This window comes from Aquila chrysaetos, chromosome 7, assembly GCF_900496995.4.
Source record: "Aquila chrysaetos chrysaetos chromosome 7, bAquChr1.4, whole genome shotgun sequence".
Classification (NCBI taxonomy): domain Eukaryota; kingdom Metazoa; phylum Chordata; class Aves; order Accipitriformes; family Accipitridae; genus Aquila; species Aquila chrysaetos.
The window spans coordinates 45258584-45330672 of NC_044010.1; the positions used below are offsets into that span (position 1 = coordinate 45258584).

The window sequence follows — 72089 nt, forward strand, 5'->3', positions numbered from 1 at the left end:
CTCCAGAACTCCTCATCTGGTCTGATCTCGCTTGGGTGGAACATCTAATGCTAGAGTAAATTGTTGTCGTATTGAAGTTGAAAATATTTCATATTATATGAATATAAAAATTATATGAAAACTCATCGGGAACCCATGAACCTGTTGAAGACCACCGTAACAACGTGCAGAGATCTAGGAACACCTGGGAAAACTGCTGCTGTGGTTTTAAGAAACTTGAATGTCCTGAAGTGTTATTTATTTGATGACATATGACAAATTGTTCTATGAGGGCTAGATGATTGCAACTCAAAAATAAATTAAAGCCTCACTCTGGGTGTCCTGCTCAATTTTGATATACAACACTCTAAATAGGAGTCTTGGCTGACTGGGATGTGCAGCATTTAAAGAACCAATTAAAATTATAAAACTCTGGCAAAGTTTCCCATCAGCATTATTGCATCTTCACTTTGTTACTTTGTATTTTGTATCATTCCTCGTGCTTTATCTGTTGTAGATCTGTTTCTCGTGTTAATTAAAGTTGGTTTAGTTCTCCACGTGTGGAAGTATTTATTAGCATATCTGCTGGAAGGCTGATGTGCCAATGACTCTGCTCCCTCCTTCTCTTCTTGGCTGGGCCACCACACCAGGGGTACGAGTGGTGGGTAGGAAATGGCTTCTAGCCTGCATCCATAGATGGTCCAGTCCCACTTCAGACTGCAGGAACTTTTTCGGCTGACTTCAGTTGATTTGCTTCTACCCCTACATGAGTAGCATCATGTGCTGTCCCAAAGCATAGAGAGATAACTAATATTGTTGTTTCACTTTCCTGTGGCTAATCCTCAATCAAAAAAGTTGCTGAAAGTGGATGAAATGTTCTTTTTCGCTATTGGCTGCAATAGGAAATAGGGGTTTGAACAGATCAGTTCAGTGGAAGCGCTTCTTTTATATTTGGAATTGATTTGGAATGACAATTTAAGCAAGAGACATTTTTGCACAGTAATGTTCACATTCATACCAATCTCATAAGCTACAAGGGGAAAAGTATGGTGTTTTTTTTTTTTTTTTTGTAAGGAGATCACCTTGCTTTATTTTCTCAATATAACCTGGGGCTACTGCAGAGTGGATGAGGCTTTGGCTGTAACATTAATATCCACACAGCGTAACGATCCGGTTGTGCACGGTGAATCCCTCATTTGGTGCTGCAGCCTTTGTAGATTATGCTGCTGGTTGGTGGATTTGCCTTCCCTGTGGGAATCAAAGCACCCACTCATTTCCACTTCTGGTGAGGAAATTAATATCCTATTCATGTAGCTGTATATTGCTTTTAATTGGTTTAGTATTAAACTATCAACTGCCTGAATGAAATGTTGTGGGGAAGTTAATTTCTAGAAGGCAGTTTGTCTCTGGACAATTACAGAGTGTTTATTTCCGTGTTATTGAATCACAGGAGAGACTATCTCCTGTAGAAAACTGTGTTTTCAGAGAAATTAATGACCCTTTAATAAAACAATGAGCGTTTTTCCTTAAATAAAATGGCTGACAAAAACGCTACCACCAACTTGGGTGGTAACTCATCTGCCCAGTAAAAAAAGCGGGTAAATACTTATGAATTGCACATCAGGAGCAATCAGGGAGAACTGGCAGCATAAAGCATACAAATAATGTTTTTTAACTTTGTCAACCCCTTTATTAACTTCTCAGAACAGGGGCTGTTTGGGGCAGAACGCCCCTGGAGGTGGGGGTCTCTCCTCGTACCCAGTTCAGAGATGTCAGCCAGCTCTCTTGCCCTGAACATCGGGCTGGAGAGCCAAACCGAAACGGCCGGGGGGTGTCTGGTCTCCTTATCTAATGACAGCATCGATGTGGAAGTGCCGCGTCCATGTGCTTGGTGAGGTCTGCAGCTGACTGCACGGGGCACGAAGGTGGTGCAATACTGCGAGTGATGATGAAAAATCCAGTGCTGTCCCAAGGTTTTTCCTCTCAGTACTTCTTTCCTTTCTGCCCTCCGCTTGGGAGGGGAATATCTCCTTTTCCTCAAATGTGGGTGGAAAAATAAAGAAGATACAGCAACCTCTCCGTCAAGATCTCACGAGGTAGACAGACACGCGATGTAAGTGGCATGTTGCTGGATCAAATTGTTCCACGAGTGTCTCTGGTGCTGCAGTAAATGATATTAGGAATTCAGTCGATGATATTCTGGTCAGAGGCAGTGTAATACTTGTCCCTCAGCATGATATCAGGATGCAGTGCTGCTGAACAAGGTGTAAAGCTGCTGCTCAGACCATCTGTAGGTATTAGAGATCCCATGGCTCGTTTTGTAAAACGTGGGATATCTCGTAATCCTTGCCATGTTTCGACGTACATATGTACATCCTGGGAAACTAAATCCATCCACAGTGTTTTCAGTTCTGAGGAAGAAGAAATACATGAATGTTACGTGTTTAGAAGGGACCTTGACATAATCTGCCAAGACAATTGGGACCCACAGGTCTATGTATCTCACCTTGAAACTCCTATAGCGATCCCAGTAACGTATGATTGGCTAAATCGTGTCTCCAGAAAAGCATCCAGTCTTGATTTAAAGACCTTTAGAAAGAGAGAATCTGGCACATCCCCCCATTTATCCCACTGGTTAATATCTTCACTATTAAAACCATGTGCCTAATTCCTGATCAGCCTCACCTTCCAACCATTATTTCTTGACATGCTTTTCTCTGGTAGATTAAGCAGTCCTCTCCCACCTGGAAAAGCTTCCCCCCGAGGTCCTTAGATACTGTAATCCAGTGACGTCTGAGTCTTCTTCCCGGCAAGCTTTTAAAATGCCTTGTGGTGCAGTGTTATCTCCAGCCCTGGAATAATTTTTGCAGTTCTTTTCTGAGGCTTCTGCATTTTCAAAATCCATTTTAAAGACTTTGCAGTCTTGGTGTGATATACAGTGGGGGGAGAGTCATACATAAACACATACTATACAAGTGATATATTTTGGACTGATTTCATCTTAACTACTACATGGAATAAAATGTAGGTGCAGCTTTTCACACATTAGGTCATATTTAAAAATAAGATCTCTACCCATGCATCTGAAATAAATGTTACACCTGTCTGACTTGAAAAGGTGCACTTCATCAGAACAATGTTAATGGAGTTTTTGCTTTCACAACCAGCCCCCAAGATACAGAGAAGTTCTTGTGGTCTGACCCAAAATACGTTTATTTTTCTTTTTAGCAACATGCATTAAAGGAAACTCTTTCAGGTTGACCACGAAATTTTGTGAAGCAAACAGTTTTGTTTAAAAAATGCTAATGCAATTTTACACTTCTAAAGTTTTTCTCCGTTTCCTACTGCAACTAATTGCAGGGCTGGACTGAGTAATTTGTAAATGGACATGCACATCAGTTGATAAGATTTCCTACAGTAAACAAAGGAATTTTGTGCAACTGAATACAGAGTTAGTACGTAAGGCTGCTTTGAAGGCACAGCTCCTAAAGGAGGGTGTAGGCAGGCTCCGGGGGGGGACTGACATCTCCCAGTGTCTTGTCCAGGGAAGGCAAGAGGAGCTCCCTTTGGTTTGAGTCTGAAGACAACAAAAGCTAGCAAGGAGGGAAAGGGGCTGGGGACAGAAAAAGGGGGAAGAAAAGGGAAGGGAAAAAAAAACCTGAGAAGCTCATCAAAAAGAAAAGGTTAAAACCCCAACATCCAGAGATGGGAAAGCCGCAGCTTGAGCTGGGGGCAGGCGCTGGGAATGTCCACGGAGGAAGAGGAGGCAGAGAGACCCGCCGGGCGAGGAGAGGGGCTCCAGCCGCACGTGGCTTCGGTGGGCTGAGCTGGTGGGGCTCGGGAGGGGACGGAGCCTGGGACAGGGGAAGGAGGAGGGAGGAATCCCACCGGGGCCTGGGCTGCCTGGGGGTTCGGCAACTGATGGGAAAGGCGAGCTGGGATGGGGCAGGAGAGGAAGGCAAAGAGCTGAAAGGGGGACTGAGATTCGATGGGAGCCCAGTAAGACTGGGACTGGTGATGGGGCAGGCTGACATGGAGGGAGGGAGTCAGAGCCTGGCGGGAGAAAGAAATCACAGATCTCCATGAATCCGGTGTGGCAAATGCATGACTGTTACGAACACCTCGCTGCCAGCACGTGCTCTGTGGGTTGGTGCCACTGGCTCCGGCTGTGACACTCGCATGTGTCAGGCCTGGGGGTGTCGCGTCACACCAGCAACGGGTGAAAAAAACCACCATTAGGGAGAACGCAATCCAGTTTAAGTGACTTGCCTGATCCTGCGTCAAAATTCTGCAATGGAAGCAGACACCGACAAATCCAGTTCCTCTCCGGCCAGGCTCGTATCCACTCAACTGTGTTGGGGTCAGTGAGGTCCACAGTGAGGAGAAAGCTCATCTGGGGTTTCGGGATCAGCATTTTGTGTCATCCCCTTGCTTGTGCTCCCCTTCTCCCATCGATTTGCTAGATGCAGTCATTATTGTCTTATTTCCTAGGCTGGGTGTAGGTTGCATAGCAAAAGACTGCTTCTTCAACTGCACTTTGCCCTGGGTATGATAGGCTGGCACTGACTCCTGGTGGGAAGAGGGGGTAGAGTCGTTTAGAGAATTGCCATCAAGAAACCAGTGATTGCATTATTCCCCTTCAAACCGCGCTCCACACCCCCCAGCCAGCCGCTGTCGCCTAACTGGGTCCAGATGGTTTCAGCTCAGCTTGATGTTTTTTCCTAGCGTGCATTTAAAATGCCATCAGCCCGTGCAGCAGCCAACTGTTGTGACTGGGCAATGTTACTGTCATTACCTTCTTCTGCTTGGCATGAGTGGTGGTTATGTTTTGTCTCAAGTTAAATTATACATTTCTTCGGGTTTTTCCCTGTGCGCTTGTTAATGGGTCGTTGAAATTGTGCTCCATTTCTGCCTACACAGCCTGTTTGTCCATAAAGCGTAGCCATGGTGGGAGAGACGGGAAAGGGAGCATGTTGGTACTGGATTTGCCATACTGCCCTCTCCCCAGAGAGCAGGGACCCCTCGTTCAAGCTGGATCGGGCAGGAGGTGACTGGGAGAGGAGGAACTGCCTGCAAGATGAGGTGGAGAAGGGACTGTTTCATCCGAGTTTTGAAAAAGGTATGTGCTTCGTGGCTTTAATCTAACCATCTCCCTCCTATGGCTTCCTTCCGCTAAAGGGATCTCTTGCTGACACCCACAACTGTACGTGGGTGAGCTGAGGGTGTTGCACACACCGTCTTAAATTGGATCAGGAACCCGCCCCCCCTCATTTCTCTTCTTCCTCTTGGGGAACAGTGAGAAGTCAGATTTCTTCTATAACAACACAGCTGTGAAAATGTGAGTCTGCCTTCCTCCGTACGAGCAACCAGTGGAGGAATGTGCAGGAACACGGAAAGGGCTGTGAGCTACAGCACCCTGTTTATCTGGCTCTGAGCCTTCCTGCTGCAGTGATCTCAAATCAAGCAACACATTTTCTTGATTATGGCCTTGTTAATTCTTTATTTGGCATTTATTAAAACTCTAAACTCTGCTTAGAAAACACCCGGTGATTAATGATCACTCATTAGGGACCAAGGAATCTTGCGGGATGCTTCAGTTACTGTTGGCAGAAGTAGCAGAGGTTTACCTTTTCACCAGTGTCCCGGTGCAAATAGTAAGACTATTTTGGACCATATGGGGGTTGTCTCAGGTAAGGAATTTTGGGGCAAGGGTGTGAGGCCCACGGCTACCCCCCGTGGCTGCTCCCACCTTCTACACAGATGATGCAACTGTATGATCAAGAGTTGCCTAAGCAGTCCAGCTCATTTTAGCAAGTCACTGCAGCTTCTTCTGTGGCTTAATCCTGCCTTGTACTGCACAGGTAGAGAGCTTATGCCATGCAATCAGCATTGTAATACTTCCGTTATTCAAGCTGCGGCCCTTTAGTGTGCACAGATGGGAGAGATCCCTGCTGGATAGTACTTGTAAGGCGCTCTGCCACAGGAATGTGCTTTTTCTTTTCAGAGAATTAAGTGGGCTGCTGATATTGTTTGTGTTACCCTGCTGAGTGCTGGCAGGACAGCTATTGTATTACCCCTCATTCCCTTCACCCAGTCCCTTCTCTGAAGAAGGGCACAGATGAGCTTGTTTTGAATGCAGATGTGTGTGGAAGCATTCCCAGGGAAAACAGTTTTCAAAGTTACCTAGGAAAATTAAAAGTGAGACAGGATAACTAGACTGACACAAGCTGGTTGCAGTAAAATGGGTGAGGAAACCCTCTGCATCTGGGAAAAGTGGAATATTAGACTTCATTTCCAAATAAAGGTGTGCTATGTGTACAGGTATTTGTTGCATGTGCTTGGGAAGCACAGTAGTACAAGTTGCATTCTGTTAAAATAATTGATGTTTCTTTACAGTACACTGAACTGTAATATTTTCCACTCCCATAGAGAATATTGCATGGAGGAGTAGGCATTCCTTCGAGCATCACCTAGGAAGAAAAGTTCTTTAAAAGAAAATTCAAAGAAAAGGAAAAAAACTTGCTCTGCCTCGGTCGTCTCATAGGCGGCCAATAAACCAGCCTTCAAAGAGACTTCTGAGAGTGGCTGACGAGAGGTCGCCTTTGGGCACAGAGGCTGAACAAAGCCGGCTCCGGATTGTAGCAGATATCTGTTGGAAACAGGTACTTTGCTTGCTGTGCAGGCAAGAGACAGGAGTGGAGAACCAGTGGGCTGATCCTGGAGAGCGCTGAGCTACGCGGGGTTTGGGAAGCCGGAGGAAGCTTGGGACAAGGTCGGCGTCTGGCGCATTCCGGGTATCTCTCAGAATCACACCCCGCAATGGCTGCAGAGCACCGTTCCCGCTCCCAGGGTCGCTGTGGGTTGGTAGAGAGCGGTCTGCCACCGGCACAGCACGTCCACCATCCCCAGTCCCAACAGCCCCTGTGGATGGTCGGGGATGGGGTATGGTAGCTCCGTGATATCTGGGGAGTTGTACGTTGTGTCTCCTCTCCTTTGTGTCCTCTTGTTTTTAATGTTGTGACACCAAAGGGGCAGGTCAGGGCTGTTCCCTTGATCCCTGAGGCCTGTTAATGACAGATACTCGGCAGGTTAGTAGGCTGGTTGTGATGGCTGTGATCCAGCTGTATGAGGAGAGAGTCCCTAAATCTCACCCTGAGATGAGCCACGTATCTTTAAGGCAGAGATACACATGATAGGATTTCTTTTCACCAAAGTGTAAGCCCTCATCTCACTCATGTTAACTTCTAACACCATTTCTTACAAGTCTGATGTTGCTGCAGCGCTGTGTTTGGTCCAGCCAGCAAAGACGGACACGGCTGAATTGATGCGACGTGGTGCAACTTGGACATTCATGTTCTTCAGACCTTCCATCCCCCCTTAACAAATGCCATATTGATTGACGGCTTGAGATCCACTGTGATCAATAATGAGAACCAAAATTTTCTTGCTGTGGTCCCATTTCTGACTGACGAGAGTCTGACAGAACTGGGACCTAAGCCTACATTTGCAGCGTGTATAAGGAAATGGTGTTAACTTTTTGATTTTGTGAGACTAGTAAGTTTGCTGTGACTTGTGGTAGATGTTTAGAGTTCTTGGGGCATTTGCTTGTCTGCAGGAGGGTCTGCGATTCTGTGTGGCACAGCTGAGAGAGGATGTTTGCTGGGAAATGTCCCAGTATACATTGTCTTAGAGATGTTGCATTTGCTCGCTCATTCTTTGCTGTTTTCAGTTGCTTAAGGTAGGGTAAGGAAGGGCCCTTGGCAAGGATCAGAAAGTAGCTGGTAGGCTGCTCTTGGCCAGCACAGGTTGGAGCCACATAAATGCAAAAGGGCAATCTTTGAGAGACACCATTTCCCAGCTCCTGATTCCTACAGGAATCCGAACTCAGCAGGGCTGTTGGATCCTGGCTTACTCCAAGCCTTACTCCATCAGTGAGTTAGCAGTAGCATCTTCCTCTGAGGAAAAGCCCTTCCTAGCTCCCGTTGTATATTCACCATGACTGTGCCACACCGAAGTGCTGTAAACCACTGGGCTACTGGATTAAAGCTGGCAGAGCCACCACTTCCTCCACTTTCTGGGAAGGCTGCTCTGACTGGTGTCCTCTGAGGCAAGACATGACCGCCTATGGTTGACTATAGTACTTCGGACTAGGAAGACATCAACCCGTCAAGACATTTGTGTGTCAACATTGACGGATGAATCCTGAGACCACTTCAGCTCTAGATCCTCCTGGGTCTGGAGCTGGACCCCTGGGAGTGGGGACTTGGTGGACCTGAAGTTTGGTCTTAGACGCTCATCTCGTTGTGAGCACTTGACCCCACGATGGTCATGGTCCCTGGAGGAGCCGTTCTCCACAGGGCGTCATGGCTGTGGGAGCTTTTCAGGTTGTGAGGGTGGCAGGGGTTGTCTTGGAAGCGCTCCAGTACCAGTCACTTTGCTCAGCTAAGGATTTAGCCCCGCGTTTGTATAGCCGGCAACTTCAGTAGAGGGTAATGAAGTTGGAACTGCCTTTTAATTTTCTTCAGTAGTCGGGCTAGAGTTACGATTGTAATTTGGACCTGATTCTGAAAAGAAACTCAGGTCTTTGTGATCGGGCACATGATTTAATTCAGTTTAATTTAATTTTGACACTGGCAAGATTCTCATTTAAAGTGCACATTTCCAAGTGTATAAATCTGTAGGAATGACACTGGCTCAGAACCTTTACCAAGCAGATTGTCATAACTAATGCCTATTAGTTAAATGAATGTAACAACGTGCACTTTTAGTGCTTAGGAAAGAATCTGCTCCTCAAATATAAACCACAGAGACCTGCAAATGGCTATTTAATTAAACTCATTTTTTTCTTTTCAGATGCTCTCTCTAAAATGTCTTTCTTTCCTCGGGTAAGGTGTTCTTACAGGAGAATGTGAATTTAAAATGCTAAAATCAAGGAAAGGCCAAGTTATGGTATAATGAGTATATTAAAGCTTACTCGATACTCTGTTCTAAGTGAATCTCTATTTCTAGTATGAAATACAGAGGAAATTGAATTCATTTGAAAATGTTTCTGTGGTGAAAGGTGAACACAAAAGTCTTCACTGGGAGCTGATATATGTGAGTACGATGCGGGAAACGTGTCCTTGCAATCACTTTCTGAATTACCTGGAAGTTTTATGAATTGCTATGTTATGTCACAGCATCTTAACTTTCATTTCATTTTTTGAAATCTGTCCATTTTGCTTCACAGTGGTCTTCAAATATGCTTTGTTTCTAAATGCTTAAGAGAGGCCCAGAAAAGGCAGGAAAGCTGGGACGTATCTGGAATTCATGTGACTTATTGCAGGTATCTTCGGTCACTGGAGCACAGCGAACTTCTTCTGGTCTCTGCCACTTAAATCCCCTGATGTACAAGAATAAGAGCTCTCTATTTCCATGCTGTGATCTTGTGTGAAGAGCAGTGTCTGGAGCTAACCACAGTACTCTGATGATTAATGAAAAAATGCTTTTGCCAGAGAAATCAGAGCGGATACATCTAGTGTAGGTTTTTAGTGCTCTGGGTTATTAATAGACAATTAGCAGCAAGGATTTAACACATTTCATAAAGGCTACTATGGACACCCTTTTCCATTTCATCAAAACTATAAAAAAATGGTTATTTACATAAAAGATTAGAAGATCAGCTTTGGGTAAGAAACAGAAATTTGTAACCAGAAATAAATATGTAGCATGTCCATTGTAGGCTTTACAAATGTGCTAAGTACATTGAGTTAACTGGTAATTAACTCAGGGTAAAGTCTACAGATAGTCTAAACATATTGATTGCCAACTCTTCCTTTTCCTGGAACAGAATCACTGTGCAATGCCGAGCTGAATTAAAATAAAAGAGCACTACAGAATATAATTTCTGCTGCAGACTGAAGACATTTTTATGGTGTGGCATGCTACTGGAATAGGGCAGTAGTCATCAACCACTGTTTAGACACATGCAGCACATTTTGTGTTCTAGAAATCAGAAAGATTTGTAGGGAGTACACATAATTAAAGAAGATAGGGTCACTGTAAAAACTGGGATTTTATTATAATTATAAATGGCCACGGCCAGAATAGACCCTCCACATCTGTTAAAGGACTTATTTTCAGAAAGAAGAAACAAACTGGCTACGGAGCATATGCACTCTGCACATTAGAGGTCCAAGCTGGGGCATGAGAAACCGCAAAGAGGGAACAATGCATGTTCTGGGAAACCACAAATGCACACAGCTGCATGTTCTGGGAAACCACAAATGCCAGGGGATGCATAAAGGGGTGCTCCAAGAAGTTATACATTATCCTGTGACTTGTTCAGGAAGAGTGGGTATCTGGCATTTTCCTTGCAAATGGACTTGGAACTATTTGCGGCACAGCTCAATAAAAAGTAGGCTGATGAAAACTATAGTTTAGTTCCTTCATTTTGCATGACGGTAATTGTATTCTTCACTGCATTCACATTGAATCATATAGAAGTCTAATGCAATTCAGTCACAAAAGGTGACACTCATCTCAATCTTATATGTCCACAAAGCAGAAGTCTGCATCTGAACTGGTTGTCTGGCCTCCTTTATGACTGTGGAGACAATGAAGGGTCTGGAGATGCGTCTAGAGAATGATTCATCTGCTCTATTTCAGACATCTATCTGAGGAGGAGATGAATTAAGCCCTGGGAGCACCTATTTCTCCTTCACTATGGAGTTAGACAACTAGCTCAGGCGACGACTTTTCGTGCTATAATTGTCTAAGATCAAGCAAAAGGGATCCCATGTGAGGTGACACAAATAAACACCGTGCGCACCCTTGCCGTGGCACGCTTCCAAAAGCCTCTAGCTCTGCAGCCCTAGCACGCATGCTTGCGTAGTCAGCTGGGGCTCCCCTTCCCCTAACACCGGTGCCAAGGTTTCCTCACTTTCCACTGTAGGTTTCCACTGACGGTTAAACCACTGTGGCTACTGCACAGTGCTTTTGGGTTGCCACAATGTTCCGAGGCATCTGCTGGCCCAAATTGTCCCATCTTGAGTAGCTGTCACCAGCCTGAAACAGCATCTGTAAAGTTTTTTTGATTGAGCAGGCTTTTGGAAAGGTCTGTGGGCAACAGCAAATAAAATAACAAGTGAAACAGAACTCGGCTGCCTGACTTCAAAATATCCTACTAAGACATCTGAAATATTGTCTCTTGCACAGCTCCGCTCCTCTGAGAAATCCAAAAAGGAGTTCATTTTCATACTTGGTGTGTACTTTTGCTGCTTGAGATATTTCTTTCTGCTTCTCATTAATGCTCTTTTCAATCCTACAGGGAGAGTGCTAGGTAAAGTGACCAAGAAAAGCTTTCTTGATGCTCTTCCCAATTTCATGAAATATTAATGCTTATTGTATTTGAGCCTTTTGTTTATTTAATATTTGCCCAGGGACAGTATAAGCTGTCCGTATTGTTTTCCATCAAAATTACCAATGCAGGAAAAGGGAACACTATAACTTAATATCTTCTGTGATGGGTTGACCCTGGCTGGTTGCCAGGTGCCCACCAAAGTCGTTCTATCACTCCCCCTCCTCAGCTGGACAGGGGAGAGAAAATATAACAAAGAGTTTGTGGGTTGAGATAAGGACAGGAGAGATCACTCATCACTTACCGTCACGGGCAAAACAGACTCAATTTAGGGAAATTAACTCACTTTATTACAAATCAACCAGAGTAGGGTAATGAGAAATAAAACCGAATCTCAGAACACCTTCTCTCCACCCCTCCCTTCTTCCCGGGCACAACTTTACTCCCGGCTTCTCTACCAACCCCCCCAGCGGCACAGGGGGACGGGGATGGGGTTTACAGTCAGTTCATCACACGTTGTTTTCTGTCGCTTCATCCTCCTCAGGGGGAGGACTCATCACACTCTTCCCTGCTCCAACGTGGGGTCCCACCCACGGGAGACAGTCCTCCACGAACTTCTCCAACGTGGGCCCTTCCCACGGGCTGCAGTTCTTCACGAACTGCTCTAGCATGGGTTTTTTCCACGGTGTGCAGTCCTTCAGGCACAGACTGTTCCAGCGTGGGTCCCCCACGGGGTCACAAGTCTTGCCAGAAAACCTGCTCCGTGGGCTCCTCTCTCCACAGATCCGCAGGTCCTGCCAGGAACCTGCTCCAGCGCAGGGTTCCCACGGTGTCACAGGCCTCTTTCGGGAAACCCACCTGCTCCGGCGTGGGGTCCTCCACGGGCTACAGGTGGATATCTGCTCCACCGTGGACCTCCATGGACTGTAGGGGGACAGCCTGCCTCACCATGGTCTTCACCACGGGCCGCAGGGGAATCTCTGCTCCGGCGCCTGGAGCATCTCCTCCCCCTCCTTCTTCACTGACCTTGGTGTCCGCAGAGTTGTTTCTCTTACATGTTCTCACTCCTCTCTCCGGCTGCCGAATCTGCCTGTCCCAACTTTTTTTTTTCCTTCTTAAAAATGTTATCACAGAGGCGTTACCACTATCGCTGATTGGCTCGGCCTTGGCCGGCGGCAGGTCCATCTTAGAGCCGGCTGGTATTGGCTCTCTCTCGAACACAGGGGAAACTTCCAGCAACTTCTTACAGAAGCCACCCCTGTAACCCCCCCCGCTACCAAAACCTTGCCAGCAAAACCAATACACTTCCTTATTAATATTTTTAATACAACAACAAGACAAACACAAATAGTCCAATCTTGTTACATATCATTCTTGTTTATATGTGCATTGGAGATGAAAGGGGTGAATGTTGTTCGATACAGGTTTTCTTTCTATGGCTACTGGGATCCATGGACAGCATTTTCTAAGATAAATGCCTGAAGTTAGGTGCCTACAATGAAAGGGCTGAAATATCTTTCTAACTTCCATGTGGATAAGCAAGTGGGAGAATACTCCATGGTCTCCTGGCTCGTCAGGCATCTTCACCGTGTGTGTTATCGGAGACGGTGTGATGCTCTGGGAATGAGCTTGGCATTGGGTTCTGTGAAAAGCACACAGCAAGAACACCAGGGTTTCAGCTCCAGCTCTGGTTTCCATTTCTTGATGAGGATGAAAGATGTCAACAAAGTCAGACTCCTGGAAATGTTTCTAGCCTCCTGGAAGAGTTGATGTCTGCACTTTTTCCTGCCTATGCTGGCATTAACAACGAGTGTCCCCCAAGTGCATGTTCGATTGGTCTACTCAGGCCAGGAAAAAGCCTAATCCCTTCTCTCCTGAGTGGGCAGCACTTTGGAAAATGCAAGGTCAAGGACAGGGTGGTGTCATGGACCCTTATCCCTCCATCAGATATCCCTTGTAGGTGAGGATGGTGACAGAGATGGATGAGAGCAAGGGGTGGCAATTAAGTTGCCTGATTTTTCAGAAATCTTGGGCTTTCTGGAGTCTTTGGAGTCATTGAAAGTAATGCTGTTCAATACTTTTGGTACTGAAAAGCCAGTTCAACTTATGGTGAACCCAACATTATGGTTAGATGCCTACTCTAAGTGGAAGTACTATCTTTTACCACCTTCTTTCATTCCAGTGTTATGCACATCCCGACCTACTGCACTTGGAAAAAAGTATGTCGTAAAAGAAAGTTTTGGAATTAATTTTGAATGAATGCAACAGCTGGGATTCCCAGCCCTGGTCGATTCTTACCCCCAGTCATGCTTCTAGGCAATAGCTTTTTTTCTGTATACAAAACTTTGAAATCTCCCATGCTTTGGATGTTGTAATACTGGTGTTATTATTAGTAATAACAACAACAACAACAATAATAAAGTAATACTGTCTGAGCTAAGTATGTCACTGAGATTGAGGCTTTTTATTTATTTTTTTTATGATGTAAATTTGTACATAGTCCTCAGCTGTTTTCCCCAAATAGATGCTGAGCTTGAATATGAGGGCCAGTAAACTTGCACAGTTTCTCCAGCTGCCTTGGCAAAAATATTACCTGTGGGAGCCAATGAAACATTTATTACACGTTACTCCTACTGTGCCCACAGTGACATTTCTTCAATGTGGCTGCGCAGAGATTAAAGATATACTTATTAGTTTAGTTTGTTACAGTATTATTATAAAGCAGATTATCTTGTGCTACGTGAAGTATGATAGAGTCTGGTAAGTGTTTAATTCTTGAAAAGGTGCTGCATAGTGTATACTTGCCTTTTCATTGCTAGCTGGGGCAATCTTTCTTGTCTGTGTCTCTCTAGCATATCATGGATGGCCTGGGACCCACAGGCTTAGCTTTTATGTCAAAAGAAGCAACAGTGGTTTTTGGTGCGTGAACTCCCTGGCATAGCAATTTTTAAATTTTCCTGCTATAAAGGTGTGCTAAAACATTTGCAAGGTGCTAGACTGTAAGTTTTTTAAGAGTGATTGCTATTCTTAAGCAAGCAAAGGAAGAAAAAAGTAAATGCTAAGATTGTGTGAAGTCAGTGGGAAGGACCATGCACTGTATGGAGGGCTATAATTAGGAGGGAGGGGAAAGAAAGCAAAAATCTTCCCAAGAACCTCAGAATTAGGAGTCTGTGAAGGAAGCAGAAGTTTCAACAGACTAGCAGTCGCAACTTGCTGGAAAAATTGAAAAAAGCATCAATGGGGGGAAAATCAAATGATTTGTTCAGTAATACTCTTTGCTGCTTACACAGTCAAAAGATAGCCGGCCAACCACAGAGCTGGTTGGAAAAGAAAAAAAAGGTATTAACTGCATAAATTATACAATGAGAGAAGCAAATGCATTCCATCCAATGTGTCCACAGGATGATACTGTCTGTGTTGAAAAGGAGCAGTTGGGGATAATATGGAAATTGCAGCAAAATGAAACAAATTCCTTGCATTTATGTCTCAGAGGACAAGGGGGAAATACCTGCTCTAGAGCTTCTTTTTTGGTAGGTAATAAAAATGAGGAACAATTTAAAAATGCAATTAATCACTAGGGCCAGATGGTATTCATCCAGGGGTTTTGAAAGAATTTACGAGTGGTTCATCTGTCAGCAAAAGTACATGAACTATCATTAAAGCCAGCTACCATAAAGGAGGACTGGAATTTTGCCAAAGTTATAGTTTCCTTATTAAAAAGAAAAAAAAGCAACTTTACCTCATTACTAGTTAAATTAGTAAGGAAAATAATTAGCGATGGTACGATGCTTAAATGATCACCACAGGCAAAATCTGCCTTCTTCCAAATTACTTTGGGGAATTGATGACGTGGTAGGTAAGGGCGAGATGGCATACGTGAACTTTGGAGTAGCCACTGATAAAATGCCGCACTGGCAGGTAAGAGGCCAAGTCTGTTGTGATGTAGAAACTAATTACGGCAAAGTAAATGGGCAGAGTAGGAACAAATCCTCAGCTCTGCGACCGGAGGGCATTGGACCGAGTCAGCTCCAAGCTGACTTAATAGCCTGCCACCACCGAAAACTGTAGAAGTTAAACAATTAGTCCATCCATCGTGTTCCTGTCAGCATGAAGGTGCCGGCGTGGCTTCAGGGATTTGAAATAATTTTTAGTCTCCATCAGAAAATTTACTTCTGAAAAGTAAAAATCAGGGGGAAATATGTGTCTCTGAAAACATATTTGGAATTTGGGCTGCAGTTTAGGGTTTCGATTGGAAATATTTGCGCAGCCTCAAGTCTCCTGCACAGCAGGGGATCTTGCTGGCCAAAATTTGCCTCCTTCTATCCTCTTGCTTTAGCCTCCCTGCAAAGCTTTTGATGCAGAGTGCATGGAGAAAATCAGGGGGTCCCTCTCTTGAATGCTGCCTCTCAGGTAAGCTGCACTTTCTCAGATGCATTTCCAGTTCCCTAGGAGCTCACCTGCAAGCGATAGACCTGTGCCTCCCTTTCCCGTGGAGTGAATCCTGAGATCCAGCCTATTTTTGACTGAAGCTTTGGCTGTACTTGCTGGACATCAGTTCTTTTTTCCTGTAGGCTGAGCAGGCTTGGTACCTGCCTACATTTCTGTAGGGAACCTGCGGAGAGCAAAACCCATCAGTGACAGAGAAGCAGCCTCATTATGTACCAGCCAGAAATAGCCACTAAATTCCATCCTCAGGGCTATTGTGACAGTTTTTTTATTTATTTATTTTTAACCCCCTTCCCTCTCCAGTTTTTCAGCCCTTCAACTGTGCCATAAGGGTTAGGACAAAAGAATTGCCTCTCGTGTCACCTGCTCTGTTTTGCTCTGTTTTCCTCCGGGCAGCCACGGCAGTGGAAGACCCCATCCAGCACACCTCTTTCTTTGCACCCATCTCCAGCGACATATCTGGGGCCAGAACCCCTTTTGCTTGATCCGTGCTATGGCTCTGGAGGTCTTTGCTTACTTGAGTTGCCACCACTTTTTCAAGGATGGGGGATTGGAGCGGCGTAGCCCTGTGCACGCTGCAGACCAGGGTGATGCTCCATGCCGCATGGACCTTGTCGAGCAAGTGAAACAGCACAGGGGCTTTCTCAAAATGTCTTGATTACAGTCTGCCTTTTAGGGATGCAGAACAGTAAACAGGTCAGAGGTCTTTAGCTGGTTATTGTATATGTTTCTTCACCAAGCTACAAAAATTAGTGCCTACAAAATGTGATTATTGTTGTTTGATTGTTCTGAAAACTTTGCCATCGCAGGGACAAGCCACTGTATGCATTTGAGCCTGGCTGTTTGTCCACATCCTAATTACACATTCTAATTATAAGTAATTCCAGGCGCAGGCATAAGCTGTTTTTCTGCCATAGATGTTCCAACAAGATTCAGACATATTGTCAACATGTTTTAGCAGTTTAATTGTAGAGCTGGAAAGCAAAGAGTTGTGAGCTTTATTCTTAGCCCTGGCACGTCCTTCGCATCCCCCTCACCCAGCCGTAGCTGTGCAAAGGCGGGGGGTCCAACCCAAGCTCGTCACTGAGGTTCCTTCCAGGAGGAGAGGCAGGTGCCCTCTGCACTGCAGGTCAAGGGAGCCTGGATACCTGGCTGGGGGTAGGCACTGAGCTTTTGGGTAGGTGGACCGGGTGGGATTGATGTCCCCCTTGCACCCGTTGCTCTGGAGCAACACTGCTGTGCCCGACTTGTGCATCACTGCCGCTTACCTGCTTGTGCGTTGTGGTGGTGCTCAGTTGAGCTCTGCTCCCCAGCCAGTGGACTTAAAGTCTCACTGACACTAATGGCCTCTCAAGTAGCCCCTGAGGACCCCCCCAGCACTCTCCACTCTGTCCCGTGGATGTTTTTCCAAACACAAAAGAGGTATTTCCAAAGAGAGGAAGAGTTTTTAAAATATCCTCACTCTGCTGATGCATTTCACTAACGTAAAAATGGCATGCCAGGATATTTATTCCGAGCAAGAAATGTGGAAGAAATGTTTCGCGGTTTTGTCAGCAGCAGTCCGCAGGGGAGTCGCCTGCGCTCCTGCGCTCTGCATTGCTGGTGACTGGTGCGCAGCACTGCAGTCCCAAAAGGATCTGCCTTCTTCCTCGGTTCAAATGAAAACCATTTTAAAGTTCATTTTCATAGACTTTCAAAGTACGTTTGTGCCATGGTACGGCTGGCATCTTGCATTAACAGCAAGGTGTCCTTTTCGTTTCATTTTGGATTTTGGAGAGTTTAGTTTTGCTCTCTTACTGCTTTGTCACAAGTCATCGCAGCAAACCTGCTGCTACCAAAATCACGGATGGCACAAACACAGGAACTGCTTTTGTTGTGTTTGTTTGCCAGCCCCAAAAGATTCTTGTTAATCTCGACAAGATCCCAGCTTCTGTGGTGCTTATGAGCTTTTCTACCTACGTGCCCTACAAAAGGCTCTTAGACGTATAAATTATGCAGAGTGCTATGATCATGTAGCTGAAATAAAAGGCAACAATTTCCGAAAATAAGCTGCACAAAACTGCACTGTGCCAGTTTCACAACGGTATAGTGAGACTCAGCAGTAATTAATTAATATTTCATACATGGCTTTCCAAACCTTGATGAAACGTTTCGTACTGAACTGATGGACACGAGTTCACTGCACGACACTCTCCTGCAGTCCAGAAACACACCAGGCACACCGCAGCGTGAACTCCTCCGTTAAAGTTTAGTTTTCCACAGTCTGTGGTACTTTTTCTTGCTGTCTTGATAAGATCAGTAAATGTTTTGCTGCAGGAGAGAGGGCAACGCAGCTGTATGGAGGTTACGCACTGAATCCAAATGGGAAGGGAGAGAGATACGAGTATATATAATGCATTATGTACACAGAAAGTAATCAAGTACGTAGATGTTGCGGGCAAAGAGACAATTCCAGCTCTTACTGGGCAGACATTAAGTGCTGAACACCTGCCTATTGCATCTATAAATAAAATCTCTGCGGTTCTTCCCTTCAGCCTGAGCAGCCCGAGCATGTGTTTTCTGGAGCAGCTGCCTGCTCAGGGAAAAGAGCAGAGAGTCACCCTGTGGTGGTAACTGTTTAATTTACATCGGTAACGACAGCCCTGGCGCAGGCCGTCCTCCGCGCCAGCTCCCAGCGCGGCGGCGAGGGGATTCAGCTGCGAAAGCTGGAGGGAGGAGATTCCTCCTTGGCTCCGCGCGATCCCCCGCTGCGCCGAGGAGAGGGTGCTGGTGCTGGCTGCAGCCTGCTGAAGTACGTTTTTTCTTTGTATAAATAGCTCTCGGCTATTTTACTTTGCAGCTCGGCGTCTCCAAATCCAGCGTGAAGCTCTTCCTTCTCCCCACCTTGACGGCGCAGTGCTGGAGAACCGCTGTGGCTACCAAGGAGGAGACTTGATCTTCTCTGTCTTTCTTTTCGTCAGACACCTCTGGGAGGGCACCAAGGAAATCTCAATTTCTAAATTAGTCTTGTTTGTCTGGGACAGTATATATACCTATAGCTACACCTATACCCCAGTCTATATTGTCTCTAGCGTTTCTTTCTACAGAGTGTCAGGGAAATACGAGCGCCAGTTTCCAGCCGCTAACACAGTGCCTAAGCACAGGAGCGTACAGAAGACAGGAATGCCCGTGTATAGACCTGACAAAATCAGCTGCACTTTTGAGGTCACATTATCGGATCTGTTCTCATAGCAGAACGGCTGGAGGGAGTCATTGCAATTGTCTGTGACTATCAAAAATAAATATATTTGGCATTTCTAATTCTCCATCATTTGTTACCTGTTCTTCCTCTCATTCAAATTGGATGTCATCCAACCGGGTAACAAAATCAATCTCATCCGACTCAGATGGCCAGTTAAGATCCACAAGGATTATCAATAACTAGGGGAAATGAGCAAATTAAGAGAAGCTGTGAATATTGTTGTTGGCTTTTTGGACAGCAAGTTATCAATAACACAATATTTTATGATAAATGAGATTCATGAGCGTATAATTACTAGACAAAAACAGGATTGGAATTTGTAAGGAATGTGAAATGTTAAATAATTTATTTTGCCATGGGTATTAAAAGTGTTTTTTTTCCCATACGTCTAAATGGGAAAATATATGAATTGAATTGAATTTGCCCCTTAGAAACCAGAAGTGCAACAGAATTGATTCCAAAGTTTGATATTCATACTGTACATTTTACCTAAACCACTACCTTAATAAATATATATCAATTCTAAGAAATACAAGCCATGTCATATAAAATCAAATAAGTCATTGGTGCTATGTGAACACACATGTTTATTAAATTCAGACCATGTTACTCTGTCTTTGAGTGTTACACATACAAATAAGTGCATGATAAACCTCCATCATTTTAGAAGAAGAATTAGCTACCAAATTAATTCAAATATTATTTTTTGTTTTCTTCACAGGGAAAAATCTGCCTTCACTTGTATAGATCTTCATTCATTCAGTCTTCAGATCTATTTTCTGAGGGAAGTTTAATAGCTTATAGAAAAAATTCACATCTTTTTCTAGGAGAAACAGTGGTTTCATCAAAATCAAAATTTGCCACAGGAAAACAGACTTTGATGAAATTTGGCCCACGAAAAATGAAAACCAATGGCTGTTTCTCCATGTGGCTGAGTCAGTGTGATACATCACGGGATGCTCCTAGGCCTCTGCGGTGCGGAGGGGCCACGGGAATACAGTCTGGCTGGGGAACAGTGCCCATCTGGGAGAACAAGAGGATGAGGAGACACAACTCCCAAAAGCCTTTTTGGCAGCTGGAGTGGACACAGAGATTAATGTTGACTCAGATCAAAACAAAAAGTTTCATTTCAGGCCAGTGAATCCAAGAGAAAAGCTTCGGTTTTGGAATGCCAAGAAATGCTTTATTTTAATCCAAAAGTTCCAAAATGCCTGAATCACAGTTATGCAAAACTGCTGTTCCCCCCCATTCACATATTCTACTTCTTTGTGTCATTTTTGTAGGAAACAAATCCAGAGCGATCAGCATCTCCTGCAGCATGGAAATCCCATGTCTTTGTTCTAGTTCCTGTGTTGTTAAATGAGTTTAATGAAAACACTTGAAGCACTTTCATTTCTTAAAATGGAAGGTATGACAAATATGAAAAGTTAACAGCTCATATTATTTTCTTCCTCAAGTCAGAAGATGTTCTGTTACTCTGGGATGCACAGAATTCACATTCCCAGGGCTGATAATGCAAATTTGCTGCTGCCTTGTGTCATAGATGAGCTATGGAGCAGTTAAATCTTTACAAGTGAATCAGAAACAGTCTTTTCTCCTCCATTTACCTGCTGATGTCTTGAAGCACAGGTTTCCAGAACCTGCACACAAAGCTTTATACAATCCACACAAAATAACTGATTGTCCTCTCAGGCAATCCATATATAAGAGATTGAAGATGCAACTGATTTTCTTGGACTCTTCTGTTTGAGTGGATAGAGAGGTCTCTGATATGCTGGATCTAAAAGACACGAAGAGGTCTGCCGGACACTATCTGCACAGCTAAGTTGGGCAATCACTCTCCATAGCAAATGTGTAGCCACGCGCTACAAAAGGAGCGTGCCCTACAGGTAAGGCATGTTGCCAACAGCTGACCCCATTCTAGCTCCAGCAAGGGTACTTTGGTCTCCTTTATCCACCTAAGGGGGGTATTATCAAGGTACTAAGCAGTTTTCGAACTGTATCAGTCTAAAAATTTCTATGGGAGACACTGGTACCACTTTCACATATATTGCTTTCACAGGTGTAAAAGGCTGGAAGTACTTTCACCCTCTGCACAGTAAAAGAGGCTGTTTCATCCAGTGAGTCTTGCATTGCACTGAGAAAAAACTCAAGATAGATTCCTTGTGTCAGAAGAAATGCCAACTAACAGGACAGCAAATATATTATGGGAAACACGGATTCATCAGCTGACTTAATACAAGGTGCTATGTCTTCCTACAGAGTTTGTAGGAAGTCTGTAGGACTTTCACATCCTTCAGCCACTGTGGTGACAACCGCTAAAATCTTTATTTCAGTGTTTCAAGTGATAACGCTGTGTCCCTTCATACCCTCCTAGGTTGTTTTGGGAGTAGACTGCTGTCCAAAGAACCTTCTAGCTCCATGGATCCGGGTCTGTGGAGCTGCCTTTTGCATTAGGTATCTCAGACTGGTGGAGGGATTTGCAGGTTATGCCTATACTGCTAGCATGGCAGGGAATCAAAGTCTGGCCTCGGGACTTAGGGGCACAAACTGCCTTGCATCCATGCGATTGAAGGCAAATTCCCTCCAGAGCTGACTGGCTGCATTTGCATTGCACAGCCTCTGGCCTTCAGGTGAGCCTGTAGCCCTAAAATATTGGTGTTATTCCACGGGCTTCATTTCAAAATGTCTGAGACCTGATCTCCTCCGTAAGGGTTGCGCTGCAGGCCAGCCAAGCAGTGGTTTCATGGCGCAAAACGTGGCCGTATGCATCCAGCGGCATGCACGGTGCGTGACGGCGTGCGGTGGCCCCTGCGGGTGCAAAGCCTGCTGAGAGCGTGTCAAGCCAACGCTGACGTGGTCTTGTCCACGCTCCCTTTGGGACCAGTCCTTCCCATGCGTGTACCTTTCCCAGGCATGGTGGTAGGAGCTAGTGGAAAGACCCACATGAGCCAGGAAGGGTTCAATGCTTAAGCTCTGGTCCTCTTCTGTGTAGGGTAAGGGTGTGCAGCGTAGGCATCGGTGGTGTTTCAGATGCTCCCAACCGCCTACTGTGATTTCTCCTCCCAGAGAATTATCTTTGTCAATGCTGGAGGGCCAACACCAGAGTGGGAATGGCATATGAGCAAATACCAGCCTGGACCCCATGTGCACAGCTGGGGAAGCCAGTACTTCAGAGCCTCTGTGTTAAGAGATAGTTTTGAAATACTTTTTATGATAACAACATAAGCTTTATGGTTTTTGCTTCTTACCTTGAATACAAGGGTTGAATTTTGGGGTTTTGAGGGGGTTTGTGTGCGTTAAAGACCAAGACGTACCCACCGCCTGGCCAAGCCCTGTATTGAACAAAAGCTTGTGTAGGCTCCCTTGAAATCCTCATTGCGTTCATTGTGGAAAATTAGATTATTCTCATATCAGTGAGTTTCAGCTGCAGATTTCTATTTAGTTCATTAATTTGCCTTGAAGTTGGATGGAATCAGGAATATATTTCTCACTTTGATTGAGTAGTTAGGGTTGATACTTTCTTGCTTTCATGCCACTCCTTTTAAAAGTCTTTCAGCTGTGTTTTTGAAAATAAAGTGAGTGAATTTATCATATTTAGACATCAGCAAGCACCACATGGCAGAGACAGCTACTCTGGAATCCTAACGGGCTCTCAAGAATTATCCTCTGTGATTATCTCCACGTCTGAAGGACCATATGTCACAGGCTCTGCAAATGGCATCTGGTTATATCACACAAAGAGGTTTCTTCTATCTATTTTGCAAGCAGCTCAACCCAAACTGGTGAACAAATCCCCAAATATATTGAAAGAAGCTGAATTCCTTTGAAGTGTGTTATTGAAACTGATGTATTCTGTGAGCTGGATGCCTGTTTTCCCTAAAGACAATCTAACTCTCTTATTATTTCACGTTGTGTCAGAAAGGACACGTGATAAATCAAATGAGTAGCTAAGCCAATATACCAGAAAAATAATTATGAATGACCTTTTTCTCTTCTAGCTACAAATGCTATCCAGAAAGGCTACAACCCTTTCAGCTCCAAGATAGACCAGAGTACCTCTAATCTATCAGGGCAGAAATCTTGTAATGGGAAAATGAATGCCACCTCAGCAAACAATACCATAATTACTCAAACAATTACTAGATCGATCTGAAATTTCATAGGTCAAGTAGATGGCCTGTCTTTGGGTGACAGGGGATGGTGATGCTTTTTTGCAAGCAACTTCTTGACTCTGTCCAGGTGACTCCACGGACCTTCCCGAGACGCCTTGTGGCCCAGGGGCTGCATGTGTGTTCCCTGCCAGGTCTGTGCTCTGACCTACGGCCGTGCCCACATGTATCATCAGGTGAGAACTCTGGTGATCTAATCACAAAACTCAAGGGATATAAAAATCCCATCAAACCCTCATTAGGAAATACCTTATTTCACATCCTCGCCAATGAAAGTGGCACATGCAGCACTCCTCATTTCCTATCTATATAGCTTTTCTGCAGGCTTCCAGTCATTACAGCAGAGTTATGCCAGCAAGACCCAAGATTTTGGCCTCCACAGAAGCACGTTCACCATTTTTCAGATGAAAATGATCAGCAGAGTGGGTCTGACTCACTTCTCACGCTCAGGTACGTTAGTAGGAGCTCAGTGCAGAATCAGTGCGAGGATGCCAGTATTCTACATATGCATTGAAAGGTGGAGAGGATGCACTGTTGTAAATCTCTGTCTAAAACAAACGGTGCTTCATGAAAAGATGCCAGAGGGGCACTGGAAAGGCAACTGTCACTGGGTTAAATTTGTGGCATGGCTTATCTCTTCGGTGGCCCTCTGAAATTGAGGTTGGGGCCACACTCATCAGTCCGATCTTACTGCTCTCCGTGTTTTCTATTGTCCAGCTAAAATTGGAAATCTGGAGACTTTCCGCAGGAAACGTTAGGTGGCCTGGACAGGCTCTTCCGTGTCCTCTCCGATCCTGGTGGTTTGGCTGCTGTGCATGAGGCCACCTCTGGTATCGGGCCACCCTGCAATGGGGGCTCTCACTGCTGGGAAAGCAGCGACGTGGCCAGAAGGAGCTTTGGGAAGACTCATCCCTGGGACTGGGGGCCTCCGGTCAGCCCCAGCTCTCGTGCTGGATGCTGCCTGAGCTACGCTGGAGCTCTACTCATCCCTGTTAATCTCTCTGGTTGATCCCACCCTTGGGTCCCCGACTTGGCCCAAGAGGTGCCCTGTCCCCATGGCCATCCCCAGCCTGGCTCTGGTGGTCACCTCCGCTGCCCCACCGCTGCCCACGCCCGCCTGACTCTGCCCTGGCAATAGGTTTTTAGGGGTGATTGAAGGCAAACAGGATTAGGTTGAAACGCAGTGGATGAAAATCCAGATGAACTGGGTAAATCCAAAGGCTGAATGCTGGCTCCTAAGACCTGTAGTGTCTGCGTAAGGTGACAGCTATGGGGTCGTAAAATAAACTTACAGTCCCAGCAGCGAGATTTTGAAATGAGGGGGAATATTGGAGCATTTAAAATGATGTATTCATGGAGATTCATGTATTTCCACAGCTCTTTCCTACTAGCAATATATACATATATGTGCGTATATGTACATACACCTGGGTGGAAATGTTTATTTTGCTCATTGTTGTGAGCACCTCACTGGTCTTTTGTCTGTCACTGTATCTAGCAGAATGGGGTACTTAACAGTAATTGTTATTTTAATTAATATTAATCTGTACGATGCCTCTTACATTTAATGTTGGGCTTCTGTGACTCACTGGTACTGATATGTGATCTGCAGTTGCATAAATAGCCTGTGTAATATATGGCCTGTCATCTCTAATACATTTTGATGCATTTTTCTCTGTTTTGCTATTTTGGGATTATATCTGGTTTTACAGACAAATGGCCTAATTCTCAGTGCTTTGTCATTTGTTTGTATTTCATGCCAATTTTTTGCACAGATCTAAATTAAAGAAAGGAAAAAATATACTGCAGAACCTCAGTGTCTCATAATAAAAGGCTGAATCCAGCCCTCATAACTCTCATTTCAATCAGTCACAAAGGGAAAGGTTCAGACCATTCGTTTAAAAATATTTGTCTTTCTCTCCCTCCTGGTAATTTCCTAGTGATTTCTTACTGTCATGAGGAAATTTCTACTATATATATATATATATTTGCTCCAGTATACACAGACCCTTTTGTACAAGAGGTTGAAATCTATCGGTGTTTACCGATAACTGGTCAAGGCCAGTGTGTGTCCACCCTCTGAAGGGAACTTGGGAACTTCTGCCCTTGCACTATGATCACCTTTTAGTATAAGGAGCTTAGAGAGTCTATTCAGAAGTTATCTCAGAGGGACCAGAAAAGAAGATTAAACAGCTTTCAAGCTTCAGGAAAAGTGCCTCGTGTGGTGGGCCCAGGCTCAGCCTGTGGGGGATGTATGTAATAAATTATGTGGATAATTTTTGAATTGAAGTATTCAACAGAGCTATGTGGAATATGAGGAGCATTGTATGCTAATCAGAGTTTTTACCTGAGGGTTTAAACAGTTTTAGTCATACCTGGGAATTTTTTTTTTCTCCTTTTCCCCTACTAGCAATTGATTATGGATGTTGAGATTAGCTGTGTGTATGTGCGTGGGCACATTTGCAAGCATATATAGCATTTAAATATGTGCATGTATGTTTGTGCAAGAATTGCGATGCCATGGTGTACATTAAGAAAGGGTGGCCCTCAGGTTTAATTTGCCCCTTTAGAATCATGTGGTAGCTCCGTTCGTTTGATACTCTTTATATGCAGAATTTGTTCCCTCACACATTCCCCTTCACTACCATATTGGCAACTTGCAGTTCCCAACCCTGCTGTGAGAAAATACGTAGTGTGAGCCTGCTGGGCTTTTGCCACCGGGCTTCCTCAGTCCTCAATATCCCTCAGCCAGCCGCTGCTGGGATCTGGTCTGCCCTCTCTCGCCTCTGGGGGCTGAAAAATGATGACCTGAATCTTGGCTGGGATAAAGGGTAGGCTGTGTGGAGGATCAGCAGGCACTGGATATCACGTTCTGACAGGTATTTGTTGCGCTGTCATCACTGGATGCTAGTTAAAAACCCCAGTATGCCTTAAAATAATTCTTCCATTTTCAAAGCTGCTTCTTGATAGAGCTGATAAAACAAAAGTCTGCAATAAATTCATGTTTGTGTTGCAACATGACAATGAGAGCTGAACACAGTACTAAAGACTTTGCAACCCATGAGTCCTTCTAGAAAGTCTTTATGGAGAGGAGAATTTAGCCCCAAAAGTATCAACTGTGAAAACCAATTGGAATATGGCTGGGAATTCTGATGCATTCAATAAGTCGATAATGTATGGGTAACATGGCTGATAAATTCAATACATCGGGTACTTAGACACACACACACACACACACACACACACAGAGATTCTCACCATTTCTCTCAAGTGTGCACATACATGGTTCCCGTTCTGGCATATGTACACAGAAGCTTATGGCATATGTACACAGAAGCTTAATTTTTGCTAACTCTGGAAAATGCATGCATGTTGTTGAAGTAAGTCTTGCCAAATTAGACAGCATTGCTTTGGGAAAAATAAAATTTCCAGTTCAAACGTAGAATGGAAGGGCTCTCAAATGTTGCATTGCCCATCTCCCCAAGTCTGCATTCATCCAATAATGAGTCAACAAGTGCAGCTAGATGAAGGCTGAAAGTAAAACCAGCTGATGGAGATGATCTGCAGGGGTCACAAGGCCAGATAACAGACCCTGAGGCATTCAGCCAAGCACTCCTGTTAAGTACAGCCTTTAAAGATGAGTTCAAGAGCGTGGCTGCCTCAGGACCAAACTGTACAAGCAGCAGAGCTGCTGTTGGCATTTGCAGCAACAACAAGGAGATTATCAATAGTGTGCTCTGTAGGATCATCGCTGTTCACTCTGTCAAGGGTCAAGACGTGATACCGCACACTGAGGGACCCAGCACTAAATCCAGAGCGTGTGAGCAGAAACCTTCTGTGTCACTCCGTCTATCACCAGCCTGTTGCCATCAGCCTACTTTGCCGCTCACAGCTTCGTCGGGAAGGAAAAATCCTGTGAGGTGTTGGGTGGGGCTGAGCCTATTTCAGGTCATTTCTGTCTTCAGCTCAAATCACCTCTGCCGAGGGCCTCCCTTTCTGCTTCTTGCTTTTTTCTTTCAGAGAAAGAGCCCGAGTATCAGAGTATCAGAGCCCGAGTGTTTCTAAGACAGGATGGGAAGTGATATATTCCTGGACAATGTGAAATTTGTCCTGGTTCACAACAGATCAGTATTTTGATTAAGTCCAAAAAGACAGTTAAAATATACATAAAATATGAAGAGCAGCAGAGTTATGACTAGTTCTGAAGAGTTCATATTTAGGGAAATAGGAGAACAAAAATGGTTTGCTTTTGCATTAAGTGATAAATCCAATAACACTGGGAAGGGTGATTTAGTCTTATCTGTGTTCTCTTTCTTTTAAGCTGATTATGCATCATCTCTGGAGAAGACTGATGAAAACTTTCAGCTAAGATTCTGTAACGTCAATAAAACCATCCAGGAACAATTGTTTCAGAGTAAGCTCCCCATTTTCTAGAAAGCTCTCCGTTTAAATACGGATAGAAAAATGACTTTTTCAGAAGCATCGTGGGAAGGGCAAGCCAGTGAAACAGCCGTTCAAGACTCCACATTATGGCATGATTGGCCAATACAGATGCCTAAGTAAAAAAACCTAGAAAAATTTGTAATTCGCATATTAATAGTGGATGTTTCCATTTGCACTAAGCATACCCAATTTTAATGGCTTAGTAGGAAATGCCTATTCTTTTTTTAACTCACCAACTGCCTGGCATTTAGCATGAACAAATTCAGGCTATGCATCTTGGCCTATGAATATGACATCGCTTTAAGAGGTTTATTTGTGAGTCAAGCCTCTTGTTCAGATACACTCCCTGCTCCCCGGTAAAAGCATGACTACCATCAAGTTATGGCATTAGTCACCAAAAATCTCTTGCTTGGTTATGATGGGTTGCTCTGTTTTTTTCCAACACACTTTTAATCTTTAGATTTCTATGCTGTTTTTATCCAAACCTTTCTAAGAACTTCTCACTAAATGACTTCTGAGTGAAAGAGACATCTCTGCAGTACATTCCTTTACTTTTCTGCCAAAGTAAATCTAGATAAACTCCACAGAATTTGGTGAAATTGTTATGTCTTTAGGAAGGAATGGAGACTCAAAATCCAGGTAGTGACTGTAGTATATGGTATATTGCTGTATGATCCACTTTCATCTGGTGTAGGAATATACACATCGGTGTGTGATGCTCATGATATGTTTTGAATGTTGCAGCAGCTGAAATGGAATGAATTATAATAATTGACACACTTGGACTAGTGGTGCTAGCTTGCTCGCTTGCTATTTTTATTAACCAGTCTTTCCCTGTTTTTTCTCTTGCTAAGGGGAAGATTGATGCTTCCTTGGAAAAAAAAATTATGAACCTAGCCCAGTCTTTTTGTGTTGAATTATGCATGGAGCCACCGTAATTGCACGTATCAGTCAATGCCTGCAGAAAAATGCAAGGCTAGGCAAGTAATGGCTGTAGGTAAACACACATTTAGTCATACGATGGTTACGGTAACCGAGTGTGCATTGTGTATGCACAGTTGGATGAATGTTGTTATGACAGCTTTCACAGCTGAGTTCAGTGCAGTACTGCATACCACAAGAATATTGCTTTTCCTCTGGGATTGGCCAAAAAGGAAAACTGCCTTTCTATTTCGGCCTAATACTTTAAGATATATTTTGTCTCAGAGAATCATAGGCAACCAGAACCTTGAGAAGCTGCCCTTAGTCTGTCCCCTCCCAGACATATTTACACAATTCTTGACAAATGTTTACCCAGTTCTTCAAAATCTCCAGCATGAGAGGGTCCACAGCCTCCTGAATTACCACTGCAGTGACTTAGGAACTCTACTGTGAAAACAGTTTTCTCACTATTATCTAGCCCAAATCTTTCTTCCTGTGATTTGGGCCTATGGGACTTTCCCTAGGCACTATGACCATGGAGAACAGGTGAATTCACCCTCTTTGCAACAAAGCAAACTGCTAGTTAGCATGGCAGAAGTGGTGGGAAGCTCTGAAGTCAACAGAATAACACTCCTAACTTTAGAAGAAAAGTTTAAGGATTGCTAGCTAAGATGCTGCTTTGTAGGGAGATGGTGGTCCTTTTCAAGGGTCTTTAATCTTTTTGGATTTTAAATTGTCACTCTAGAAATGTAGCTGGTAAAAACACATAGATAGACCTTCTTCCTGCAAAGTGTGTGACTACACAACTCAAAGTCTTATCAGAGGCTTCCTGGATGCTGGCTCATATCCATTTTGAAAAACATTTCATATATATTTCATATATTTATGCTAAGGGACAGACAGAGAGAAGGATCGTTCCTTCACTGTAATAGCTTCTAGGGATTTCAGTTTAGCAATTCCCTTTGTGGGCACCAAATTTAGAAGCCTGGTGTGAGATATTCCTGGCTACATTTAGACTACTACTTGAGATAGGAGATGGAGGGCCATCACGCACAAACATCTCTCTGTCGAGGGGTGCTACGGCTGTTTAGTGCCTCTGATTTGTGAATCTAAAGCCTTTTAAAACATGCTCATTAGAAGATCGCTACAAGGTAAGAAGTGCCTGGCATAGCAGGATCAAAATCCCTGTTAGTAAATAGCTCTAAGACTGCAATAAGGGATCGCTGAATGCTTATATAGGATGGGTAAAAGTGTACCAAGAATGGGAGGAACAGATGCAAGGCTGTGGGCAAAGAGCCAAGAAGGACAAAATGTAAGAAGACATCTGTCCACAAAATCCCGTCATTCATGAAATGGGATGTATGGTTGTTCATGAAGTCTGTTCTCAAGGAGAAAGATTTTTAAAAATTTATTTCTGCTTGAGGCATTACGTTATGCTTTTCATACCCAGTGTGAATACAAATATCAGATGAAGGACATTTATGGTCATTCTTATTACTGAATACACTAGGAGGATGGGGGTTGCCTAATTTCATACTTGTGGTCTCCACTCATTCAGACAACTTTTGCAAATCCCACCCTCAAGTGATTTGTTGCATGCCATACGTCAAGTTGCTCACAGAGGTGGGAACAGCAGCCTTGCTCCCAGATGTGTTTCTTTAATCATCGGAGTGTATTTCTTCCCAGAGCAATGAGTTACCACTTCATATATTTGTTGCTACATGGAATATTAATATTGAAATCATGTCTGTCTCCTTAGGGGACTTGTATTTTATGGCAGCAATTCAATACTGTTCACTATTTGGAGTTAAAAGAAATACAAGAGTTGAAGATTTTAACGGCCTCTTCTAAAAACCAGGCAAAAAGCACAACAGAAATCACCTCCTCAGTTCAGAAAAAAACAGAAAGAAAAATATCGCTCATGATCACCAAAAACATGAATTATTACTCCTGATCACTGTTTTTTTTTAAAAACACCCAGGAAAAAGTGCCTTCTAATATATATAAAATGTTGTGATTTTCTGATAGGGTCCCAAAAGGGTTTTGAGATGTGTGCCCAAGGCCGACGCCACAGGGCACAGCGGAATAACCCTGCCTGATCTCAGGGGCAGAGCTGTGTGAGAAAAGGCTGCAGAAAACCTTGTTGGGGCAGGGACACCTCCACGGGCTCGAGCTGCATTTCAGCTCCAGCCCTCGCCCCTGGTCCCTGCCTGAGCTACGCTGCAGCTCTGCCCACGCCTGCCCAAGTCTTTCACCAATCCCTGACCCCCAGCTTGGCCTCGGAGCTTCTCCATCCCCATGGCTGTGGTCACAGTCCCCAGCCCGGCTCTGCTCGCCGCTTCTGGGGCAGTGGGGAGAGGTTCCTGCCCCAAACTGGCCAAACTGGGCCATGGGGAGAGGTTTCTGCCCCAAACTGCCCCGCTGCTGCCTGCCCTAGCAGCGCTGAGCCCCGACCCTTGCTCCCTATAGCTAAGGCATTGCTAGCGTGAAGAAGTATTCACAACATAAAAAAAGCTTGCAATTAATTTTATTCCCTTTTTCACTGTAAAATTAATCCTCAGTCAGAAAGCAAGAGAAAAAAACATATTTGTAACCATTAGTTTATTCACTGGCATAGCAGCAGTTCTGTGGGTCCGTGGTACGTTTAAGGCTTGATTTTGTAAATACTTACACACCTGCACATCATACAAGTGATCCAACTGCATGGATGTAAGAATATCTCTGTGTGTATATATATAAATGTATATGTGCGTATATCTATATGCCTATCTTTGCAGGAAGTGGACCTTGTTCCATAGAGAATATATTGCCTAAATGGTCCCAGGCTAATCTATGCAGATATTTTAAGCTCATTTTGCTTGATGGCAGATGGAGACAAACAGCTTATGACATTAATTTTCTTATTGGATCTCATTTGACAAAATCCCCAGTTACTTTAGTCTTGCATGAACGATTATTCTTTTGTAGATACGTGCCTAATAAGCTTAAATTCTGAAAATGAATATTTGCACTTACTAATATCAAGGGAGAGTTAAAATCAAACATGCTGCACAGTCTGCTGGGAAAGTCAGCAGTAAAGCAGTGTTTTCAATAATCAATAAGTCAACCAAGCAAATCTCTAGACTGTTGTTACAAGGGGATCTGTCATCACACAAAGTGAAGATTTGCCTGAGAAACCGCTAAGTAAATGCTTCTGCCACTTCGTAGTGTTTTTTGGTTGGGTTTTTTTGTTTGTTTGTTTTGTGAGCTGCAGATTAAAGTGCGGGCACGCACAGATTTGTTTTGCATTCCAAACAGAGACAGCGTCTGGACCAAAGCACTTGTATGTAGTCCTCACCAACTTGGGTTGGTTTAAGGATGGGAAGATACCCTGTATATTCCCTGTCTCAAACTCCTCTTGTACTGCTCCCTCTCTCTTTTCCTTGTGTCTTCTGCATTTTGCATCTCTCAGCATTAAAATACCAGGAAAAATTGACTTGATGCTTTTACAAGCTATCAAACAAATAAATGGTCTTATATCTCACTGATCTGTATCCACCTGTGACAATTAATACCTCCCAAAAGGGACTTCACTCCCCAATAAATGTCCAAATGCACAGCAAGAACATGAGCTATCTACTTGCAACAGCATCATCATTTTCTTACAAAATGTATCAGAAAACACTTACCGGAAAATAATAAAGTCTCAATATAATATGAAACTGAGCTTCACTGCTACAAACAAAATGTATTCTGTGCTGCACTGTTTTTTGCTTTTACGGCTGTGCTTGCTCATTTCCTAATTCTGTTTGAATACAAGCTTAAGGGTTGGGACCTAAAACCCTTGGTAGCTGGGTAACTGCCCCAAAGGGTCATGTTTGGAGGCTCAAACATGCATTTTATGGTTCCCTCCACTCCCCCCTCTATTGGCATTTATGTTCCTTTCTACTGCTGCTGAGATTTGCCTCCGTCTCGGAGGGAATATGAATGACTCATTGTTTATCGATAAAAAATCCTTTTCCATTCTGTAAATCATCTCTCTCTTTTTGGAAATCCTTGTCAGAAAATGTGTGAGGCGCTATGGTGAGAGAATGGGGATGCAGACAGGCTGCTAACACGAGGGTGCACTTCTTGGACACATCCGCAAAATGATCAGATGAACAGGGTGGACCCCAGTGGCAAACACAAACTCCAGGATGAAAACTGTATGTTTTATGCAGCTGGGCTGGACCTGCGAGTACTTGAAAACAGAGCTGCTTGTAGTTGTGATAAATACCGTACATAGGGCAGCAGTATAAGCACATAGCGTCTGTGGATATTGTGGCACAAAAGCAACAGATTCAAAGATGTAGGCAGTCTCTCCGCTCCCAGGGGATCGAGGGGATCCAGGTTTGGGCAGCAGCACCTCCATCGCTACCAGAGCCCATGGACACGTAGCAGTGTAATGCCTCTTGTGATGGTGCTGGCCTGAAATGTTTTTGCTTGAACTTGGAGCCTATCTTTTCCCCACTCATCATTCAGCCTTACCTGATGGCTTTGTAGTGCTGGCATTTATCTGTGTCTACTTGTTCTCCCTTTCCGTTCTGCTTTATCTAATCTTCGTACGGGAGATACAAGTCCTCCTTTCCATGACCTTTGCCGTTCCCTTGTCTTATACCCATTAACACCTAACTAGCCTCATCAGAAAAGGCTAATTCCTTTGTATTGGCAGGGCCAGGGCCTCATGAAATCAAAGGTGAAGCTCCCATTGACTTCAGCTGGAGCAACAGTGGCTCAGTTTAATCAAAGAACTTGAGGAGAAAAGCGAAACAGAAGGCAGAGACAGGAAGTTCAGCCTATGACAAACTCCAAGATGATCAAAAGCTTACAAAGAGCTCAAACCTTCCTAGATATTCATGCAGCATCCAGGACAACATGGCTACCCTCAGGACTGAAGCCTGTTGAAGCTACTGCCCACCTCAAAAAATACCGATCATCTAATTTTAACGCTTCCTTCAAACCGGGAGCGTGTGGGCACTGGGCTAGTTAGCCACCGGTTGTAATACCATTTTATTTTCAGTGACCAGTAGTCTTTGGTTGCTGTACGAATTTCCTTCTAAAGCCGTAATTTCTGAAATGTGTCACTTTTCATTAAGATGACAAACGCTGGCATTTGGCGGGATGTGGTATTGATTGCATCAGCTCCGCAACGATGGCTGGCAGCAGCAGAACAATGCGGGAGCTGGCCATGCCCGGCTGGGTCAGGCGGCTTCCCTGGGGTTTGTTTTCATCCTGCAGGATAGTTCTGACTTAGTGTGAATTAAATCACTTAAGAGGTAACATGCTGATTTGCTGAACTATCTATCAAGCAAACTGTTCAAAGCAGAGATAGGGCCAACTGACATAAATAAGAAGTGTACCAGTCTAAATGGCAGAGGTAATTCTCCACCTGTGAGACTTTTATTGACTACTGCTGCACGAGAGGGTTCAAGCGCTGAGCAGTTTCCACTGGATGAGTGAAACAGTTTGGGGTTCTTTTCGTGAGCACACGCTACGAGGAAACATCACATTTTACAGTCCCAACCTTTTCTCTCACTAGTGAATCTGGACATTATTTTTTAATTCCTCATTGTTCTTTTAAACATACTATAATATCAGGCCCTGATGAGGAATCCAAATGGCCAGTAATCCTCTGGTATACTGGTCCCTGCAAAAACTCTATGTTAGAGTCCACTATTTAATGGAGGAAATGAGAGATCACTTTTTATGGTCTTAAGATATTTAACACCATGAAAGACATGAGCAATTAGGCTGCCTTCTGCTCAGAACTCCTAGAATGGTCAAGGAAAAGAATAGTTGTGGCACCTCATATGAGGCCAGTAGCCAATTTCTTTCCTTGCCTAACTGTTTTTCATCCAACTTTCCCCTGCTGCTTCCTAATAAATGAGTGTAAGGGTTATATATATATATGTGTGTGTGTGTGTGCACGCGCATGCGTGTGTGTATATATGGGCTCGAAAGGCAGAAAACACTGCTAGAAAAATATCCATTACAGTTCTTAATTAACAAAATTGTTATTTTTAATAACAGTTTTCTGCAGTGCTGTAGAGGAGATTTCAGAAAATAAGTCCTTTTAGGGCAGATGTATCACCTTCCGGATTGAACTTCTAAATGGTATTTTTTACACTATTAAAAATAACTGGTCTTTGTCCTCATCTAACGAGAGTGAACTCCTATACAAAGCTCTTCAAGATCTATTTATGAGGAGTGCCACATAAGAAACTGATATTGATTTTTATTTATTAACTTTCTTTATGTATTTCTGGCAGTTACATCTCTTTTACTACCTTTAGATTGAATGACTAGGCCTCTTAATATACTGCTATAGGACTTGTTTTCCAAACATCTCTTACTTTTGTTGCTCTCTTCTGAATTTTTGTCATTTTCCTCCTTTTTCTTTTCTTTTAAAGCATGCAGTGCTCTGAGACTTAAAAAGGTCTTCTGTAGAATAAGGTAATTACCTTGCTTAGAAGAAGATCAACACGAAGTTTGAGAATGAAAATTTGAGGAAAATAAAATGTGAAGGCCACAAAAATATTCACAACTCTCAAACTGTGGATCTGCCCTTTACCAAACATTTAACTAATTCTTGTTGACTGATGATTTACTTCCCTATAAATTCCACTCGTGTTGTTACTGATTAAAATAGTATCAGTATGTGGAGGCAAACGCTAATGTTTTAAGCATCATAAACCACATCTAAGAATGGATGGAGAGAGCGATGTGCCTCTGTGGGAGAGCCCCTATGCCCTCCCAACATAGCCAGTAACTTTTCCTAGGAGGATTTTTTTGGCTTTTTCTCCCTTCCCTAAGTTTTGATGGCTGAGGCAGGTGACCATGGAGGTAGGTGGCACCCCGGGGAGCCCAGAGCCCTGGCACCGTCCCTAGCAGGAAAGACACTCACAGTGGGTGGCAGCGGGGAAGCAGCTCTGCGCTGTTCTGCAGCTGGAAACCCTTCAAAGTGGGGAGAGGACTCAGGAAGTGAACCAATTACAGGACAAAAAACCCCCTCGAAAACATGATCCCTAAGCTGTGATAACACTCAGTCACTCAATGTTATTCAAGGATGAAAAAAAGACGGGGAAAGGGCAGGGAAATTTGCTTTTGAGATATGTATTTAGTGAAAAATTTCAAACCAGCAAGACTTCTTTTCAACCTCTGAAATAGAAAAACTTTCTAAATATTTCATGGATCTCAGTCTCTGTTTAGCTAATTACTTGTTTAGAAAAGAAATCTGTGAATTCAGCAACTGGGAATACCCATATGAAAATATGGCCATATTGACTTTTGTGTTGTGTACCAGTCAGTGAACAGGCATTGCATAGCCATTTGCACCCCTTTCCCCTTAGGTCTCCCTAGGAACAAAAGCCAACGGTAAGGAGGCACAGACCTACTTCTCAGTTGATCTAGACTGGCTTTCCAGGGCCATACATGATGGGCCAGTGTCTGTATCCCAGTCTCAACACGGGTGTGCTCTCCACACGTGCTTGGGTCCCCAACCCTGTGCATCGCATTGCTGATGGAAACATTTGCATGGGCCAGCTGGTTTCAAAACTTCAAATATTGACTTTTTGCCACCTTAAATGTGTGTGAAATATTAATTCCAATGTTCTTTTTGTCCCTGCTTAAAAGCTATGCCCTGCTGACAAGCCCTGTGCAGGCTCTGCGTGGCACACTGACCAGCCTGGTGCTGAGAGTTGTTACAGCTGTGCTTTTCAAGAACGAGTTACCATTCCTAATTTGAGCAGAGATGGGCCCATGCTTAATTTCAGGCTGATTCCAGAGGCTTGGCTACCAAGCTGCAGTGAGACTGCTGTGCAAAGACAATAGTTTTCCATTGAAATAGGTCAGTTCTCCAACACGATCAGCAGCCTGCTTAATTCCCAGACATTGAGCTAATTGGATTGTCCAGATACAAGATACATCAATCTTCTGTATTCTTAGAAATAATTGTGGAATTACAACTTTCCCATAGATTTAGCAGTACTCTCCACCCCCTCTCTCCATTAAAAGAATTCAATTCTATTTCAGAAGATAACCTTGAGAGAATGAAGAAGGTATATGCTTTGCCTCTATCTTAATAAAAGTCTGATATGAAGGTTTAATTAAGAGAGAGAAAATAACCAGGAATGAGCACAGCATTTAAAGCAAAATAGACCTTGTATAAGTGAAGTAAGAATCACAAATGTGATTCAAAAGTTCCCCCTGCAGAGACAGAGAAGAGTTTCTCACTGAAGCTTGACATAAGATCTGCCATAGCTGTTTTCTATTTTCCAGCTGTGATGGCAATTCTTATCCACACTTTTTCCTTCTTCTGTCCTGGCTTACAAGGCTAAGAGAAATTTTTCCAGTTTGTGTCTTCTTCAGACATAGTGCATTTCCTTTATTTTCTTGTGGTGGTGTGTACTAAGGTTTTGCTGTTGGGTATTTTTTGTAAGAGTTTTAAACACCTGCCATTCTTGCTAGTCCATCTCATAGCCCTTTTGTTGCATTAGAGTAAGTGAAGGAGAAGCTGCTACATCTGCTGTGTTACCCTTCAATGTTCTGCGAGGGACACAAATATTTTCCGTAAACTGTCATAACAAAGCAAAAAGTGAAGGGAAGTAAAGAATGGAGAAACTTAAGTTGCCTAGTCTGACAATATCTGTCTTCTGTGATGACTTTGGAGTGCGCTTGTTTCTCTATGCATGCATGTATTAAACCTCTCCCACCCCGATAAGTTTAACTGTACAAATCTCTGGGAAAAAAAAAAAAAGTTTTAGTAAGTGTATTACACTCAAGGGATTTCAGAGCTCAGAAAGTGAAATCCAGCTATCTTGTTTATTCATAGATGCAGCCTTCCCTTGAGCTTCTCCAGTTTTGGCAGTATGGCTTACTGAAGGAGTCCTAGGAAACAATTCTGTCTCACTTCATGCGGCAGGTGCTACACTGAAAATACACTGCTTTTCATGGAGATGGTCTTGAAGGTGTACATATATAATTGTATGCTTAGTCAACCATTAGTTCTTCTTTCCAGAGTTTTAGATTCAGGCTTATAAAATCTCACGTTGTTACAATACATTTATACTTTAATTTGAGTCTAACAGCACTATAGTCACATCTTTATCTGTATGGCACTGAGGATAATGAGAAGCTATTATCGGGATTCCTACATGCTGCTACAATAATGCAAATATATTGTTTGGATTCCTAGATGTTGATACAATAGAAATAAATGCTAAAAAAAAATGTTTTAAATTTATCTTTGGCTGACAGACTAGTTTGAAAATGTGGTTGGCCACTGAAGGGGATGTTTTTCCCAAGCTAGATTTATCTGTTTTAAGGGAGAAGTTTTAAAAGCCAGCGAAGTATTCCCAGGATAATTTACACACAGCTGACTGAATAATTCATCATGAATAATGTATTTAGATTTTGCTTCTCTCTTCATAAGGAGATTAGGATATTCTCAGATACATTCATTATTCAAACTACTACTGGGTTTTCTCATCCCCTCCCCCAAGGCCTCGATTCTGTCACCTTTACTCAAGTTGAGTAACGTTTTCTGTGGGGAATCGTGCTGATTTTAATGGCAGTTCCTGCACAGCATGGTATGGGAGAGAGCATCTGGACGCAAGTGAATAGGTTACAAGCACTTGTGAATATTTGATGGTTGTACTTTGAAGCTCCTCCTGTATAGGATTGCTATGCAAATCCTAGGAGGTACTTTTGTTAGCTTTTGTAATTAACCATCACAACCCCAATTTATTAAACATACAATTCCAATTTTGATTGCAGCTGAGAGGCAAGCTAACATCTTGCTTTCCATGAGCAGTGGAGCTTAGCTTTGAACACTTTGCTGTTTACAGAAAGCGAACACAAAAGATCAAGAGTGAAGGCTAAAAGAAATGTGCTCGAGTGTGCAGTCATTCAGAATTTCTCTTGTTACTGGCATTGTTTCTGGAGACTGCCCACAGGCATTTTTTCAGCATTGAGAAAATGCCTTAATTACCTCTGTGCCTTCCTGTTCCTTGTAACTGCAGTTCTCGCTGGCAAATATTTGTAATATAGACCTGGCCTTCGACTGGGCAGATGAAGCTTCCTTCTCAACTTCCAGCAGCAGTGCCTAAAGGTAGAGCTACAAGTGTAGATCGGGGTACACCTCCACTGCAGTACACCCTCCCGGCTGCTCTGAGGCCACTAGTGCCACCCCGCTTTGCAGAAGAACCTTCAGCCTGGTGGCTCTGTAGGCTGGTGTTTCCCTCTCCCTGGCTAGTTGTGCTCCCGGGTCGCCTCCTGTTCCTCCCACCCAGCTAAGGCTTGAAATCCCCTCTCAGCAACCATGTTTTGGTTGACAGTTTTGTGTTTTATAGCTAACTGTGGTGGGCTGCACTGAATATTCTGTCTTTCCAAAAGAAAAGGATGACTTTTTCCTAAAAATCATACTGTCTCTCCCAACGATTGGGTCAGAAAATCTCTCTTTCAACACTCAGCCAAGATTTCTCATTCTTCCTGGGTCAAAACCAAGAGCTACCCCAGAGGGGAAGATTTGGGACTAAATATATTCAGTATTTTTACATAAAAATGTGAGATGTTTTATGTAAGAAGATTATCCAATATTTTATACACCTACCTTTTCTCTGTGTGGCGAAAATGAGCTACCTGAAATGTTTTGCCAATATGAAGTATAAAACCTGCGACAAAGCCTTTGGAACAAAGTGCCGTGCCTCCAACATGGGGATTGCAGTCTTCTGTATGATGGAGAAAGGGCACCTTGTCAATACACCTATTTGCAACAGATATGCTTGCAGTGTCTGCACTAGAAAGTGGTTGCCTGGTTCTATTAAAGTTCAAGCCAGCCTGAAGTTGGCAGGTTTAGAGTACTTTGAACCCGGTCCAACATTTAATTTGATGGACAGGGTTGGAATAAGGCAGTTTAGTCTGTGACAGTAAAACAAATACAAATAGTCTCCTGGCTCTCTGATGGTGTTTACAAGAGCATTAAAATGATTTCCCGCTAATGATACACAGTTGTAGGGATTGCAGCACTATATCATGAGGGTAATGCTGCTGCCACTGGGGTGTGGATCTAGAGAGATCCAAACCAAAATGCCAGCAGAGGAACTGGACAATGTACAATACCAGGAATGACAATCTAGCAAGACACAGTGAAAGTGTTGCTGCCGTACTCTTAAAAATGGTGAAGATAAATGCAGGCAGTGTGCCTTCACATTGGCTTTGCCTGATGCTTTAGTGATGTATTTGTTATTATTTACCTGGTATAGATAGACCTGGTTTTAAATGCATCTCCTCTTTGTGTGGTCTAAGGACCTTACTCCAAATCAGTTTCTCACTTCTTGTGCTAATTCATGTCATGCCTTCTGTATAAAAGACCTCTTAATAACACACATTTAGGTCCAGGAGGACATTACAGAGCAATTGCAGATTTACTAATTTAGGCTTGATGCTATAATTTATTTTTAAAGGAAGTTTGAAGCTTGCTTTTCTGTAACCACTATATTTTTCCTTAAATTAAAGGCAACAAAACAATGCTCAGGAAGTACTCATACATACATACATTTTGCATAAATACTGCCTCAGAAAGCAGAGAATTTTATATTTACCCTTTGGGCCTTTTCTCTGTTATAACGCAGGTTCTCGTGTGACAGCAGTGCCTTTTCTCCTTTCAAACACCAGCACTCATCTGGTTCAGTGGGAACACAGAAGCCTCCAGTTTCTTTTTGTTCAGGACAGAAGTTGTGTTAACCTTGCAAATGCAGTGAATGTCAAATCAGTAAAGTGCTGACTTGCCTAGCATCTGGCTTTTCAGCCTATTTATGCCATTGCTGTATGTTAAAGAGCACCGTAAACCACTTATGATTTGACCCATTCTGTGCAAACGAAGCAAAATCTACAGATAACACAAACCATAATTCCAGATGTCAGTAGGTTGCAGATCGCTCCCTTAGTATTTTTAATGAAAGATGAACAACAAAGACTCTTTTATCTCATTAATAATCTACATATTATTCATAGAACTGGGCCCTGCAAACTCATAAATATCAGTAGATGTTGCGATACTGGCCTTGCTGCGAGTGCTTTATGGGTTATAAATTACTTTAAATTATCATTAGACACAGGTTTCAGTGGAGCTGCACTGAAAAGCCCTCCCTCCCTCCTAGTTTTTAAAGGCATCACAAGGCTATACTGATGCTGAAAACTGGTTATCAGCTGTAAAATTGGAATTGATGTGTGACTTGGAAGTTCAGATTTCGCGATGTTTCCTCTTGTGCCTTGTGCAGGTATTTGGTGGTTTTCTTGTTTCGGATTTTTAGTGTGATTTTAGAGGTTTACTTTTCCCTGAAGACTGAATTTTTGTGAACCTTTGCAAACATGGTTGCTATGGAGGCTGTGGAGAGGAGGTATGGGGTGGGGGAGATATTTCAATAGCAGTTACTAGAGCTCGTTTGTGTACCTGATCCATTCACTTCCCAAAACAGCTGATTTGATCACTGATGTCCCTATGACAAACCAGCAAGGCAAGGATTAATCTATCACGTCATTAAAAATTGTTATAAAGTTAAGGCATTCATAGGGCTTAGAAGAAGATAAAAGTCAGATCGGCCAGGAATAGCAGATTTCAGAATTTAGGATTCCCTTTGTCTTTTCCTTCAGTGCTTTTGGGTTTGTAACGAGTGAGCTGAACGTAACTTTACTTAGGTTCATCACCGGGGGGGAAAAATGCTAACAACGGGCATGATTAGTCATACAGCCAGTGGAGTTACAGGAAATTTGGCAACCAAGCAAATAGGAAAAAAAGGTAAGGTTTTAACAGATGAATTTCTCTTTGTGCTAATCTAAAGCTTATTTACAGTGATATCACCCATCAAGAGACTATTTCCCCCCCTGCTTTTCTGTTAGGCAGACTGCCACGTGCCAGCACTTGGTGGCTTCACCGGGCTTTTCATGCTGTTCTAATCATTGTCCCTTGTGCACAAGAGAAGGCAGCCAACAGCCCATGACGACACCTGCTTTTTGGGGCCAGCAACAGAAATGAGAATTAACTCTGCAACAACTTGGATTTTGTTGTTTCAAAATCCCAACTTTGGATGCATTAATTAAATTTCCACTTGCAGAAAGAAAATGTCTGTTATTACCTAGGAGTGTAATTTTGGGTTATGTGCTTTCTCATTGCTTGTAATTGTCAGGATTAAGAACAGTTCCTGGAATCCAGCTCCTCTGTCTGGTTCAGTTTGTTCCCAGGTTTTACGCTGCACTAGGTTGCTGCAGCTTGTATTCCCCTTGTTCTCTTCCATTCCCATACATTAACTGATCACCAGGATTAATGTATTCCTGAAAGGTAAGGAGCAGAAGCCTGTCTCCTTAAAAGCAGGGGACAAACTCATAATAAATACATAAAAATAAACATAAATAGTTAGACCCAGCAGCAGATTGTGATGGCAGTAAAGAAGGGTTTGCTCGATGCTTTATGGAAATGAAAGCTCTGTCTTCTGCCTTCACTGCCATCATTATGAGAGCCCTGTTAATCTGCTCTTTGAACATGATTATCATTTCTATAAACATCAAATATGCTGCTTAAACTCTAAGTCCCCTCCCCCAGCTTAGTGTCATTGAAAGTAATTGCAATTAAAATAAAAGGCTGTCCAGGCAGCCACTGCAAGTGCAGATTCAGATAACAATAGAGCATAAGTTCAGCAGCTGGTGTGACACAGGGAGCAATACCATTTCCAACAGCCTTTCTCCACATCACTTGCTCTTCCCCTGGCACCTGGCTGGTGATGGAAGCTACATCATATGTGGCCATCCAGGGTGGAAAATGATTTCAAATAGGTCTTACAGGCCCCCATATCTTAGGGGACTTGACAGAGGTGATTGATCTGAAACTGGCAGAGGCTCAGTGCAGCAGTATAACATGGTACATGAATTATTGCAATATGGATTAAGTGCTATACACAGATATAAAATGACTGACTGACTGTAATTGTTCAGCTAGGAATGAAGTAACTAGAATGCTGTGTGCTAAGTTTCATCTCACTGTCTTAAATTATACATCCAAATAGCACAGAAGCAAACACAACATAATGGTAATACTATCCAATGGGTTATCCATCTCTGGGAACTTGCTGAACCTGATCATGGTAACGTCCAGCTGTCTTCTGCGGTAGCTAAAATTATTTTCTGATCCCAGGTAAGCTCCTGAGGGACTACTGGGAGCTTCTGACTTCTGTGAAGCAGAACATTTAGAAACTGTGAATGAAAGTTTTATGCTTGTAGACATTGCAGCTAGCCTTGGTCTTAGTTTGTAAGTGTCAGACCCAGTGCTCAGCTTCCCCAGGAGATCTTCATGCCTCGCTGACAGCAGAGAATGAGACTAATGCTGGTGTAACTGGCTGCCTCCCAGTTTCTGCTCCATGGCAAAGTGGAATCCTGCTGACATGGGTCTGCAGGAGCAATTCTTTGTCCCCATGAAAGCAAGCTAGTGTGAGGAACATGATGGAGAGGAAGGGACTTCAATGGAATAATTTAGCTGTCCAGGCCCGCTAGGCCAGCTTCTTAACATGATAAGAAAACGGATAACCTCTAGGATCTGACCACTTCTGGAATAAAAGCAGCTCAGAGCCTGAAGGAGGCAAAGTGAGGAATGAAATGACCTTTTCTTGACTTTTCCTACACCTTCACCTACCCTGGCAACAGCTAACAATTGGCAGCAGTTTTAATTACAGATTTAGCTTTGTATCTTTTTACGAATTGCTTAGCAGCTCTACAGATCATTTTGAACGAGGTTCTCTGTTATTTTACACCTGTGGTCTGGGATAGAGCTGATGGTAGAGATTGCACTGAGTAACTGAACAGCCTTTCCCTTTTGCCATCTTAGGGGTTTGCTCTGTGAACTGCTCTTTGTAGATAGATCATTCATTTGCGAGAAGAGACTATAGGAGTTTACTTTTCTCTGATGGTGTAGTTCCACTGTTAAGTGGCCAAAAATTTTTTACAAAAGCCTTTGTTTATGTAAAGAAGAGATACTCAGATATTATTTACCATAATTCAGGCCTGACATTCATCCTAACTACCCTGTTACTTGAAGGACCTGCCTTCACGGTAAGCAATACAAAATGTGATGGGCTGGCCTGTGACTGTCTTCAGAGGATGAAGGTTAAGACAATGTCATAGGTGTACAAGGGGAAATAGATTCTCATCGTACCTTCTCTTGGTAACTACCTGGTCCTTTCTTTGCTCCAGGAATAGTGCAACTACATGCTGTCCCTTCCCTTGGGCAGATGGCAATTTGGATGATAATCTTGCAGTGAGTCCCTCCTGCTTAGCTTGTTCACGCTGTAGATGGGAAGTATTTTCCATGTGCTTGTGCTGCGCCGATTTCTAAAGCTATGGAAAGAAAGGCTGTATCGAGGTGAACCGTTCAAATTTCATCTAAAAACTTAAAAATAGCACTGTGAGAATAAACCTGGAATAGCTCTCTGTCTACCGTGTACTTTCCCTAGCATTTCCTTTCACCCCGCAGCCCAGCCCATCACTCCCATGTGGTGTTACCATCGCCATCGCATATGTTAGTTACTGGATCAGTGCCATTGGTTTCTAGTGAAGTAGCACGCAGTTTTTGCATATAGCCCTTCTGATAAAATTCTGCATGGTTTCTTTACTGCAACTCAGTAAACTGAATCCTTCTTGTAGGAGAAAGATGAATAAGTGCATGAGATAAACGACTAAAATATCTAAATCTTGTGACGTTCTGCAGGTACCTTGATTAAAAATACTTCAGACTTGGTGCTTTTGTTGTATGTGAGCCCAAAATGGCAGGTACAAATCTATATCCCTGGGTAGATTTTATAAGGTCACCTGTCATCTGAACACCAGCCGCAAAAAAATTAGCATCTTAAAAAACTACCATTAATTCTTTTCATACCCCTCTTAATCTTCATTTTACTCCTGGCCTTATACTGTGAGTTCATGCAAGGTGACAAACAGGGACCTTAAAAATTCACCATTTCTCTGGCTTTTCATGAACACCTCAAGTTTCACGAACTTTACAAGAGTCATGGTCAAAAAGTTTTAGAAAAAATCCCCCAAGTGTCTTGTGTCCTTTGTATTCTTCAGAATTAAGCTATGTCAGGTATTTCTGCAAACGGACAGCACCCACTGCAATTTCACTGAACTAAGAGAAATCTTTGAGCTCTTTTTTTTCTTTTCCCTGTGCATTTTTTTACCCTGTGAAGAAACAACAACTGGTAGTAAATCACAAGAGAGAAGACAGGCAGTCTTATGTTCTGGAAAGATAATAGTGACAACAATATAAAAAGCTCCCCTTTTTGGCACAGTAACTTGAATGCTTGAAGAGGACGGGTTGCAATTGCCCCCAAGCTCAGTGAAAGACACTTCACTTTCTCAGGGGTACTTATTAAATTGAAGATTCATCTCTCACGCTGTATGTGAGAAAGGTGAAATAATTATGCAAAAAAGCGAGGGGAAAAGAATTACTGATAATTTATCAGCGCACATGCAACACATAGCATATGTCTTTCTCACTCACAAGAGAGCTTTTAGTCCTGCTGAAACAAGGGAAAGATATAAGAACTTGCCTTGCAGGTCAGTGTGTAGGGGGCCTGAAGATCTAACAGACTGAAAAATTCTACCTGTGGCATATCTTGACACAGAAACCCTGGAGCAAGCACACAGCACATGTATCGAGTTCCCTGTTCTTCGGCTGAAGGCTTTGATGTTTTATGACAGTTTTTAATGCTGATGAGGCAAAACAACCTCAGAGTGTGCAAAACCATAGCAACTGCTGCAGGAGGATATATCTTGGGACAAAATGTCCTTATCTCTTCTAATTTTACTGTATTTCTTCCCCTCCAAGCTAACGATGGTTGTCCTCTACAAGTAGGTTTTGTCTCGAGATAGGATTGGGTTGGAATTTCAGAAGAGACTAGAGCCCAGCGATATACAGGAGTGGGCACACATGCTGAAGTGATTTTGCTGGGATTTTGCTGAAGTGATTTTGCTGGGATAAAGGAGTGCCACCCAGTGTCTGTTGATTATTTATTGGATTAAAAGGTCTGTGGGGCAGAAACCACTATCGCCCAGACTCTGCTGGGTGCTCCCCAGTACTGTTGGCAGAAGGGCACGCGATAGGGATGCTTCCTTCTGGGCCCCCAGCACCGGGATGGTGGCCTATGCGGGGGCTACGCCAGTTTGTCTCTCTTGAACAAAAGCTGGAGCCAGGTCTTAGGGGTCCTTCTGATGAAAATTCTCTTGGAAACTGGTATGTTTCCGTGGAAACTTTCAGTTTAGCAGAGCTGGCCTTCCTGAGGGAGAAAAATACCTGCTCTGACATTTCCCAACTGCTTTAGTTGCAAGTGGTGCGAATGATGGTTTGTAAGTCATTATTGTCAGCAGGTCTTGATATATTAGATTGAATAAAAACATACACATTTCTTGCTTACTAACACCTTCAAAATATATACAGTCATTCCTCATTTTTGCTTTTTGAAGCAGGAAATATACAAAACAACTTCAAACTTCTCCTTGGGTGGAAAAAGTTAATTTCCAGTGTTTAAAAGTCATTGCAACAAAGATATAGTCAGAAATTGTCAAATTGATTTCTACTTTTATAATGAGACACTAGTTTACAGCCTGAGTACTACAGAATTCGTGAAATAAAGCAGTCCCACAAGGACCCAGACGGAGAGACCCATCCTTTCTGCTGCAAACCAGACGACTTTAGTCAAAGACAGCTGGGACTGGCACAAGGGGACCAGCAGTAAGGCGAGCGGGTGCTGGCAAGCCCAGCCAGCTGCACAGTCACTTTAATACAGAGCCTCTGTCAATTTCCTGGAATCCATTAGTTGTTAACTCCAAGGATAAGAGTTGTGTAGCTAAAGGGAACGGAGGCAGTTTTTGAGCGGCGTCCTAATTTCTCCTGCGATCTTTCCCAGACACCGGCGTGCCCTTACGCTACGGGCAGGAGAACCGCAGCCGAATTAGTCAATACAGTGCCACCGCTCTCTGTTGTCCGAAAGCCTCTATTACGGAACAAAGGAAATCCCTACGGAAGGCGAGGCCGTGTTATCCATTTTTTCTGGGTAAAATCCGCTCACCATTTTTCCACCTGCTTCGCAGAGTCCTGCATGGCAAAGCGTGGATGCAGCGGTCCCGTTCGGCTCCCCGTTGCGGCACAGGCCGCGGGGGCTGGCAGTTCCTTACCCAAATCACAATTACCCTTCTTCGAAACGGTCCCCGGCGTCATAAACGAGCAAAACCGGCAGAAACCTACCCAAAGACACCCCCCCACACCCCTCAACGCCTGACAGAAAAAGCTGCGTGTTAAATTTCCACACACACACACCCGCACCCCGGCCGCGGGAGCTGCGGGCACGGCCACCCCCGCGAACCCCTCACAGCCCTCCTCTCCGCCGCCGTCCCCACCGCCGCTCCATCCCTCGGCGGCTGCGGGGAGGGAGCGGGCCGGGCTGCCGCCCGCCGGGGGCCAGGCCGCGGCTGAGGAGACACCTGAGGCGGGGAGTGTGGGGGGGTTTCCCTGGCAACAGGTCGGCGCCCGCCGCGGCGGCCGGGGGAGCCGGGGGTTTCCCCGCTACGCGCCTCGCCGAGCCGTTGGCGGGCACCGGGAACGCCTCACCGGCCGGGGCAGGGTCAGGACCGGGGGCCGGCCGGGCCGCCGGGCAGCCCCCCCAACCCGGGGCCGGGCTCGCCGCTCTCTCACAGCAGGAGCTGGGGCGAGGCGGGAGCGGGCGAGGAACGGCCCCCGCCCGCGGCGGGAAGGTAAGGGCGTCCTTGCCGGTGGCCGGGGGCCGGGGCGATGGAGGGGAGCTGGGATAGCGCTCGGGGTCAGGTACAGGTACACGCCTCACCTGCCTGTGGCCCCAGGGCTGGCGGCTGGGCTGCAGCTCCTCAGCACCGTTTCGCCGGGGCTCACAGGATTTCCCCCCCTTCACTGCCCCTCTGCCAGCTCCGCCACATTGCTTTGCCCGACTGGGGCTTCTCCCCCCGCCAGCCTCCGCCACCCTGCTCTGCCTTCTCACACCTGGGTGGCTTTCTCCTCACACCTGGGTGGCTTTTTCCTCACACCTGGGCGGCTTTTTCCTCACACCTGGGCGGCTTTTTCCTCACGCCTGGGCGCTTTTTTCCTCACGCCTGGGCGGCTTTTTCCACCAGGCGCGTGCGCCCGCTGCCTTCCCGCCATTGCCCAGCCACCCGCCCCTGCCCGTGCCCTCGGAGCCCGCGTTGGTTTTGCGTGGGCCTGGCGAGGCGAGGCGTCGTCTGCCCTTTCCTCTGCTTCAGCCAGCAAAGGCTTGCCCGCTTCCCTCTTCGTTTCCTTCTCGTTCACATTTATCCTCAGCGAAGCCTCGCCGCTGCCTTTTCCCCTCATCGTCGACGCGGGAGAGCGCTCGGCGCCCTGCCCGCCGGGGCGCCAGGTCCGCGCGCTCCATCTTAGCACCCGCCAGGCTTTTCTGTCCCGTGTCCAGGGCACGTCCGCGTGGATGCCTGCCGGTTAATCTCGGCTTCTTCTGCTGGGCACAGACGCATCAGGTTGGGCACGGTTTTGCTCTAATGAGGCTATGTGGCTCCTGGACGGGAGCTGGCTCCCGCGTGGGCGGTGAGCTCATGTCTGTCTGCGCGTTCCCCCCGTAGACAGACGTGCCCGCGATCCAAAGCTCTGTTCCCTCGGCAGGTTGCGGGTTCCCTACCAGAGGAGATGCCTCGGTCACACCCCGGGATGCACGAGAGGAAACGGCCTCGCGGCGCCGGGCATCGCCTCCGATATTCGCTGCTGGCCGAGGTCAGACAGAGATGGGCAGTAGTACGGTAAGGCTTGCCATGTTGCGGCCAAGTAACTCCTTTCCTGCCGCTTTATTTTCTTCTTTCCCTGAATCTCAAACCTAAAGCACAGGGAAGGGCAAAAGAGAGCAATGGATGTCCTGGTACGTATTCTTTAAAAAACCCCCAAACACCTATAAAAAACCCCTAAACACATAAAAAACATATCTAAGAAAAGTTCTTTTAAAAAATTATCCCCACTTAAAATTTGCCTATTTGTTTTGTAACAGTAATGCTTCGGTAGTGCGTGCTGCTGAAGTTAAATGTCAAATAGTCTTCCCACAAAACAAGAAAATGGGGCTGATTGGTGACCTCAGGCACTAATATAACAATAGCAAATAGGCCACAGCATCACAGACAAAGATACAAATTGACCTTGCATGTCAATTAACAGAAGGCTTTATCCACAATTTTTTATTGAACGCAAGATCTCCAGACTCTGCTGTGTCCCTGCGTTTCCTTTGTGTTGTGTTTGCAGAAAAAGAAAAGGAGCACAAAGCTCCCTTTATTTTATTAAAACCAGAAGTTGTTTATAATTCTGTGGCCAGTGTGATATTTCCTGATAATGTAAAAACTCAATTCAAAAAGGAAATAATGTGTTACCTTGCATTGTTCCCTCAAATAACTTAGAGGGAGATAACTTGATAAAAACATTTCTATCACACCCTCTGGTTAGTTAAGTGTAGTTGTTATGTTTCCAAAAATAGATAGTCTCTGAGTGTGCCTGAAATCTGCAACATGGAGGTCAGTTCTGTGTTATGCGTAGCCTTCTCTGCCACAGCTGTTCTGCCTTAAAATTGTCATGGACTTTTCCTCTGTCTGTTTCTTTAATTCACTCATAATTTTGCATCGTTCGACAAAGTAGCTGCATGCTTGTAATCAGGGAGAGACAAGCTTGTAATCAGAAAGTAGCCAACAATAGTTGTTTGACGCCAGAAAAATAAAAAACGTTCAGAGGTTTGAAATAAGGGAAATTATCACTTTTTATGGCTTCTGGCAAAACTCCATGACTAACTTCCTGAAGAAATGTATCTACTAAATAATGAATAATGAACCAATATCTCTTTAAGCTCTCCACAAAATTGCTTCTTTGTCTTATTTTGTCTTTGACTTATAATGTTTTGGCTTTCCCAGCATTACTGATATTAAATCAGCTTGCTGACTGTGGGGATGTCTTTGCAAAGAGAGTGGCCAGGAACTGAGCAAAGCCTGGGAGGAGCAGGCTGGGGCGGGAGCTGGGAGATCGGGGCCGTTTCAAAAGGAGCGGGATGCTTTTCCTTGTGCTTAGCCTCAGGCATAGACATGGCTTACTCCTTCCCTCAGTCAAGAAAAGGAACTTCAGAGGCTTAAACATACACTTGGATGGCTGCTAATGAGACTGTTCTGTCTCTTCATACATTTCAAAATCTACATGCCATATTTCAGTCTCGGGCCTTCTGGGTGTTTGTGTCTAATTAGGCTGGAGGGCCTCCAGTTTGAGATTACCTATGCTGCTTGGTGCCCAATTTCTTTATATGACTTTGGCAATAAAGCAGATTACCGTGGGTTTATGTGCAAGCAAATTAGGGACAGATGTAAGCATTCTTGTAAGCCCTATTCCTGATTTCTTAGCACGGATTGAATTCCACCATCATCTGGTTCTTTCTACATAAAATGACAGGTGTGCCGATTATAGCATATTTGTAACTAGGCGTGCTCTGTAAGATGCGAGGCTTTTAAATACCTCATCTTCTCTTGCTTTTTAAAAATTTTTTCCAAGGAAGAAACAATACTGCTTCAAGAAAAGCTTCCCAGTTCCAGATAGAAATAATGGAAAAGAGGAAGGGGCTCTGAGCAGACCTATACGTGGTACAGCAACAAATGTTTTAAGTTTATGTTTTCGTAACAGCCCAGAGTAGAATGGAGAAAACACAATACATAGCACGTGAATTGGTGTTTAGCTCTATGAAGTAATATTCCATTGTTTAGGACTGCTATTTACTACTACTTTAAAAAAAAAAAAAGTCCCTGTGCATTATAGGAGGAATATGGAAAGACTGCTATGGCTGTCTCCTCGGTCATCACTGAATAAATAAACCAGATCTTAACTCTCCAGATTGTTGTCCACTTTTTAAGTGCTAGATCCACTCTTAGGATGTTATCCCTGGTTTTGTTATGCCAAAGCTTGAAGTGAAATCCCAATTCCAGTGAACTAAATGACAAAATTTACTGAACAATTGTTTCATCTTGGATGTCAGGAGAACTGGATGCATATTCAAAGGCAGATGCCACCTTAAATGAACCTTAAAAATATTTAGAAGGATGTGTTAAAATGTGATTTGTGAAATGCTGGGTGGCAGGGGTGAAACCCAAATATTAAAATACTCTTATAAATGAATAAACCAGTTTTTCAGGGTGATAGCAAACATCTACAAATCTTCCACTACTTGGCATCCTAAAGTCTTACATAACTGAATATAGATTTTAAGTAAGTGCCTAACTTCAGACACTGGTAGGTGAGTATTTTAGATTTAAATCTACAAAGGTAACGCACTCCAGAAAAAATCAGATTCTTCACAGTTATAATTTTGGAATCGGAAATATTGTGTTTGAAAACAAAATTCTTCATGACCTCATTAGGAAGACCTAATAATAACTGTCTCCTGACATCCAGACTCCTCCTTAATATAAATCTTAGGGATCTTCACCTCAGGTCCCCCTGTGACAGCTCTACGGAAACGTTCTGACGCCAAAATGGCGAGGAACAGTGCCCCATGAAAAGTGAGTGTCTTCTGCCTGTCAGGCTTCCAGATTTTTGCTTGTGATTGTGCAGTTGGTAGAGTCAATTTTATTTCTTTGAAGAAAAAAGATTACAGGTGTAGAACTGATAACCTAATTCTTAGATTTAAATCATATGATATTAATGAAGCAATTCCACATTTTAGAATGCTCTAAAAAAATCAATACCTTGTGTTTACAGGACTTGGAGCCATGGTAAACTCATTATTCCTAACATTGCATATATTACGAAAAAGAAAAAAGGCTGCCTGAATGTCAGATAGTGACAAACGTGTACATCCAACAGAAATACCGTGCAGCCATCTTTTTATAAGCAACTTTTATATTAAAGGAATTTCCTTCCTTTATGAAGTGCTGAGACAGCTGGGACAGGCAATCACATCTGAAATGTCTCTGCTTTCATCTCTGGAATAGGGAGGAGTAAGCAGTGAAGGGGCATTGCCTGGTGGCCAGAGCAGCCAGAGAGGCTTGCTCCTGAATGCTCAGAAGTGGGCATGCCTGTCCTGTTGAAGGTCCTGTGCCCTGTCCCCTACCTCCCCAAACCATGGTGACGGACAACCTTGCAATGCCTTTGGAACCTGTGCCTGAGCTTTGTGGCGTGAGCCTCTATCTATTTGGGAATATAGTAGCGCACTTTGATGTATCGTATGGTCATTCATTTTCATAGAAAGCAAAGTGACTGCTCAATAATAGAATGTGCCTTCAGAAGAAGCTGAGCTACTTTTCATGGGAAAACTAACACTTTAAAACCCCTTTTTCATCCCGTAACATTCCAGAGATCAATGTAAATCTGCAAATGTTAACCTTGAAAAGGAAACTGTTTGATGTTCGTCCCTGAAAGAGGAAACACAGGTATTCTTGTGTCAGAGAGCAAACTTTGGAGATCTCAGAAACTACAAACCTGAGTGCACCTGGTCTTCGCCAAAACAGTTTTATAGTGAACCGCTTCAGAAGTACTTTTAGGTATATCAGATACATGTTTCTCAGTGTTTCAAATGTAAAGGAGAGGATAAATGCCTTAATAAGTTAGGAAGGCAGTAGCCTCATTTATCACAAAGATAAGAGGAACCCAGATGACAGAATTATCAATATTGTGGAGGGGAAAAAAGCTTATGGTAGGATGAAGCAATGTACTGTAGTGGGTTAGTGACTTTGCCTTTTGGTCTCAGAACACTAACCTGAACTCTGAAAAAGTGTTTGGGGAAGAAATGTTCTTAGAGACCCGGTCTGGACTTTGTGTGATGGTACAAATGAAATGCAAGTGGCATTTTGGGGTTTTTTTTGGTGTGTATAAAATTGGAGTAGGACTCTGTGGTTTGGATCATTCTACTTTTTTTCAGCACTTTCTGAAGTCGTTGCAGCTGCAGCTTGGCTGTCATGTTCTTCCTTTAATTGGAAGCTGGCCAAGGGGATGGTTGGCAAGCCTGTTTTTTGGAAGTCTGGACATTATCTTGCTGCTTTGGGGCCTCTGCAGTATTAATAAACCACGAATAAACTTCCTGGCATTTCTTTAACAACATTATGGTTAAAGAACAATCAGTTTAAGCCTTCAGAGAATAGCTATTGCAGAAGAACAGAAAACACAGTCCACTGACATCTAGCAAATGACTCTTTTCTTTGCTAAAGCAAAAAGGATTGTTGGATCTTTGCACGGCAGAAAAAATAGTCCTGGGACATAGTATGAATAATAAAGTACCACTAATAAATATAGCCCTTCCACTGTAGAGTCTTATGCATACTGGTTAAGAATCTCTTTTCCTCACTTGATCTGCATATGATAATCATTGAATTTTGTGTCCTGATCTTGAGTTTACGTTCTGGAATCTTATCTTGAACATGCCATTCAAGTTGCTATCTATCTAGTGTGTATCTCAGCTGGCCAGAGCCAAGAAAATATGCCTAGATTTAGCAGGGATCTACTTGACTTTCCTTGGACGGGGGCCACAGGCAGAATTCCTCTGCTGTATATATGGAGGACCATTAAAAAGCATGTTCTGTAGAAACCTGCTGTGTAGTGGTGCTGCAGGGAGAGCCAGGAGTCCCTGTGGCCCGTGCTGCCACTCTTTGAGGAGCTGAGTGGCATGGCCAGCAAGAAGCCCCCATCTGTGCCATGAGCCTTTGGTCAGCAGCGTCTTGCAGGTGAATTTTTCAACAGCAGAGAAAGAGACTCTGGGGGATGCACGTAAGGATTTTCCTTGGCGGTGTAGTTCTGTATTGAGTGTCACGGTAGCTGTAGTCAGCAATACCGCAGCTTTTCCTCTCCTACAGCGTATCTCTGTATGACATGCAAATCACTAATGAGTAGCTAATTAGGCATAAGTGATCATGATTTTATTCTGTTTTCCTGTAATAAATATATTCAAGTCCCTATTCTCACTGGTTTATGAAAATGACCAATTTCATAGTGCTGGAAACTAGTTTCAAGACTAAAAAAATGGTAAAACATTTTCTTTTTTCTGTCTAAGAATGTTAAACTTGATGACCAAAAAGACAAAGAAAACCCACAAAGAAAAATTATTACTATGGAAATCCCCAAGTGAGAAAGTAGGGGTGTGAAGGTTTTATAAAATAAAAGTTAAGAACTTCAGGATATTGATGAAGGCACACAAAAATCTCAATGGCGAATAGAATTATAGATGAAATATCTTTTTCTTGCCTTTTTTTTTTTTATTTTAAAGAAGCATAGTAAGAACAAAAGTAGTCTGAACAAAAGAAGGGGCCATTGCTGGGTGAAAAATGTCCATTAGAATTAGAACAAATTATTCATTGAATTACTTCTCTTCTTCATGTGTCAGTAAAGGACAGGCTGCTGCACCTCTGCTGATGGTGATCATGAAGTATATAACACCCTCCACCTTTGCTGTGCTGCTGTTCTACTGTGTGAACTGTTACTATTAGGCTTATTTAAACATCTGGACCTGACAACTGATACCCAGAAGTTTTTAAAGTATTCACTGGAGAGTTCGGTGGGTTATGAAGCATGAATTTTTCAATATGCTTTGAAACTCAGAGAAATTAAAGAGAACTTGGGAATATGTCACCAATGCTTTAAAAAGGAATCTTCTGGATAATTGCGAGCCTATCAACTTGGCTCTGGTCCTGGAAAAAGTAAAAGAAATTCTCCGACTGGACTACATTTAAACTTTCTATCATTCTTTAAGACTAGTCACCCGTGATTTTTGGAAAACAGATTTTATCAGCCTGACTCTTTATTCCTTTCTTTATTCTCTTATTTGAGAGATAACAAATACAGTTTGATCAATGCCATCATGTTGAAGCAATATATAATGTGCTTTTGTGAGGCATGATTTGTTGATCAAGTAACTAGACTGAAATGAAATCAATTTGATGCTTCTTAAATGGACTAAAAGCTGGCAGATAGGCTATGAAACATGACTGTAAATGGGGAATCCTCACTGAATATGTGCCTTTCTGTTGGATCCTATAAGAACATCATGGTTAGCCCAAGGGATCTCAGATGTACAGAAACAGGTTCTGCTCCACGTTCTCAAGAAGCAGTAAAATTTAGAAGTTTGATCTTTAGAAAGTCCATCACATTTAACTACAGCCCTGATTATCTGTCCATTTTCTGCTTACGCTGTTCACTACTGACAGGGCTCTGGAAGTAATGCATGAAAAAGTCTTGCATCTGGAACAGTTAATGTTCACCTGCATGGCTTTCACGTTTTTGCTAATTAAAACACAGCAATGAAAATTACTATGCCGTTGAATCCACATATTTCATATAAAATTAGTAAAGTTAGTAATTATAGGTACCTTTTGTCTATCACTTTTGTCCACTGGAACAATTTGTCCTTCCATCCTACTAAAATTGAAAATGATGAAGCTGTCTTGCTTTGCAGAGGACTTTGAAATGACATGCCCAGATCACCTAGAAACAGAGCCAGGACTAGTATCTGTGAATCCCAAGCTGCTTTTGTATCCACTGGACCATGCTGAGGACACCACTAAATACAGAATTTGGGAAGTGCCCAAGTGCAAATGCATAACCAAATTTCAGGTCTTGCTTTAGGAATATACTAAGAATGTTTTTTAAAACTGTGATGATTAAGTTCTTTTTCAAATAGATTTTTTTTTTAATTTATAAAACTATAAACAGAAAATGTGACTCCCCATGCTTGTTCTCAAGAACAAATTTAAAATTTTTCCTATGACTATAAAAATACTTGCATTTTTTTTCCCTATTCCAGTTACTGCATTGAAAGCCTACCCTTTGTTCATGTTCAATTCCTGTCTTCAGTTTACCTGTGGTAGCAGCCTACTGCATGCATTGTCTATATTCTCCAGCAGTTGCAGCAACACTTACATGTAGGAGCTGTTTATAACATCAGTAGAAGCATATCTTTCTCCTCTTTGAAGTTGTGCCTTAAAATGATCCTTTCTGTGCAATTTTTAGCATGAATTGAATTTCTTGTAAGAGCTGATCATTTCCCAGCAGGCTTAAAAACAACATCCAGTTGCCTTTTTTTTGCCCCTGCCGGCCCCCAGTTTGTGCTGAGCTGTGCCCTCCTGTTTTACAGCTGGATTGGAGGCGCCTCTGATAAAGGGCTGTCTATTGTTCAAATGGGACTTAGTGTAATGGTATCTTAGTCTTGAGTCCAGGTCTTTAAGTGTTACAGTCTACAAATTACCATCCTTATCTCTTTTTGTCTTACTCTGTCTTGCCAAAAGAATGAACAGGGCTGTCTCAGTCGTAGCCAGGACTATCAGTTTCCTCACTGAGAAGACAAGAGGGTTCCTGCTATATGTGTCTATATTCCACATGACCTGCCTGCTGGTAGACATTGCAAACTCATCTGAGAGGACTTCTGTTCACCTGTCTGACATCTCTGCTCTGAAGATTCTGGTTATTAAAGCATCTGTATGAAAGATACTGGCTGCTGAATGACCAGCCTCGATGGAAAAGAAATACATGCAGTCTAGCACCCAGCCATAGTGTTTTGTATGACCGGTAGCTATTTATGGATGACTCCTAAACGCAAGCACTGAAAGGTTTAGCAAGATGTACAGTGTGTTATACTTTGCCCTTTCCACAAACATCAGGGTCACAGCACTAAAGAACTGCAATGAGGTCATAAAAATATTCTTTTTTTTCCAAGCTTTAAAGATCAGCACTATTTGTCATGGAGCAAAATGGCTTGGAAGTTGAACTTCTGTTCCCACAATTGTATTTAAGAAGTGCTCATGAATCTTGACAGACTTATGAGTGATTGTAAGCAGCTGAATGAAAACAATAGGCCTGCGATAGCCATGGGACATGGGTGGGCCCCACCGTCAGTGTATCTGCGCTGATGAAGTCTTGTGTGGCAGGTAGGCTACGTCAGGGCAGAGCCCCGGGAGCTCAGGCAGTCACGCTGCAGCATGTTTGAGCTTCAGTTCCAGCTATTCCTCAGCTGCTCAAACACTTTATCTGGAGAAATGTGTTAAATAAAGTGCATTTTGCATGCTTTTTTTAAAGAGGCTGAACTGTGTCTTCCCATGATGCAAATTCACATCTTACTAAGAACATGCTGGCTGTCATAGCTTTAACCCCAACCCACTCTCTTGGTTCGGGGAGACATATGTTGCCAGCTCAAGGCTGGCTCAGAGAGGGGTAAATACAGATGGGTCCATGTATATGTGTGCTCATATATATGTTTATAGCTAAATGTTGTATTAACATGAGTATAATTAACTGAGGAAAAGATAATTTCTGGAGAAGTTGTCTAGGACTGAAGGTCTTATGTGGCCAAGGGCAGAAAAGCTTACAAAGGGATGAATTTTCTTGATGCCAAGACCTTATTTCTTAAAAGATGAAGAGAAGATACAGAAAGGGAGAATCAGGATATAAAAGAGTGAAGTGGTGAGATTGTTAATTGTGGTAATTGAGGATAGACTGATAAAGGGAGAAGTTGCTTGTAATTTACTGCCCACTTACTTACAAATTACAGAGGGAAAGAAATAGCTATTCTGCACACCCTGATATGACAAAGGCCCTTTTCCATCTGTAACTAACTAAAAATCTACTGCTGTTTTGTAATTCCACGTAACTGAATCAGAACCAGTAAAACATTTTGCTTCTTTATTTTAAATGCAGTTGCCTTTGGGTAGAAAATGTTTCCTAATGTCTCCTAAACTCTTCAAGTGATGTTTCTGTGACTATATGAAGATCTATTCTACACAAAGGAATACTGCAGTCTGAAATCTGTATTTTGGGATCATGTTGTCAGATAAATTTCTTTATAAGACATGACAAGCTAAATAGTTAATTGCATTGAAAAGGCTTTACATTTAAAGATTATTATAATATTAAATTATATATAATTTTAAAGGAAATAACGTATTGATCTGTAAAACATTGAGAAGATATTAGTTCTGTAAAAAAATATTTCTGGAAATGTATTACTTAGGGCTAAAAAGCTGTTTATATACCACATCTTTTATATCCCATGTATATTAAATGTAGTGTATTCTGTCTGTAAAGATCTTCTGTGGCTTACTGTTTGATCTGAACACCATGTAATGAAGAGTTCTGCTTGTGATGAAATTTTGTGTAATTGAAAGCCCAGATGAAGAAGATGCCTAGTAGGGAAGGAATAAAGTGCACAAGCTATAAATAAATAGACGCTCTGAATTTAGTATACGAGGTGCTTTTTACTTCTACAACCTGGAATGCTAATTTCAAAGAAGAAACCACAAAAGATGGAAAGAAATTGCAACTACTGTCACACTCAAAAGGTCTGTGTGACAAAAGGCAGGTGAAAGAAAAGGTGAGATCACAAAAGAGATATTTTTGCAAGAAAAAAAAGAGGCTCTTACCAGACTACAAATAAAACCAAAATGCGGTGAAGAATTACTGGCCTTTAGAAACTGGGTACTTTAAACAGCGGAGGGAATTCCGTAGTGCCAACAGTACTGCACAGGTGGGAAAAATTGTATCCTATTTATTGCATTTTAATTTCTATATCAGTCGAAGTACGTCGTTTTCAGAAAAAGAGATGTGATCTGATTTTCTGGTAATTCAGACAACCCATTATGACGTTTAATTTGCAAATGTTCATGACCTAGAACATTTCACTAAGCAGCTGATAGCGTGAGGAAGAGTTAAAGCTACCGGTTCAGCTCCTGCTGTGCAGGGAGTGTGTTGGTAGAAGTAGCTGCAAAAGAGTAAGACAGATCTGCAAGTCGGGCTCCTGCTACATCGGCTTGGAATGAAATCGATACTTGGATGAGACGGGATTTTTGTCCTCCGTGTTCTTCAAGGAGATACACACATGGCAAGGATTTGATGAGTGGAATTGTTAGACTATATCTGAGCAGTGCTACACAGGGACATAATACTTTGTATCCTCAAGTCTCCAGGGAGAACTACAAGACAACAGGATTAACTATCGGAGCGGATTTGCTCTGTAGACAGAAACTCTTGTCTACATGATTGGAATAGATAATTGATGGAAGAACAGATAGTGCAGACTTCTGGAGCAGATTAGTTTTGCACTTTTCTTTTTCTCATTACAGCCTTTGTCATGAAAATGGATATACTTTATGCCGTTTTCTGTTCTCCTTACAGTCATTACACTGGAAATGTTATCACTTTTGATTTTTCCAATTTTTACATTCCTATAATTATTTTCTTATAATATATTCTCTGTTTCAGTGTCTTTATAAAAAAATTAGCATTGGTGGCATTTGGTAGGAAATTATATTCTTCCCTGACAAGCTAAAGATGGTATTGTTTAAAGGAATAATTAATTATCTTAGGAAGCCATTTTCATTAAGACCTAGTTTTAATAGCTGGTTAAGCATAAGAAAAAGTGGTGAGGAGGAGTTTCTGTAGACGCTAAGAAGGGAAAGTGCTGTATTGCTCTAGTCTGACTTCCAGCACGAAAGAGATCCAGGGGTTCTTGCGTCTGACTCTTTATATTGCTAGAAAGTCATCTAGCTTTGATCTGCCAGGGGCAAATGATGGAGGATCTAATACAAGCTTTTGGAGAGCAATCCGATGACTACTTATTCTGGTGAAAACCAATGAAATTGAAAATAACTGGAATAACTTTCTATTTGTGGGATGAATTGTCTGTCACAGGCATGCAACCTTAAAAAAATCTTTTAAAAAGTTTAAATCTTTAGAAAGGGATACTAGCTTCGAAGAGGAATTAATTGACAGATATCCTCTGGCTTCTGCTGTGCTGGATTTCTCATTTCATAAGCTCTTACTGTTCAAACCATATGCCTTACTTCTAGGCTGAAACTATCTAGTTTTAGTTTCTAGATTATGCATTTTTTACAATCTTTTTCTCTTTTATATTATTCAACATCAAAATAATTAGCAGGGATGTCTATTTTTGGTGTCTGCATGGTTTGCAGGAAGCATAGATTTGGTTCAGTTAGGTCACTCGGCACCTTCAGTTCCCACCCCAGTCAGGGTTGAAGGGATTAAAACCCACACAGAATTCTTAATTGCCTGTAATTGCTAAAGAATATTAATAGGATAAAGTTGGACACCAAAGATCAGCAACACTTGCTTCTCTTCTGTACCTCAGGCACCTGATGATAGCAAATTGTAAAGATTGTGTCCTTATTGCCCTTGAAATGAAGCTAGACTCTGAGAAATACAGCAAAGATGTATAACTGATAGGAATGGTATTTCTTAAAATTGTATGTTGGTACACGTGTGTTCCTGGAGCTTACTGGTATCCCACTGATTAGATGTTGCTGACTTATATAATATCTACATAAAATTTATCTCCCATTCTTATAATAAGGTTTTCTGGACAGAATGCGTTCTCACCTACGGTAATGTTAGTTTTCCACATTGGTCTTCTAACACACTGGCTTATACTTTCATTTTCGTGCCCATTAAAAACAAGCCTTAAAATGGCTTAAAATGGGCTGCCCCCTTTTGGAGACAATCAGACTTTGTTTCAATGGTATTTCAGAGCAATCCTGAGGAGAAATACCAGTAATCTAAATAGAGAATCCTGAGCAAAGCAAGCCACTGCAGTGCAGAACATAATTCATAGAAAGCATTTGACAATAGCGTTTTTGATGATTCATTCTCCTGACTCGGATAACAGAGAGAACCAGGCATGGGAACAGTGTATTTTTGCAATAAAAGAATGAGAGATGCAAGGGCACACTTGTTGTGATGACCCTGGAAAAGATAGCACGTTATTCTGGTGTCCGTTCTGGGCCAGGTCGTGGTGGGTGGGGGAGAGGGAGGGAAAGCACAATCGGTAAATGTACGAATACAATATAAATTAGTGAAGGATGTGGGGAAAATGTCTAACCAAGTATAGCTGATGACATCTTTTATAAGTCTGGCTGGTAAAGATCATTTCAGTTGCTGTAGGGCATGCAGTATTGTGTGACATCCTAATTTTTTTCATAAATTGCTCTGTGAGATGGGGGCAGTTTTGCACAAGATTGTTTTCATAGTGTTGTGTCTTGTATTTGCATTACCCTGTGACTAACTAGTGATGAGGTCTGCCTGAAGCTTTATGCACTGCTGAGCTGCAATAAAATCTCTCCGCCCTCTGAGCACTCCAGTATCTGATATTGTGGTTGTTTTAAAGGGATTATTTTTTCTTGTACAGGGGCACCGATATGGGCCTCCCTTGTCTGCCTGGCTACGTCTGTCGTGGAGCTTGCTGGATTTTGGTAGCTTGGTAATGCTTGCCCCTTTGTAGAATTTAGTTGAAACCACCTGCATGTTTAAAAGTGTGGGGACAAAAGTGCCAGGGTTCGGACAATCCTGTTTCTCAAGGAATCCATCTTAAAATGAAGAGCACAGAATTAGTGTAGCTCTTGGTAGCCAGTAACTCCCTTGAAAAGAATTGCCATGCAGTGCGGTCTTCCCAGGGAGGCCCCTATTTGGGAATTTTTCAACTTGAATTGGGGCAGGAGGGAAAGCCAGGTGCATTGTGCCTGCGATTTGCAAATCTCACACCACACGTGGTCCAGCCTGATGTGCCTGAGAGCCCTCGGCACACGACAAGTACATACCTAGTGACATGCTGAGTCGGAGACTGTAAGTATCCCAGAAACAGAAGGATCCCTTTTGCAGGGCAGTCATGGCCACATTTTTAATCCGGTCAGAAGCCTTTTCCCTGTCTGCTGCTGAGATGACCTTCAGTAAGAGGGTGGCCAGGTGTGGGATGTACAAGTTGCTGTGGTAGCATTGCTCAGGGCCTGGGCAAGAAATGGTCAGAGGTGCCATGCGAGACATTTTCCACTGAGCCCCGGCTTTCTTGCAGTCTTGGTCCTGCCGTGAAGGTACAGTGGTTCTTCTGCACGCCCGGCTGCTGGTCAGGGCCACCTGCAGCTGGACTGCGCTGTGGGTACGCACAAACTCTGGTGACACGATGGCAAGTGTCCTGCCCTGCCACTGCAAGCAGGTGTGGGCTTGCTTGGCCCGGGAGGTCCAGCACTATGGACAGACACTTCATGTGGAGTGCAAAGTACTCATCTTTTTGCTGGCTGCTGCCTCTTTGTGCTGACCTTCAGAGGATGGTTCAGGTTTATTTTTGACCAAGGAAGCATGGGAAGGTCCTTGAAACCCAGGGAGACTGAAGGGAGATGGGGCGATACAGGTTCTCCCCCATCTTTAATTTTGTTGCTTTCACTGCTGCCTCTACGTGTTTATGCACACTAACTTCGTAAGAGCATGGCAGTCTGTAAACTTTACATCGTCTTTCCTTCAAAGATGGCTTATCCTGGCTGGGGAGTCTTCCGCAAGACTATATGAGTCACAAAAAGTAGCAATATGCTAAGTTAAATACAGTAAATGATTTATCTCCTCTCCCTCTGGTTTGTGTTTTGAAATGTACGCTGCGCGGTTTGATAGTTTCCTACCACTGCTGCCAGGCCACCTGTCCCGCACCGCGTCCAAGTCTTTGTCTCCAAAAATACCACTGCAGCTCAGACAAACAGCCTGGCAACCATGCCAGGGAAGACCTTTAAAATGATGATCTCGTATCGCTGCAATGGGAGAGAAAGATATATTACACATCTGACCCAACGCTTCAGAACTACAGAGCTGAAAGTACCATGGCCATGTCTAAAATGCACGTAGTGAGTTGATCAGCCTCTGGAAACGGGCATCGTCTGGCTTCACAATAGTTAACATAGTACTACTGCTTTCTGTGATACAGTCTAATTTTTTTATGGGTTTGTTTTTTTTTTTTTAATCAGTGACTCAAGCTATTAGCATTGGTAAATTAGGCTTTTATCCTTTGCCACAAACCCGGTGCTTTTTCTCTGCTTACTCTTTCTTTTTTGCCTCTTAGTGAAGCTATTGTAAGTATGTAATGCCGTGTGGTGGCTGCTGACAGACACTTGAAGGTTTCAAAAAAGTAGGTTAAATGTAAACAGACGATTAAGTGGGTGACCCACTGAGATTTAGGTCTCCAGAAGCAGTAGGGTTGCCTCTATGCTTTTGTTGCTGTTGGTTTGGTTTATATAGACTTTGCCCATATGTTTCCCTACCCAAGCTAGCTCGCAGCAGCCCAGAAGATGGCAGGGAGCCCAGCGCTGGCAGCACCCTCACTGGATAGGACTGTTAGTTCTGAGCCCTCGGCTACCGTGGCTGGACATCGGAGCTAGGTGGTGGCCCTGATGCTGGCCTGTGTGAGCTGGCATCTCAGTTGCTGGGACTGCAGACACTCATCTTGTGCTGCCCATCAAAGAGAGAGCGACAGAATGGAATTGCAGTTGCTTGGGACTTATTTGTTGTGTGGATGGCTGTAACTGAACCTTTTTCCGCAGAGCTGCAGGGCGAAAAAGCCCAAGTGGGGTGCAGCTCCTGCAAAGTGTCCTTGTCCCTGGCAGCAGCATCCTCTGGTGTGCAGCGGTGGGACTTCAGGGTTGACACATCCTCACCGCTGGGCTCTGCAGAAGGTGCCACTTTGCAAGCCATCACAATGGGTTGCCCAATGTCCTCTGGGTCAAGGCCAATATTGATTGTGAGAGAGATGTGGCGAAGCCACTTTGTAAGCACATGGCGTTCAAGGGGACGACGTGAGGGAGGCAAAATGTCTCCAGTTTCTGCCTACGTGCAGACAAAATAAGGAAGCACGTCTGTTAAAACAAAAGGTCCACGTTGCTTGTTTGGTTTTAAGAAACTTTCCATCCTCCCATTGAAAGAAGCCCTTGGGGTGAAAGGAGTGCAGTTGTGAGGGTTTAATATTGTTGGCGTCTGTTTCTACCGAGGTTACATAATTGCTGTTTTCCTGGGAAATGAAATCATGGAAATGAAAAACTAAATCCACCAGAGCATAAGCAGGCACAACTTTGATTTCAGGCACCTGTCTGTGCCAGTATTTAATTTGGCACAGGAAACGTAGCATCAAAACGAATACAAACAAGTAGCACAGGAATAATGGCACAACTGGCATTCAGACACTGAGATGTGAGAACAAACACATCCCTCCCCAGCACAGGAAACTTCACAGCGTATAGTGTGGGGGGGGGACGAGGCCAACGTCAGGAGCAGGCAAGGAGAGTCCTGTGCAGCAGGAATGGTGGGGAGGGTTGGGAAATACACTTGAAGAAACACAACAACCCACACCTTAAATTATTTGGAAGGAGAGGAGGGCAAGCTGCAACCAAAGAAGAGAAGCTGGAAGGCTGTAAGGCCTTTCCTCTGTCTCGCCTTAGTAATTATCTCTTGTTTGCAGAGCTTCCATTAATTGGAATGCATTTCCTAATGAAATTAGGCTGGCAGCCAGTATTCAAGTCTTTTTACTGCTAGGGAAAATTTGTTCTTTGAGCAACTCAGCCATTGATTTTTGTTTGTGTTTTCATTCATCATGAGAGTGTTACATGCCAAAAATTCCACGCTCCGTCATATTGCCTTGGACAGTCTGAGTTATTTGATTTATTCCTTTGCTCCCGTGTCTCGAAAACTGAATTCTACAGTGGTGCCCCATTTGTAGTTACTTTGTTGTATGGTTTTTACTGCCCCCCCCCCCCCGCCTTCTTTTTGAAAAAACCCAACCAACCAACCAACCAACAAAACAGTTGGCCTTTGTTTTAACTACCTATCTGTTAGGACAACATGAAATGCATGGCAGTGCAAAGACACTAAGAATCCAAAGGAAAAAAACAATAAGACTTCAAACAATTGGTTGAAGTGGCATTTGCACTGTGGGATTTCTAAATTTGAAAGGATTCTCAAACTTGCCTGGTTTATAGGGAGCACGGGAGCTGTACTGCATCAGTACAGAATTGCACATTTTGAAGAGAGATCTTTGACAAAGCGAAACTGGCAACAGTTGAGCTGGAAGGGGTCAAAACCCTGTTCAGACCTCAGACAGTCTTTGAACTGTGCTTTGCTTATTTCTTTGAAGAAAGGTGGGACTGCAGACAGCAATTACAGCATTATTTCGATGTGGTGTCCTCTTCACTTCTTCAGCCAGGTCGGGTCTAGGTATTGCTCATGGGTGTGCAAATGGCCTTGTCTATCTTACTCTGCAGGACACTGTTTGATATATTGGCAGTATGTACATTCATACCTTATTCGTCAGGCTGAATTACTTCCAAGAATTAATCTTTCTGCTACATCCCCACTACGCGATATATATCTGTACTGATCATCCTCCATAACAAATATGAATCTTATAAAATGCATGCAGCCTTTTTACAACAGACTTTAAGTAATCGATCTGCTGGTCTCCTTTCTCATTCAGCACATGGGAAGGATAGTGAGCAAGGCTGAAGGCTAGATGAAGAGAGAATGATTTGAGTTACCTCGAGCTTGGAATGATCAAAAATATGAGACTGGCTTTAAAATTAGTTTTTGAAAAGCAATATGCTTAAGGTTCATCTTAGTTTCTTTGATGTCAGAGAATTAAATGAATGCACTCAATTTACCTTTACAGATTTGTCTCAACACACGCTAGCATAAATGGTTGGGATTTAAATCTTAGTCACCCACCATCTACAGCAACTGGAAGTATAGGGACAAAATCAGTATTATGGGACCTGTGACTGAAATCGGGAGAGAAAAAACCCAGTGGAATTCTGTACTTTTTAGGACTTCACTGCAGCTTCTGGAACAGTGACATTCTTTTCTTCTACTTACTAAAGCTTCCCCCTGTGTGTGTGTATTAGACTGTACTTATGCATGGAAACTCACCCAATTGGTGCTACTTACTTAAACAAAAAAAATTTTCTTAGGTGTATTTTAATTCTTTCTCCTTGTGATTCAAGTAGGTTTATTTCCTATCCAGAAAGCAAATAGTGCAGTCGTTAGTCATCTTCAAGAGACAGGCTGGTACTGTGAGAAGTTGCACTGAGAAATTATGCTGAGAACCCCCTAACACCATGCATATTATGGAAGATGTGAAGAGTTTAGTGGTGTTGCCAACACGTGCTTATGGTGAGGAAGAAAGTCAGCCACTTTCCCTTATCTGCCGGGCTGAGGCTGCGGCCTCTTTGCGCAGCTATGATGAAATTGTGTGTACAGAGGGTACGTGCTTCAACAAGGACTAATGGACTAGTTTAATGGGATGTTCAACTGGAACAGTTCGCCAAGAGAGGCAGCCCTCAGATCAAGATAAAGATGCTTCTGACATTGGAACAAACAAAAGAGCCTTTAGGGATGTCTTTCACTGGAAAATGATAGGGGTAGAAAAAGGAGTGTTACAGAGGGTAGTCCTGTAAAGGGAAAGAAAGAAGGGCAAGCTTTGCATCAGGTTGTTGTAACTGTTCTCTGAAGACACATAATAGAAGTTTTCCCTCTCTAGCTGTACAGATAACTCCTGGTAATCACTTTTGAAGCAATCTGATTATCAGCTACCTAGAATGTAATATCAGAACTGCACCAGATATTACCGCAACTTGAATGCACTTTTGGTCATACATTTGCAAACAATGGGCGGCATTTTCCTCTAACGCCAGAGCTGATCAAACTCTCCATTGCAGTGCTCTGACAAGCCCTGGCACTTCTGTGAAATTTGCAAATAAATGTCTTAGTCAAGCACTTCTTCAGGTTATTGATTACTGACCAGCAAATAGTCCTCAGCACGCCTCCCGTCTATAATGAAGAAGATATTCTATATATTTCTTTGCATTATTCACATTCCCAACCTTGGGATGTTGTAGAAAATCTGGCAGGCTGTAGCTCATAGTTGTAGTCTTTTCCTGAGTGTTATAAAGCAAACAAACTGGCCATCTCCTCTTCCTAAAATTGCAGCAACAAGATCAGAAAGTGACACAAGGCTTTCACAGATTGTTTCCCTCTCAATGTACAGCTGATATCTGACTGTCTTCCCATTCACAATGAAATGGCTACAGAAAACAAGGTGTACAGATGCAGAAGAAAATAACTGTGGGAAGAACATGTAGCATCTTAGTGATGCTAGAAATACATTGCCACTGGGGAATGTACTGGTTTATGGTATTGAAATGATCAACTCTCTCTTTAGGGTCTGAAATTCCATGACTACTGATGTGTTTACAAGAGCAATTTCTGCTTTCTCCTGTGACTGCATTGTCCCTATCTTAAATATGTTATGCATAAATATGGAAGAAGAGAGAAATACAGATGCACACAACGTGCAGGTGTCTGAAACCACATTGTGAGATTCAACTAGCATACAAACAGTACCAGAATAAGATCATATTTGACTGCTGGAACATTTACTTTTCCCAGCAAAGCATTTATTTGCTTTTCATTATTCTTAATAAATGGAGAAAGGACACAGATTTGTGTTTTGCCTGCCTGTCTTTCCCACGAGGTGTTTATCTTTTATAAATAAACCAACAAAATAAACCACAAGACAATGTTTCGACAGAATGCCTGATTGTGAGAACACGAAGTTGCAGCTAAGAGGATTCCTGTAGGATTTTCAACACCAAGCAGTCCTGGGGAGGAGCAACTGCTGCTTCCCTTTGCAGAGCAGGGTACAGGAATGCCCCAAGGCATCGCAGGGAACGGCAGGGGTCCTGTGGGATCATCTGCAGCCAAGGATCAGTCACACAGGGCTTGGTGTCAAACTCAACTTTTCTTTCTGGGGACTGTGTCCTGCTGCTGTTATGGCAAGTACCTCATCTCCTGGTTCTCCCAACCTGAGGGGTAGGTAGTTAATTTTTAAAGAGTTGATAGTTTCCACACCTCTTTCTTCATTTTTGTCTTAAATTGACAGTCTCTACTTGCAGTTCTTTCCCACTGACAGTAGTTAAGTGGGGGTGGTGGTGGTGTGGTGTGTGGACCAAATGACCTCCTTTCCAGTCTAAATTAGTCTATATTTTGGGAAGGAATACTAGTACAGACTCATCAAGGGAGTAGCGGACTCATCTGTGCTGAGGGAGAAAGTGTGACAACAGCGCTGGAAAACAGTTCCGGGTTGAAGACGGGAGCCTTGTTGAGTAGAAAATGGAGACTTGAGACCTGCCCCAGGATACCTACAAAGCATTAAGAGTGGCTAGGCTGTTGGTATTGATCAGTGTCACAGGCAGCGCTTGCAACTTATCTATCACTCATGTGATTTCTCTAGGCTGACCAAAAAATGTGCACTGCACCGTGACCACGTATGTTCTTCACTTGTTAACATGGTACCTAGCACAGCTGTGACTTGTGCCAAGTAGCACGCTCCCAAACACCTTGAGCATCTTCCTGGAACCAGGAGAAAATATTTCAGAAATAAATTTGTCAATAGATAGGCCTGGTCACATCTATGTTATAAACCTAAAATATTTCTTACTATGGGAATTCTTTCCAAATCCTTCAGGCTAATGGTGATATAATGGTGTTTTCACTGGAGACAAGACATGATATGCCAGAAATTTTCTTCCTTGAAGACAGTGACTGGCTCCAGACTTCTCCAAGTGGTGCTCACTGGAGAAGACAGCAGCTCTTTAGGTATTACTGAGACCTGTGAGGTCGCTGCTGAACTGCTTCATGCTACAGCTCCATGACCCCTGTGAATGTTACTCATTTTCACCGTGATTGCAGCCCCCCTGTGCTGCAACGCGTTCTCCCACACGTGTGTGTCTGTGCCTGAAACAGCCACTGTGGTTTACATACAGAGTGGCTTTTTGAAACTTTACTGATGGAGAAGCAGTGAAGGTTTTGAATGAACTGAAAGATGAGGTGAGGACTGAGTTTCATTTTTCATTGAGACCCCCTTTTCATTGCTGTGACCTTTGCATGCCTGGGGTTCAGGCCATCCAGACAGTGGCCCCTTTTCTTTTTTGTTGCTCCAACATTTTAAGTTGTAATAGTTTCAGAAGTTTAAAACCACGGGTTTTTATGTGTGCTCTGAGAGGGCAAAGTGTTTTGCAGGCCTCCAAAGAATGTACGTATGGACTTGCAGATCTGAGGTAGACTCCAGAAGAATGCTGAGCAGCATAGAAATGTGGGAAGCCAGAAATATGTTCAGACAGTTTTATGGTTTGTCTGAGTGTCCCCTGTGGGACGGGATCCGAGGGTTTTCTAGGCTTACGCAGACGTTGTTTTGATACTACAGCACAGAAGGCCTGGGTCTGCTGCATGTGCTTGTGTGCATATACTAGCTGTGCCAGGGCCTATAGACACTGTCTTTTAAACCCTGCCATGAATAATGAAATACTCTTTGAGGTTTTTCTGCAGTCCTGCCGCAGGGATTTGCTACTCCTGTAACCTTTATTTCTCTCCCTGGAAGGAATTGTGTGCAGCATCCAGTGTAATGCTCTATCATCAGGATTACATGCTGATATTGCCTTGATAGCTTTCCCTTTTTCTTTTTTTTTTTTTTTTTTCTTTTTTAGCATATGGAAACTACAGCTTTTAGCAGTTGATGTGTCCATCTTGCCCACTGATTTGCCACTTTTTCTGTATCCTCCTCCCTTACCACCCAGTTTCTGCAGCGCGGGAAGGCTAAACCCTTCCAGAGCAGGACAGTCATGACAAAAGCTGTAGTAGTCAGGCAGCAGGTTGTAACTGGCATCTAGATGCTTTCTGCTGGTGTTTTTGAAGGTGTTTCCTCTGGGCTTCTGGGAAGGCTGGATGCCTCGCTGGCAGGGTTTTTCCCACAGAGGCATGAGGGGAGGTGGGGCAGGCACTGAGGAGTGCTGCACCGCAGCTCTCTTTCCAAGCCGGGCAGCAAGGTTTTAGTACCTGTGGAGTAGTGAACAAGGCTGAACAGCATATAATTTTTCCTGTAATTCATTCATATGCAGGCTGTGGAGATGCAGAGTTGTGTGTGTCAGGGATGTGCTGCGAACACACCGCGGTAAGAGCTGTGCAGTTGCACGGGAAATGAAGTCGATGTCAGAAGCGTCTCTGTCTTGCCTGGGGCTCATATAAGTCATGGGGTAATTAAATGAATTCCTCTCAGTCCTTTTCCCCAGCTAGCACACAGCTACAGGCAGTGATTGCTTTGTGTCCCACACTTCTCATCCTGAATACTTTTCACTTCATACGCTGGGTTACACTGAGCCTCTTCCCTTTTTCTTCAGTGATCCTTCATGAAGTTCAAAGGTCCTGCCTGTATTTCTGTGACAGAAAGGAAAGCATTGCTGTCCCACAGACCCACTTGCTCATGGCTTTTTTTCTGGCTGTGTGCAGGGGAGTTGGAAGGAGCTGCTCTCATTCCCTCTTCATCATCCTCTCTCAGCTGGTGGGAGAATCACACAGGCACTTGACCGAGCTCCACAATACGTACTACAGATCTCATCCTGGTATCGTGTCTGTTGCTGGCAGGAGACCTCCCTGTTCAGTGGTGTGAAATAGAAATACGTAAATCCACCTTCAGCAATGCGCAACTAGGCAGCCTGGCAGCACAGTCAGTAGGTAAACCATTCTTATATGTGAATTATGTTGAGGAATGGTTAGCTGGAGTGGTGGCCCTGACACCAAAGTGTATCTTTTTGGGGATCTGGGTAGTGTAACTGACAGGGGACTGGAGGAGGAGGAGGGGAGGAGTGGTTTCCTTCTGGGGAGAGATGAGCACCCTTGAGGAGAGCTGGGCAATCTCTGCTGATGCTTCTGAGTTCTCGTATAATCCTAGTACACCCACTAACCACGCTGTCATCAGTTCAAGCTGGTCATTCCTTTTTGTTAGACTAACTTAATGTTCTTGGGATCGGATTTTAGAAAATACAGAGAGCTTGTGGCCATAACTACAGTGCATAAAGTTTTTGCTGTCAGCGCAGTAGCAGAAAGAATGCTAAGTAGTCTCAAAAAATGAGGTGGGTGGTATCTCAGCTGGGATATCCATAATCAGGGGAAACTTGACCTTACATGTCCTGTGCTGTGTGTGTAGGCTATGATAATCCTATTTTGCCTGAAGTGTTCTTACTGCTGCAGTGAGGTCTATTGGAAAGGATAAGGGCACTATTAGTATTGCATTCACTGTAAAGGGATGTGGAAATGGGAAACTGATCAGTATGTGAGACGGCAAGCACTAGATACTAACTTCTACAGTGGATGCAGCATATTCTTACACAAAAATCGAGTTTTCACAGTTGTGTTATTATTCCCTGTCATGACCTTACAGCGTAATGTCTTTTACCATGACATTTTTATAAAACTTTTGTCAGAAAGTATGTCTCAGGAAGAAATTTCATGTGGGGAAAAAAAGGAAATAGTAGAAGTTAGTTTGCAGTCCCTTCCATGCTGCAATAGTCGTTGGCCCTGACCTTCCCATTGATTAGGGCAGAGAAAAGAGGAATCTTCTCTATGTGTTTGTGGTCCCACCTGCCTTGAGCTCTTCTCAGTTTGGCCTCAGCCTGAAAGACTGAACAGGAAAAGATCATTCACCTTCAATTGCTGCAAAAAACAAACCCGTAATTGTTAAACTCATTGTGTTTTGGTTTTCAGTGCAGTCTTAAAGTGAAAACTATTTTAAACATAAAGATATGTTTTCATACAAGTAAGGGATTTTTATTATATTGGTGTAACATTAATGGCAGTTAAGATGCATTGAAGAGCAAACTATTGAACGAGTTAGTATGGCATGAAAATCACATGGGTTTTGCTGGAGCAGGGGAAGAGCAGAGGACTCCTCCTGTCAGATATGGAGTGTCAAATTTGCCTGAGCACTGGTAAGAGACCAGTCCGAGCAGTCAGGGAAACGTCACTGTGCTGGCCTTGTCCAGTATTGTTTTAGTGATGTATTTTCTGCTTCTTCAGGTGTATTGAGCTGGTTTCAAACCACCACTTGAGATTGTGCCATTTCCATTTCCCACAGCAGGGCTTCTCGCTGTCTGAGAACAGCGTACCTCTTCTGCACCTCTCCGCAGTCATCTCTTTCTTTGGTTCACTGGAGACTGATGGACGTGCGCCGGGTTGACTGGCTGCTGGGGAAATATGTCTCGGGGCTCTGTCATTGTGTAGGTGCAGACAAGTGGTGGGACATGATGATCTGACCCACCATAACGCTGTTGTTCCTCAGTGCATGATGCAGCACTTCTTCTGCGTGCTGGGCAGGGAAGACCAGCACCCCATTGCTGCATGGCTCAGAGGGGGTCCCCAGGGGCTGGGGCAGATCCCCACCTCTGCTGGATCTGGGGATGGGACACTTGGCTGGGTCTCGTTGATAGCAGCAGCCCAACAGCCAAGCCAGATGATGTCCCATTGCTGTGGGTCAGGCCCCCTTCCCTGGAACAGTTCTGGTTGCTTCCCAGCCTCTAAGAGCCGACCAGCTCTCACAGACTTCTGTAAAAGATCACAAATATCGGCCTTTGTTCAAAACTCAGTCTAAAACAATAGCTGAATGTCTTTTAAAGGTCTTGCAACTGAGGGCAATATGCGTCAGCTCTCCTGTTAAGACTCTTTTGTAACAAACTCCTCCTTTGTTCATTTGTCTGTTGTTCCTAAGGGGAGGAAAAGAGAACCAAAGTTTGATTTATCAGTACGCTAATACCTGTACTTTTTGGCTGATGGTACTGGCTGTATTTTGCACAATGGCCAAGGTGCATC

At 43.4% G+C, this 72089-nt stretch overlaps 1 protein-coding gene across 1 annotated transcript; it reads left to right on the forward strand.

Moving 5' to 3' along the window:
* Positions 1 to 15184: 15184 nt before the first annotated feature.
* On the forward strand, positions 15185 to 57350 carry LOC115343559 (translation initiation factor IF-2-like). Its single transcript, XM_030019618.1, has 5 exons — positions 15185 to 15235; positions 46507 to 46625; positions 46882 to 47350; positions 48261 to 48394; positions 55877 to 57350. The coding sequence occupies exons 1-5, from the start codon at positions 15185 to 15187 to the stop codon at positions 56070 to 56072; spliced, it is 969 nt and encodes a 322-aa protein (XP_029875478.1). The 3' UTR covers positions 56073 to 57350.
* The last annotated feature ends 14739 nt before the right edge of the window (positions 57351 to 72089 follow it).

Bases quoted from the DNA above. Each gene is read 5' to 3' on its own strand.
- LOC115343559 (XM_030019618.1), top strand. From the start codon at position 15,185: ATGGCATACGTGAACTTTGGAGTAGCCACTGATAAAATGCCGCACTGG. The intron at 15,236-46,506 runs GTAAGAGGCCAA...GATCTTTCCCAG, and splicing joins ATAAAATGCCGCACTGGCAG to ACACCGGCGTGCCCTTACGC. The intron at 47,351-48,260 runs GTAAGGGCGTCC...TTCCCTCGGCAG, and splicing joins CCCCCGCCCGCGGCGGGAAG to GTTGCGGGTTCCCTACCAGA.